The 68,375-nt window shown below is 44.1% G+C and overlaps 1 protein-coding gene and 1 non-coding gene across 7 annotated transcripts; one reads left to right on the top strand and one right to left on the bottom strand.

The window, feature by feature from the left end:
* The first annotated feature begins 8,274 nt into the window (after positions 1-8,274).
* Positions 8,275-38,797, top strand: COMMD7 (COMM domain containing 7). Of its 6 annotated transcripts, none has more exons than XM_060188587.1 (9): positions 8,280-8,529; positions 20,090-20,140; positions 20,212-20,314; positions 32,134-32,190; positions 32,272-32,309; positions 33,098-33,200; positions 33,879-33,928; positions 36,013-36,061; positions 36,870-38,797. In XM_060188587.1, the coding sequence occupies exons 1-9, from the start codon at positions 8,371-8,373 to the stop codon at positions 36,944-36,946; spliced, it is 687 nt and encodes a 228-aa protein (XP_060044570.1). In that variant the 5' UTR covers positions 8,280-8,370; the 3' UTR covers positions 36,947-38,797. The 6 variants fall into 6 exon arrangements, with proteins under 6 accessions (XP_060044572.1, XP_060044570.1, XP_016043430.1 ...); XM_016187944.2 differs by having other exon boundaries at positions 8,283-8,529; positions 33,110-33,200; XM_060188584.1 differs by having other exon boundaries at positions 8,305-8,529; positions 20,087-20,140.
* LOC132532463 (small nucleolar RNA U13) lies at positions 38,083-38,186 on the bottom strand. The gene has a single exon (XR_009544417.1). It is a non-coding gene; the product is annotated as a small nucleolar RNA U13 (small nucleolar RNA).
* Positions 38,798-68,375: the final 29,578 nt, after the last annotated feature.

The raw sequence follows: 68,375 nt of genomic DNA, 5'->3' as shown, positions 1-68,375 counted from the left end.
GAGCTGAGGAGCAAGGATCCTTTAAATGATATCCCAGAAATTCCAGGTCTACAATTTTTATCTGGGGAAAATCTTAAGATTTGGAAGGAGACTTTTGAATAGGTAAACAAGTTCATTGCCATGTCTCTACAAAAATCAGAAAACTGGAACTGTCTTAGAAGTCCAACAGCTCAGGATTGCTTGCATTCATTCATATGTATAAAAACTAAAAATGGAATTGATCCCCTTTCCCAACTTCTTGCAGGCTCAGACAATTTGTAAACTAATCAACAATCTCTCCACTGTTCCATATGTTGGTGAGCTTGCATCGTACCCTATCCTGATAGACAATTTTCCCTTTTCTATTTTTTTTAATCCTCCTGTCTTAAAGGTCTTTCTGTTGCCCTTAATAACCTCACAACATAGAATTTCTGTATCTAGTTCACTGTTTCCCATCCCAGAATCCAACAGAAGACCTGACACACAGTAGGTTTTCAGTAAAGAACCTCACAGGAATAGACAATGTGCTGTGTATAAGGCTGATTTCCAATTTTGTTGGTCAATTTGGAAAAATTGGAAAAGTTTACTACACAATGACTCAGGAATTCAAAGGAACTGTGCTCACAAGGTACTCACAGATAATAACCTTGTGTAGCAATGTTCCCTACCAGTCACACCACTTGTAATCCTGAAAGCAGGAGCACACTCTTAGTGTCCATCGGTAGGAGCAGAGTTCAGGCTACAGGACTCATCCATACAATGATATATTTTGTAGCAATTGTTTACCCATGGCATTTCTTTATCTTGTCTCTTTTAGTCTACTTTAATCTGGAATAATCCCCCATTCTTCTTTTGATAATGACTTTCAGGACACAAGTATTTGGAAGAGGCTAGGCCAACTATAATTTTGCACTTTTTTATGTGCTTTTATAACAAAGGGATTTAAGGTAATGGTGAGGACAGAAGCAAAATGGGATCATGAAAATATTACTGGCATTTCCCCCCTTGTTTTCAGTAGAAAGAAGACCTGGATTTTGTCCTTTCCATTAAAATGACCTTGGGTAACAAGCAGAATCCTTTCAGGCAAAGGCTCAGTAGCAACTGTCAATATCCTGATAATGAGATTTTATTATCGCTTTGCAAAAAGGGGTTTGTGTATTCAGGGAAACTAGGAAACAGTTGCTGTAGTCTCTGTGTTATTTCTAATGACTGGATGTGGATCTACAGTTAATAAAAAAAAATTAAAAATGTATTTTGGTGTTTTCAGCGTGGAAAGGGTCCGATCCTTTCTGGAGAGGACCTGGCCCCTTGGTGAAATTCCCAGCAGGACCCCTTGTGCCTGAGAAAGGATTCAATGAACTCCTTTCACTTGCAGGGTGGGGGGAAGGGGCCTCCTTTACCCTCCACTGGGACATTTTAAAGTGAATGAAGGGTCCAAGATCCCTCATTAAGGATGAAATGAAAGCTACTTGGGGGGGGGGGGGGTCAGGAAAGGAGGCCACTCCTGATCTGCATTTCCTGCAACAGAGTTATAGCATTAACTGTAATCACCATTCCTCCCCACAGTCCTTCCTGGATTGTGAAGGAGAATTTGGGAAAGACAATGTTTGTCTGTCATCTTTGGTCACTGCAAAATGCATTCTTAATAAAACCTAAGAAAGAAATAATTGTAAGGACCTAAATTGGTAACCTTGGGGATTAGCTATGTGCATTCTAATCTCACTCAAAATTAAGCAGTTGTTTTTTGTTTGTTTGTTTTTTACTGGAGCATTGCTTAGCTTTGGTTTATGGTGCTGCTAGGGATTGAACTTGGAACCTTTGACATGAAGGTCTTTCTGTACTGCCCATTATGCATCATTTTATTTTTGCCTCCAGGGTTATCACTGGAGCTCGGGGCCTGCACTACAAATCCACTGTTTCTGGAGGTCATTTTTTCCACCTTCTTTGTTGTTGTTATTGTTGATGTCACTGTTGTTGTTGTTGGTAACAATTTTTTAAGAGTTTTTTTTTTTAATATTTATTTATTCCCTTTTGTTGCCCTTGTTGTTTTGTTGTTGTTGGATAGGACAGAGAAATGGAGAAAGGAAGGGAAGGCAGAGGGGGAGAGAAAGACAGACACCTGCAGACCTGCTTCACCTGCTTGTGAAGGGACCCCCCCCCCCCTGCAGATGGGGAACCAGAATCCTTCCTTGTGCTTCGCGCCATGTGTGCTTAACCGGGTGTGCCACCGCCTGGCCTCTTAAGCATCATTTTATAAAGATGTTTTTGCAGCATCTATAATTGAAGGCAAGAACAGTATTGTCTGTGGTTTAGGAGAATCTTTTCAAGACTTAGAATTTTTCCTGGCGTGTGGGCTGGAAGGGAAGTAGGGTCTCTTGAGAGCCTCAGCAGGGAAATGACCCTGTCACTGGTAAGAAATGCTGATTTTTGGTATTCTAAAGTCTATCATGGACTGATCTCCCATATCTTGAAATATTTTCCATTTTAGTGTTATTTAGAATCCAGAAATTCTGAATGTAACATCCTTTGACCCTTCTAGAATTTTTTTCCTACAGAAAAATGGAGAAGAGAATATATAGGAATTTTTCTTGCTAAGTTCTTTTTACCCTTTATTTATTTATTTATTTTTGAGAGGGATAGGAGGAAAGAGAGAAAGAACCAGACATCACTCTGGCATATGTCCTGCCAGGGATTGAACTCAGGACCTCATAGCTTGAGAGTTAAATACTTTATCCACTGCCCCACCTCCCAGACCACTCCCCTAATATTTTTTTAAAGTTTTATTTTTAAATTTAATTTCATTAATTATTTATGAGAGAAAGCACAGAGCACTGCTCAGCCCTAGACATGAATGTCCTTTTCATAAGCATAAAAGCATAAGCATTAGGCTTAGCCCCTTGCTAAATTTTTTTTATAAGATTGAATCATTACAGTAATAACAACTTCAAGCACTCGCCATAAACTTGTTGCTGAGCTAAGTGTTTTAAAGTATTATTCCAGTTCACCTTTTCAAATGGATTATATTAATGTCTCCATTAAAATTATTTATTTGTTACAGTCAACAATATTTATACACCTTTCCCATATTTGGGAGTTACTCTCTTCCCTGATGCAGCTTTCTGGTCCTTCTGCCAGCCATGACATCACCTCCCCAGACAATAATTAGGATCCACCTGCATATCAGATTTCAGGCTCAGGCAAGAAAAAAAAAATTGTATAGCCACAGGCCCTTTGTAATGTCTATTAGCTATCTACAAAATGGAGCTCCCCCCCCCCAACTTTTCACCTGCACTATTCAAGTCTTTATATCCATGATTGGTCAACAATTTGTTTGGCTTTGTAAACTCTCTTTTCAACCACCAGGTTCCAGATGCTAGCATGATGTCTACCAGACTTCCCTGGACAGACAACGCCACCAATGTTTCCTGGAGCTCTGCTTCCCCAGAGCCCTGCCCCACTAGGGAAAGAGAAAGACAGGCTGGGAGTATGGATCAATCTGTCAATGCCCATGTTCAGCGGGAAAGCAATTATAGAAGCCAGACCTTCAACCATCTGTATCCCACAATGACCTTGGGTCCCTACTTCCAGAGTGTTAAAGAATAGAAAAGGTGGTAGCACAGAGGGTTAAGCGCACTTGGCACAAAGGACCCAAGTAAGGATCCCAGTTCAAGCCCCAGGTTCCCCACCTGCAGGGAGTCCCTTCACAGAAGGTGAAGCAGGTCTACAGGTGTTTATCTTTCTCTCCCCCTCTCTGTCTTCCCCTCCTCTCTCCATTTCTTTTTTTTATTATTTATTTAAGAAAGGATTAATTAACAAAACCATAGGGTAGGAGGGGTACAATTCCACACAATTCCCACCACCCGATCTCCATATCCCACCCCCTCCCCAGTAGCTTTCCCATTCTCTATCCCTCTGGGAGTATGGACCCAGGGTCATTGAGGGTTGCAGAAGGTGGAAGGTCTGGCTTCTGTAATTGCTTTCTCGCTGAACATGGGCATTGACAGGTCGGTCCATACTCCCAGTCTGTCTCTCTCTTTCCCTAGTAGGGTGTGTCTCTGGGGAAGCTGAGCTCCAGGACACATTGGTGGGGTCTTCAATCCAGGGAAGCCTGACCGGCATCCTGATGACACCTGGAACCTGGTGGCTCCTCTCTCCATTTCTTTCTGTCCTATCTAACAACGACGACATCAGTAACAACAACAACAATAATAACTACAACAATAAAAGCAACAAGGGCAACAAAAGGGAATAAATAAATATTTAAAAAATAATAAAATAACTACAACAACAATAAAAAGACAACAAGGACAACAAAAGGAAAAATAAATAAATAAAATTTAAAAAAAGAATAGGAAAGCTATCAGAGGAGGGGATGGGATACAGAGTTCCGGTGGTGGGAATTGTGTGGAGTTGTACCCCTCTTATCCTATGGGTTAGTCAATGTTTCCTTTTTATAAATAAAAAATATTATTTATTTATCTGAGATCAAGAGAAAGAAAAAAACCAGAGCATCACTGTGACAGGCAGATGTAATGCCACAGACCTCAAGCTACTTCCCAGGCCACATACTATCTTCACTTTCACAAATGAAAAAATAATAGAGACAAAGAAAGGTTAATAGTGTTCCCAAGACAACTTAATTACCAAGTGTGTAAGCAGCAGCAGTGATAAAAGTTCCTTAATCATTAAAATAGAAATAGTGGTGACAATAACGCAGTGTTATCACTATATACTTTCTTGTACATAAAATAAAGCCTGGCACGTGGCAGGCACTTAAAAGACAGTTTCAATTATTTGGACCTCCAAGCTTAATGTGCTCAGTAATCACCTGGGAAACTTCCTTAAAAGGCAGATGAAGAAGCAGCAGGCCTTTGGCAGGTCTGGGGGGCTTCATTTTTTTTTAAATTTTTTATTTAGGGGGGCTTCATTTTTAACAGCTCCCAGGTAAAGGCTTTGCTGTTGGTTCTTGGACTTGCAGAATCAAGATCAAACAGCTTGGTGAAGAGGGAGAGACCTAAATGTGTAAAAGCTAAACAACACACAGAAGCCTGTGAAGTGGAAATAGAAAGACCAGCCACTCGCTGTGTAACTGCAATATTGGGCAGCCTGTCAAGTGAGGTTCTTTCCCTTTCCCCCTTTTTTTTTTAAAAGAATTTATTTATTTATTCATGAGAAAGATAGCAGGAGAGAAAGAACCAGACATCACTCTGGTACATGTGCTGCTGGGGATCGAACTCAGGACCTCATGCTTGAATCTAATCATTTATCCACTGCGCCACCTCCCAGACCACCCTATTTCTTTCTTGTTACTTACATCAGCTAGTTCAAGACCACAGATACTGAGTATCTCATCACTAGTCACAATGAGAGCATGAATGAAGACAATTTAGAGGTTTCTTCAAGGATGTTTTGTTTATAGTTTAAAATAATTTAAAGAGAGCTGGGAGGAGGGTATCATAATGGTTATGCAAAATAATTTAATGCCTGATTATGCTTTTTATTTATTTATACCCTTTTTGTTGCCCTTGTTGTTTTTATTGTTGTTATAATTGATATCTTTGTTGTTGGATAGGACAGAGAGAAATGGAGAGAGGAGAGGAAGACAGAGAGGAGAAGAGAAAGACACCTGCAGACCTACTTCACTGCCTGTGAAGTGACTCCCCTGCAGGTGGGGAGCCAGGGGCTCCTTGCTTAGGCGGGTCGTTGGGCTTTGCAACAGGTGTGCTACTGCCCGACTCCCAATGCCTGATTATTCTAAGCTCCCAGATTCAATCCCAGGCACCACCATAAACCAAAATTTGGCAGTGCTGTGGTGAAAATAAAAATAATTATGTAAAGAAACCCACTTAAGTGGTCTGGGAGGTGGCACAGTGGATAAAGTGTTAGACTCTCAAACATGAAGCCCTGAGTTTAATACCTGGCAGCACATTTACCAGAGTGATGTTCGGCTCTTTCTCCTCCTATCTTTCTCATAAATAAATAAATTTTTAAAAAATCTTAAAAAAAAGAAAGAAGCCCGCTTAAATGCTGTGATAGATAGCATAATGGTTATGTTCCATCGCTGGGGAGCCAGAGACGACCCGAACTGCCCCTGCGGCTCCAGACAGACTATGACCCACATAGTCAACGACTGCCACCTCTCCAGATTCAAAGGAGGTCTCGAAACTTTACATCAGGCTCAACCTGACACTGTTGACTGGCTACGGAAGAAGGGCAAACGCTAGAAGAAGAAGATGGTTATGTGAAGAGACTCATGCCTGAGGCTCAAAGTCCCAGGTTCAGTCCCCTGCACCACCATAAACCAGAGCTGATCAGTGATTGGAAAGAATGAACTAAAGGAAAAAAAGAGAGGCCGGGCAGTGGAGCACCTGGTTGAGCGCACATGTTACAGTGCCCAAGGATGACCCAGCTTTGAGCCCCTTTTAAGCCCCTTTTGAGGCCTTAACTGCAGGGGGGAAAGCTTTGCTAGTGGTCAAGCAGGTCTGTAGGTGTCTCTCTGTCTCTCTCCCTCTCTATCTCTCTTCCTGATCTCAATTTCTGGCTGTCTCTATCAAATAAATAAAGATAATAAAACATTTTTAAAAGAAACTTTAAATAGAGAGAGAAAGGAAGCAAGAAAGGAGGAAATGGGAAAAGACACTTAAAAAAATAGGTTTATTTCATTGTATATAAATTATGTTACTTTGGGCTGGGTGGTGGCCCACATGGTTATGTGCACATATTACCATGCGCAAAAGACCCAGGTTCAAGCCCCTGGTCCCCACCTGCAAGGGGAAGCTTCATTGACAAAGACAGGAGAGGAAAAGAATCAGACCACACTCTGGTACATGTGCTGCCAGGAATTGAACTCAGGACCTCATGCTTGAGAGCCTAATCCTTTATCCACCTTCCATAGCACCTATATCTTGCTCTCATTAAAAAAAAAAAAACAAACAAACAAAAAAAAACTGATGCTTTACCCACTGTACCGCCTCCTTGGCCACATGCCAGGTCCCACCAGGTCCTTTTTTTTTTTTTAATCATTTTATTGGGAGGTTAGTGCCTTACAGGGAGGGCACTTGCTGATACATGGGTACAGTTTCTCATCTCCCCAAGATGTCTGCAGAACACTCTCACCAAGACTTTGGTCCTTTTCCTTTTTAAAAAAAAATTTTTTTAAATATTCCCTTTTTGTTGCCCTTGTTGTTTCATTGTTGTAGTTATTACTGTTGTTGTTATTGATGTTGTTGTTGTTGGATAGGACAGAGAGAAATAGAGAGAGGAGGGGAAGACAGAGGGGGGAGAGAAAGATAAGACACCTGCAGACCTGCTTCACCACTTGTGAAGCCACTCCCCTGCAGGTGGGGAGGGAGGGACTTTTTCTACCATTATGTGGACCCCAACACCCTCTCCATCACCCCCCTTGCCCTCCTCCCTAAAGTACTGTGCTCTGGTGCCATATACCCTACCCAGTCTAAGTTTGTTGTATAATGCACATAGGGTTAGGGAGAGGAAGGGATTGACTTATAACCTGTATATTTATGTGGGAAGAGACATGTGTTAGGTTGTCTGAGATCTGCTGTGTCCCCTCATCAAGACCACCCTCACTCCAGTCACCCTGAGTTATTCATTGTTGGGTTCCTAGTCCTTCTAATCAGATACTCTGAAAGGAACCCAGCAACCCCCTGATAGCAGGCCTTCAGTTGATGGAAATGTGGCCTCACAGTCTGCTCTGCCTCCAGTGCCTAGCATATAACAGGCTGAATGCAACTAACTACTCACTGAGCATCTTCTTTTCTTCTTCTAATGGGGGGGGAGGGGGGTTTTAAATGGTTTACAGTAGTAACAGTTGTTAGTATATATGTAAAATTTCTCAGTTTTCTGCAAAATACTCTCATCTCCATCCTAGGTCCTTCTTCACTATTCATGCACTAGGACTTGACAGCCTCTTCCCCAACATTTTCTGCCTAGCAGTTCATGCTATACACACTTTAGGTTTAAACTCAGGCCTGCCAAATAGCTCACTTGGATAGTGTGCTGCTTTGCCTTGTGTGCAAGGTTCGAGCCTGGCCCCCACTGCACTGAAGGAAGTTTTGGTGCTGTGGTCTCTTTCACCCTCTATAACGAAAATTAAAATAAATTAAATTAAGAAGAAAAAATAAGACGAGATGTAAGCCCTACTTCTAGATTACTTCAGGTGTAGTGAAACAGGTTCAGAGAGGCCACGCTTTGTGGCCAAGGGTCACCCTGCGGGAAGATCCGGTATCCAGCACCCTGAATCTCAGGGTGTGGGCGCCTGTGTGAGGGCACCTCACGTCGGTGTCCTCGCATTTCCTCGGCGCCAAGAGCACCCGGTGGGAGCTCAGAGCCTGAGCAGGCAGCGGCCTTGGCGAAAGTGCGGCTGCGGAAGCGATGCTGCTGCTGGGCGGCGGCGAAAGAGGAAGCGGCGGCGGCGGCAGCGGCGGCGGGTGTGCGGGCGCCATGGGCCTGGGCCGCCTGCACTGCACCCAAGACCCGGTGCCCGAAGCCGTGGGCGGCGACATTCAGCAGCTCAACCAGCTGGACGCGCAGGTGGGCCCCGGCCGGCTGGTTGTGGGGTGCAGGCCCGGCGAGTGGGGTGCGCACCCAGGACCCAGGTGGCTTTAGGAGGGTGGAGGGGCGGGGGCGCCCAGGCCTGGGGATCTGGGTGCAGGAGAGTTTGCAGGGCTAGGATGGGGGGTTGTCCGATGGGAGTGGGGCGCTGCCAGGACTCGCGACAGGGCTGAGGGGAGTTGGGGTGTGAACCCCTAGAGCCTAAGCACTTGGGGGCGCCCGCGCTGGGGCACCCAAGGGGGTGGGCCAGGGAACTTCCGGGGCTCCCAGCAGGGCGACTACCGGATGGAGCGCGGGAGGTTCGCGGAGCTGGAGGGGGGCCGCTGGGCGGGCCGGGAAGGGGGACTTAGTGAGGGGCCTGGGCTCAGGGGGTCCTGGCGTCCTTGGGGGGGCCCGGGGGACCTAGAGCGGCAGGGTACGGGGAGGTGGGGAAGGCAGGGCTGCGCGGGCAGGGCTGGGGACACAGCCTGACAACCTCCCCATTGTCCCGCTGAAGGCGCTTTTTTTTTCTTTTATACTTTATTTTAGTTTATCTTCTTTAACTTTCTTTTCTCTTCTTTAACTTTCTTCTTTATGTGTTTCTTTTTCTTCCTTTTTTTCCCCTTCGTTTTCTTCCTTTTCACGAAAAAGAATGCCGAGCACTGCTCAGCTCTGGTTTGTGGTGGTGCCAAGGATCCAACCCAGAGGCTCTGACTTGCAAGTCTTATGCACAGCCACTGACCTATATTCCCACTCCATTTCTAAGTATTCAGGGAGGCAGGTGTCAGCCAATTTAGAGGCTTCCTGTTCCTTGCTGCGTTGTCAATTTCCATCCACCAGGGCTGCCACTATCATCTTACCAGGATGATCCAAATAAGTAGGTTTTAAATAGAGACTTTTTTTTTACTCATTTAAAAAATCATTTATTGGTCTGGGGAGATAGCATAATGATTATACAAAAAGATATTCATTCCTGGGTGGAGGTAGATAGCATAATGGTTATGCAAATACTCTCCTGCCTGAAGCTCCAAAGTCCCAGGTTCAGTCCCCTGTACCACCATAAGCAAGAGCTGAGTGAGCAGTGCTCTGGTAAAAAAAAAAAAAAAAAAGATACTTATGCCTACTGGCATAAGGATCCCTTTCAAGATCCCAGTTCCCCACCTGCAGGGGAGTCACTTCACAGGCCATGAAGCAGGTCAGCAGGTATCTTTCTCTCCCCCCTCTTTCTTCCCTTCTTCTATCCATTTCTCTCTGTCCTAACCAACAATGACCACAACAATAATAACTACAATAATAAAACAAGAGCAACCAAAGGGAATAAATAAATAAATTTTTTTTTTTTTTTGCAATTTCTCTCTTTTTAAAATTTCTTTATTGGGGAATTAATGTTTTACATTCAACAGTAAATACAATAGTTTGTACATGCATAACATTTCCCAGTTTTCCATATAACAATACAACCCCCACTAGGTCCTCTGTCATCCTTCTTGGATCTGTATTCTTCCCACCCACCCACCCCAGAGTCTTTTACTTTGGTGCAATATGCCAATTCCATTTCAGGTTCTACTTGTGTTTTCTTTTCTGATGTTTTTCAACTTCTGCCTGAGAGTGAATGAGATCATCCCACATTCATCCTTTTGTTTCTGACTTATTTCACTTAACATGAATTTTTCGAGGTCCATGCAAGATTGGCTAAAAACAGTGAAATCACCATTTTTTGTAGTTGAGTAGTATTCCATTGTATATGTATACCACAACTTGCTCAGCCACTCATCTGTTGTTGGACACCTGGGTTGCTTCCAGGTTTTGGCTATTACAAATTGTGCTGCCAAGAACATATGTGTACACAGATCTTTTTGGATGGGTGTGTTGGGTTCCTTAGGATCTATCCCAGGAGAGGAATTGTAGGATCATAGGGTAGGTCCATTTCTAGCCTTCTGAGAGTTCTCCAGACTGTTCTCCACAGAGGTTGGGCCAATTTACATTCCCACCAGTAGTGTAGGAGGGTTCCTTTGACTCCACAACCTTTCCAGCATTTGCTGCTGTTACCTTTTCTGATGTATGACATTCTCACAGGAGTGAAGTGATATCTCATTGTTGTCTTGATTTGCATTTCTCTGACAATCAGAGACTTGGAGCATTTTTTCATGTGTTTCTCGGCCTTTTGGATCTCTTCTGTGGTGAATATTCTGTCCAAGTCCTCCCCCCATTTTTGGATGGGGTTATTTGTTGTCTTGTTGTTGAGATTTGCAAGTTCTTTATGTATTCTGGTTATTAGCCTCTTGTCTGATGTATGGCATGTAAAGATCTCCCATTCTGTGAAGGGTCTCTTGGTTTGAGTAGTGGTTTCTTTTGCTGTGCAGAAGCTTTTTAATTTGATGTAGTCCCATAGGTTTATGCTTGTCTTAGTCTTCTTTTTAATTGGATTTGTTTCATTGAAGATGTCTTTAAAATTTATGTGGAAAAGAGTTTTGCCAATATTTTCCTCTAAGTATCTGATAGTTTGTGGTCTAACATCCAAGACCTTGATCCACTTGGAATTTACTTTTGTATTTGGTGAACTACAGTGGTTCAGTTTCATTCTTCTGCATGTTTCAACCCATTTTTTCCAACACCATTTGCTGAAGAGACTCTGCTTTCCCCATTAATAGTCTGGGCACCTTTGTCAAATATTAGATGTCCATAGGTGTGAGGGCTTACTTCTGGGCTCTCCACTCTATTCCACTGGTCAATATGTCTATTCATGTACCAGTACCAAGGAGTTTTGATGACAGTGGCCCTATAGTACAATTTGAGATCTGGGAGTGTGATGCCTCTGGTTCTGTTCTTTTTTCTCAAGATTGTTTTGGCAATTCTAGGTCTTTTCTGGTTCCAGATAAACATTTGTACCATTTGTTCTATTCTCCTAAAAATGTGCTTGGGATCTTGATGGGGATAGCATTAAATTTGTAGATGGCTTTGGGTAGTATATTCATTTTGATGATGTTAATTCTTCCAACTCATGAACATGGAATATCTTTCCACTTCTTTGTGCATTCTATTTTCTTGAGGAGTGACTCATAATTTTCAGTATACAAGTCTTTCACTTCCTTGGTTAGGTTTACTCCTAGATATTTTACTGTTTTTGTTGCTATAGTAAAAGGAATTGATTCCTGGATTTCAGTTTCTTCTAGCTTAGTGTTTGCATAGAGGAATGCCACTGACCTTTGAATGTTAATTTTGTAGCCTGATGCCTTACTGTATTGCCTGATGATTTCCAAAGGTTCTTGCTGGATTCCTTAGGTTTTTCTATGTATACTATCCTGTCATCTGCAAATAAGGAGAGTTTGACTTCTTTTCCAATCTGTATCCCTTTAATTCCTTGCTCCTGCCTGATTGCTATGGCAAGAACTTCCAACACTATGTTGAATAGTAATGGTGATAGTGGGCAGCCCTGTCTAGTACGTGATCTAGAAATGCTTCCAGTTTTTCACCATTGAGTATGATGTTGGCTGTAGGTTTTCTATATATAGACTCCACTATCTTGGGGAATTTTCCATCTATTCCCATTTTTTGTAGTGTTTTGATCATAAAGTGATGCTGTATTTTGTCAAAGGCTTTCTCTGCATCTATTGATATGACCATGTGGTTTTTGGTCTTGCTTTTGTTGATTTGTTGGATCACGTTGATTGATTTACCTATATTAAACCAACCTTGCATGCCTAGGTTAAACCCCACTTGGTCATGATGAACAATCTTTTTAATATACTGCTGTATCCGGTTGACTACAATTTTGTTCAATATTTTAGTGTGTATATTCATCAGAGATATTGGTCTGCAGTTTTCTTAATTTTGGTTGTGTCCCTGTCTGCTTTTGGTATCAGAGTGATGTTGGTTTTATAGAAGCTGGAAGGGAGTATTCCAGTGTCTTCGATCTTCTGGAAGACTTTTATTAAATGTAGAGGTACTAGTTCTTCTTTGAAGGTTTTATAGAATTCATCTGTAAGGGTGGGGGAAATAGCATAATGGTTATGCAAACAGACTCTCATGCCTGAGGCTCCAAAGTCCCAGGTTCAATCCCCCATACCACCATAAACCAGAGCTGAGCAGTGCTCTGGTATTTCTCTCTGTGTCTCTCTCTGTCTGTATCTCTCTCAAAAATAAAATAAATAAAATATTAAAAAAAAAAAAAAAAGAATTCATCTGTAAAACTATCTGGTCCAGGACTTTTATTTTTGGGAAGATTTTTGATAACTGTTTCAATTTTATCACCTGTGATGGGCCTGTTCATGTTATCTACTTTCTCTTTACTTAGTTTTGGAGGTTGGTAGGTATCTAGGAAATTGCCCATTTCTTCTAGGTTGTCTAGCTTGGTGGCATATAGTTGTTCATAGAAGCCTCGCATGATATGTTGAATTTCTGCAGTGTCTGTTGTGATATCTCCTTTTTCATTTAGTATCCGATTTATTTGGGTCTTCTCCCTTTTTTGTTTTGTGAGTCTGGCTAAAGGTTTGTTGATTTTGTTCACTCTTTCGAAGAGCCAACATTTACTTTCATTCATCTTTTGTATGGTTTCTCTTATTTTCTTTTTTTTTTTAATTTTTTTTTTAATATTTATTTTATTTATTTATTCCCTTTTGTTGCCCTTGTTGTTTTATTGTTGTAGTTATTATTGTTGTTGTCGTCGTTGTTGGATAGGACCGAGAGAAATGGAGAGAGTAGGGGAAGACAGAGAGGGGGAGAGAAAGATAGACACCTGCAGACCTGCTTCACCGCCTGTGAAGCGACTCCCCTGCAGGTGGGGAGCCGGGGTTCGAACCGGGATCTTTATGCCGGTCCTTGTGCTTTGCGCCACCTGCGCTTAACCCGCTGCGCTACAGCCCGACTCCCGGTTTCTCTTATTTTCAATGTTATTGATTTCTGCCCTATCTTTATTTTTTATTTATTTTTTTAAAGTGTTTTTTTTAAATATTTATTTTATTTATTTATTCCCTTTTGTTGCCCTTGTTGTTTTATTGTTGTAGTTATTATTGTTGTTGTCGTTGTTGGATAGGACAGAGAGAAATGGAGAGAGGAGGGGAAGACAGAGAGGAGGAGAGAAAGATAGACACCTGCAGACCTGCTTTACCGCCTGTGAAGCGACTCCCCTACAGGTGGGGAGCTGGGGTTGGAACCGGGATCCTTATGCCAGTCCTTGTGCTTTGCACAAGGATCAGAATTAGAGCCCTGACTCCTGCTCCCCATCTGCAGGGGAGTCGCCTCACAGACAGTGAAGCAGGTCTGCAGGTGTCTTTCTCTCCTCCTCTCTATCTTCCCCTCCTCTCTACATTTCTCTCTGACCTATCCAACAAAGATGACATCAATAACAACGACAGTAATTACAACAACAATGAAAAAACAAGGGCAACAAAAGGGAAAATAAATAAATATTAAAAAAAAAAGATAGACACCTGCAGACCTGCTTCACTGCCTGTGAAGTGACTCCCCGACAGGTGAGGAGCCTGGGGCTAGAAGGGATCCTTACCAGGTCCTTGCACTTTGCGCCACAAGGGCTTAACCCGCTGCGCTACCACCGGACTCCCCTCTTTTTTTTTTTAAAGATTTATTTAATTTATTACATATGATGGAGAGAATTTCAAATGTGACAGAGGAAAAGGGAGACAGCTAGAGCACAACTCCAGTACATGTGGTGCAGGAAGTTGAACAGGGAACCTCAAGCATGCAAGTTCTGAGCTTTCCCTGTTGAGCCACCTCCCAACCTTTTAAGGCTGCCAATTCTATTGAGTTAGGAACTTCACTTTTATTAACTCATTAAGCTTTGCCAGCTCTCCCAATATGATAATATGAGGATTAAGATTTCCAACTTGGGAGTTTTGTTGAGGGCACAAACTTTCAGTCATTATACAGTACCTATAAAGAGAGAAGATTAATAAGGATCATATTTTAATATTTAAATAAATATTTTTTTAAAAGTCTGCCTGGAGAAGTGAAGCTCTGATAACATTAACGACAAATTTAAATTTTATTTTTGTATATAAATTGAGATTTACATGAAAGAGAAGCCAGAGCACCACTCTGGTGCCTGCGGTACCTGGACTCAAACTTGGAGCCTGAGGCATGTCAGTGCTGTACATAGTTGGCTGAGATGTCTCCCAGGCCACTGTTTGTCATTTGAATAAGAAAATGTAGAGTGTAAAACAAGTATAAAGAACAACAGAGGGTGGTCCAGGAGGTAGCAGAGTAGTTAAAGCATTTCACTCTCAAGCATGAGTTCCCAAGTTCAATCCCTGGCAGCATATGTACCAAAGTAATGTCTGGTTCTTTCTATCTCGACTATCTTTCTCATTAAAAAAATAAAATATTTAAAAAAATAAATAAATAAATAGGGAGTCGGGCGGTAGCGCAGCAGGTTAAGCACAGGTGGCGCAAAGTGCAAGGACCAGCATAAGGATCCTGGTTTGAGGTCCCCACCTGCAGGGAGTCACTTCACAGGCAGTGAAGCAGATCTGTAGGTGTCTATCTCCCTCTCTCTATCTTCCCTTCCACTCCATTTCTCTCTGTCCTATCCAACAATGACGACATCAGTAACAACAATAATAACTGCAACAATAAAACAACAGGGGTAACAAAAGGGAGTGAAAAAATAAAAAATAAACACCTGTAACTTAACAAAAATAAAAGGAAGAACAGAGAGAAATAAGTACTACTGGGGCCTGGTGGTGGTTGAATGCACATGTCACAGTGCTCAAGGGCCCAGGTTCACCTGAAGGAGAAAGTCTCATGAGTGGCGAAGCAGGGCTACAGGTGTCTTTCTTCCTTTTTTTTTTTTTTTTTTTTCTCAGCACTTGAAAGCATATTGTTTTTATTATTTAAGAAATTTTTTATTTGGGGGGTTGGGCTGTAGCGCGGCAGGTTAAGCACACGTGGCGCAAAGTGCAGGACCGGCATAAGAATCTTGGTTTGAGTCCCTGGCTCCCCACCTGCAGAGGAGTTGCTTCACAAGTGGTGAAGCAGATCTGCAGGTGTCTATCTCTCTCTCCCCATCTCTGTCTTCCATTTCTCTCTCTCCATTTCTCTCTGTCCTATACGACATCAATAACAACAACAATAATAACTACAACAATAAAACAACAAGGGCAATAAAAGGGAATAAATAAATATTAAAAAAATATTTATAAAATGGAAACACACTTGTGGTCCGGGAGGTGGCTCAGTGATAAAACTTTGGACTCTCAAGCATGAGGTCCTGAGTTAGGTCCTGAGTTCGATCCCTGGCAGCACATGTGCCAGAGTGATGTCTGGTTCTTTCTCTCTCCTCCTATCTTTCTCATAAATAAAAATAAAATCTTTTAAAATAAAAAAAAAAGGAAACACTGACAAACCCATAGGATAAGAGGGTTACACTTCCCACCACCAGAACTCTATATCCCATCCCTTACCCTGATAACTCTCCTTTTCTTTATCCTTCTGGGGCTATGGACCCCGGATCATTATGGGGATGCAGAAGATGGAAGGTCTGGCATCTGTAATTGCTTCCCCACTGAGCGTGGGCATTGACAGGTTGATCCATACTCCCAGCCTTACAGGTGTCTTTCTGTCTTTCTTCCTCTCTTTTATCTTTCCCTTCCCTCTTAATTGACTTCTGACTGTCTCTATCAAATAAGTAAAGATAAATTTAAAAACTTTTTTTAAAAAATATTTATTTTCTTTTGTTGCCCTTTAAAAAAAATTTATTTATTTATTTTCCCTTTTGTTGCCCTTGTTGTCTTTTTATTGTTGTAATTATTATTGTTTTTGTTATTGATGTCATCTTTGTTGGATAGGACAGAAAGAAATGGAGAGAGGAGGGGAAGACAGAGGGGGAGAGAAAGATAGACACCTGCAGACCTGCTTCACCACCTGTGAAACGACTCCCCTGCAGGTGGGGAGCCGGGGGCTCGAACCAGGATCCTTCGGCAGGTCCTTGCACTTTGTGCCACATGCGCTTAACCCGCTGCACTACCGCCTGGCTTCCCCCCCCCCTTTTTTTTTTGTAGTTATTGGTGTCGTCCTTGTTGGATAGGACAGAGAGAAATGGAGAGAGGAGGGGAAGACAGAGAGAGAGAGAAAGATAGACACCTGCAGACCTGCTTCACCACCTGTGAAGAGACTCCCCTGCAGGTGGGGAGCCGGGGGGCTCGAACCCGGATTCTTATGCTGGTCCTTGCGCTTTGTGCAACCTGCGCTTAACCTGCCGAACTACCGCCGGACTCCCTAAAAAAAAATTTTTTTTTTTTAATTTCCCTGCATCACTCTAAGCCAGAGCTGAGCAGTTCTCTGGTGAAAAAAGAGAGAGAGAGAGAGAGAGGGAGAAATAACTACTATTAATATTCCAATGATTTTCCCTTTCAGGCTGTATGTGTATATCTGGACACTGGAGATGTATGCATATGTGCACATATATTTTTCTCTCATTCTATCTCTTTTAAATAAAAAAAATACTTATTTTGGATAGAGACAGAAATTGAGAGGGAGGGGGAAGATAGAGAGGAAGAAAGAGAGGCCAGGTGGTGGTGGCACACTCTTGAGTGCACATGTAACCACATATAGCACCTGAGTTTGAACCCCTGGCTCCCTACCTACAGGGGGGTCACTTCACAGGCGGTGGAGCAGGTCTGCAGGTGTCTTTCTCCTTTTCTTCTGTCTTCCCCTTCCCTCTCAGTTTCTCTCTGTCCTATCAAATATAATATACCTCCCCCCAAAAAAAAGGTGGTCTGGGGGTGGCGCAGTGGATAGGGCATCGGACTCTCAAGCATGAAGTTCTGAGTTCAGTCCCCGGCAGCACCAGGGTGTACCAGGGTGATGCCTGGTTCTTTCTCCTGTTTTTCTCATTAATAAATAAATAAAATCTTTAAAAAAAAAAAAAAAAGAGACAGAGAGTTGGTCCAGGAAGTAGTGCAGTGGATGAAGCACTGGATTCTCAGCCATGAGGTTCCACATTCAGTCCCCGGCAGCGTGTGTACCAGAGTGATGACTGGTTCTTTCTCTTTCCATCTAGCTTACTTATTAATAAATAAATAAATTATAAAAAAACAAAAAGGGAGGCAGGGGTAGATAGCATAATGGTCATGCAAAGAGACTCTCATGTCAGAGACTCTAGAGTCCCAGGTTCAGTCCCGCACACCACTGTAAACCAGATCTGAGCAGTGCTCTGGTAAATAAATAAATAATAAAATAATAATCAATTGAAAAAAAGAGAGGAGAGACATCTAATGTACTGCTTTTTTTTTTTTTTTTTGCCTCCAAAGTTATAGCTGGGCTCGGTGTCTGCACTAAGAATCCACTGCTCTTGGAGGCCATTTTTCCTTTTTGTTGCCCTTGTTGTTGTTGGATAGGACAGAAAGAAATGGAGAGAGGAGGGGAAGACAGAGAGGGGGGAGAGAAAGATAGATACCTGCAGACCTGCTTCACCGCCTGTGAAGCGATCCCCCTGTAGGTAGGGAGCCAGGGGCTTGAACCAGGATACTTAGTTGGGTCCTTGTGCTTTGTGCCATGACGCTTAACCCAATGTGCTACCGCCAGCTCTCCTCTTTTTTTTTTTTTTAATTTTATTTATTTATTCCCTTTTGTTGCCCTTGTTGTTTTATTGTTGTAGTTATTATTGATGTCGTTGTTGTTGGATAGGACAGAGAGAAATGGAGAGAGGAGGGGAAGACAGAGGGGGAGAGAAAGACAGACACCTGCAGACCTGCTTCACCGCCTGTGAAGGGACCTGCCTGCAGGTGGGGAGCTGGGGGCTGGAACCAGGATCCTGACGCCGGTCCTTGAGCTTAGCGCCACCTGCGTTTAACCCACTGCGCTACAGCCCGACTCCCAGCTCTCCTCCTTTTTAAAAAATTAAAAAAAAAATTTTTTAAGGGAGTCGGTCTGTAGCGCAACGGGTTAAGCGCAGGTGGCGCAAAGCACAAGGACCAGCCTAAGGATCCCTGTTTGAACCCCGGCTCCCCACCTGCAGGGGAGTGGCTCACAGGTGGTGAAGCAGGTCTGCAGGTGTCTATCTTTCTCTCCTCCTCTCTGTCTTCCCCTCCTCTCTCCATTTCTCTGTCCTATCCAACAATGACAACAACAATAATAACTACAACAATAAAACAAGGCAACAAAAAGGGAATAAATAAATAAAATAAATTAAAAAAAAAGATATAGAAAGACCAAAAAAAAAGTCAACTTTGAAAAAAAATTTTTTTAAATTTTATTTATTTACTTTCCCTTTTGTTGCCTTTGTTGTTTTTATTGTTGTAGTTATTATTGTTGTCATTGTTAGGACAGAGAGAAATGGAGAGAGGAGGGGAAGACAGAGAGGGGGAGAGAAAGATAGACACCTGCAGACTTGCTTCACTGCCTGTGAAGCGACTCCCCTGCAGGTGGGGAGCAGGGGGTTTGAACCGGGATCCTTAAGGTGGCCCTTGCACTTAGTGCCATGTGCGTTTAACCCACTGTGCTACCTCCCAACTCCCCCCCCCCTTTTTTTTAATGGTGGTACAGGGGATTGATCCTGGGACTTCAGAGCCTCAAGCATGAGAGTCTTATTGCATAACCATTATGCTATGTACCCACGCCCTAAAGTATTGTTGCACCACTCATGAAGCTTCCCCTGCAGGTGAGGAATGGAGGCATGAATCCAGGTCTTTGCTCATGGTTATGTGTGTGCTTAACCAGGTACATCACTGCATGGGTCCCTCATTATCTCTCCCTCTCTCTCTCTCTATTATAGGGTGGGGGTAAATGGCATAAAGGTTATGCAAGAGACTCTCATGCCTGAGGCTCAAAAGTCCCAGGTTCAATCACCACCATAAGCCACAGCTGATCAGTGCTCTGGTTCTTTCTCCTATTTTTCTCTTTAATATAAAAAAATTATTTATTTTTATTTTATTTCATTTTTTTGGGATTGCATACTTGAGAGAGTACAACAGCTCACCCACTGTGACACTTCCCAGGTCGTGCAGCCCAGGATAAAGCCCTAGCACCACTAGGGTAATCTCTGTGGTGTCTCACTCTCTCTCCCTGAAAGAGCTGCCGAGTTGTGGCAAAATCATGCATATTTGAGTTCCCGGCTCCATAAATTAGTTAACTAAATAAATAAATAACCAGTAACAACACTACAGTGATGCTAGTGGTGGGTATTATGGCTATTTCTTTTTGCCTCCAGGGCTACTGGTGGGGCTTAGCACAGGCACTACAAATCCACTGCTCCTGGTGGCCATTTTTTCCATTTTATTGGATAGGAAAGAAAGAAACTGAGAGAGGAAGGGGAGATAGAGAAGGGCAGAGAAAGATAGACAATTGCAGACCTGCTTCACTGCTTGTGAAGCTTCCCTGCTACAGGTGGGGATCTGGGGGCTTGAACCCAGATCCTTGTTCAGGTCCTTGTGCTTAGTACTATATGAGCCACCACCCGGCCCCCTTTATGGCTATTTCTAACTATAGAGGATAAGGATAGGTGTCAGCACCAGAGTGCTATTGCTTTTTTTTTTTTTTCTCAGCAGTTATATTTAGTAGATTCAGAGTTGAATTGTATTGATGTTCTGTGTTCTCTTCACAGCAGTTCTCAGCCCTGACAAAAGTCATTTTCCACTTCCTGACTGAGCCCAAAGAGGTAAAGTATTCAGTGATGTAGAGAAAGCTCACATGTGGCTCCATGGTCCTGAGATGCCTTCTCCTCTGCAGGTGGAAAGATTTCTGGCCCAGCTCTCTGAATTTGCCTCCACCACTCAGATGGGCCTCAGCCCCCTCAGGAACATCGTGAAAAGCCTCCTTATTGTCCCCAGTGGTGAGTAGTCTTTCCTCATGGCTCGTGGTGCATCCCGTGAGTACCCATTCATTGGGGAAACTGAGGATCCTTCCTAGCCGACTGAATCCACATGGATCCCAGTCACTTTCAAAGCCAACAACAAGCAGCCCCTGACAGCTTTCAACCTGACGCTGTTGACTGGCTACGGAAGAAGGGCAAACGCCAGAAGAAGAATGGCAGTGAGGCAGTGCTTGTGTGTTCATTTATTTATGTATTTATTTATTATTGGATAGACGAAGAGAAATTGAGAAGGGAGTGGGAGATAGGGAAAGAGACAGACACACCTGTGTCACCTCATGTGAAGTTTTCCCCCTGCAAGTGGGACTAGGGGTTTGAACCTAGATCCTTGCACACTGTAATGTGTGCGCTTAACCGTGCGGCCCTCTGTTCTTTTATTATTTTCCCCAGATTTATTATATCAATAGTGAATTTAACCAGAGCACCGCTCAGCTCAGGCTTATAGTGGTACTGGGGATTGTGCATGACACTCAGAGCCTCAGACATGGGAGTTTTTTTGCATAATCATTATTCTGTCTCCCTAGCCCTCTTTTTCTGTCTCTCTTTTTCTGTATGGAAAAGTCAGCCCAGGGCAGGGAGGCCCCAGAAATGACAAAAATAAATAAATGAATAAAGACGAAGAAAAGAGAAGTTTCTATCACAGGCTCAGCTTTAGGGGTGGGTGTTCATTGTAGCACAGATGGCGATGGGGAACCATTAGCAACTGTGAAATCACCCAGTACCTGGAGGTTGATGTAATAGGTGTGGTTTCTTTGTTACTGAGGAACAAATGTAGTGGTCATCACAGATTGACAGCTTGAAATTAGGTGGACCTGGCTGTGAATCCCAGTCTGACACTCGCCAGTGAGTGTGACTTTGGCTAAGAGTCAGATCTTTAGCCTCCTAAAACAAAACAGCATTTCACTAGCAGTCCCCATCCCTTAAGTTCTTCTTTTCTTTTGATAGAGGGACTTGAGAGTCCCTGCAGGTGGGAACTGGGACTTGAGCCCTGTGTCCTTGAGCATGGTAACATATTCCTCAACCAGGTATACCACCACCTGGTCCCCATTTAAGCTTTTCTAAAGAGACTGAGATAATGTTAATAAAATGCTTAGCACAGTGCCTCAGTAGTCCAAGTAAGGTATGTGCCTTGCCGTGCATGTGGTCCAAGTCTGAGCCCCAGCGCCACATGAGAGGATCACTGGTACCAGGTATAGTTCTAACAGTGTATGGGAGTCAGACGGTAGCACAGCAGGTTAAGCACATGTGGCGCGAAGCTCAGGGACCTGAGTAAGAATCCCGGTTCGAGCCCCAAGCTCCCCACCTGCAGGGGAGTCAATTCACAGGCGGTGAAGCAGGTCTGCAGGTGTCTTATCTTTCTCTCCCCCTCTCTGTCTTTCCCTCCTCTCTCCATTTCTTTCTGTCCTTTCCAATGACGACATCAATAACAACAACAATAATAACCACAGCAACAATAAAAAAATAACAAGGGCAACAAAAGGGAAAGTAAATAAATAAATATAAAAACATTTTTTTAAAAAGTTCTACTAATGTAATGTCTCTCCTTGTGTCTCTGTATAAGAGAGACTCTGGGAGTGACAAAATTGCATTTATTCGAAGTTCCTGTACCACAAACAAATATTTTTTTAGAGAGAACAGTACTATTTATTTATTTCAATATTTATTATTGGATAGAGACAGAGAAATTGAGAGGGGAGAGGTATGGGGAGGGATAGAGACAGAGAGACACCTGCAGCCCTGCCTCACCTCTCATGAAGTTTTCCTCCTATAGGTGGGGATCAGGGGCTTGAACCTGGTTCTTGTGCATTCTTGTGTGTGTTATTTATTTTATTCTATTATTTTTTTTAAAGATTTTTATTTATTTATTAATGAGAAACACAGGAGGAGAGAAAGAGCCAGACATCACTCTGGTACATGTGCTGCCGGGGATTGAACTCAGGACCTCATACTTGAGAGTCCGATGCTTTATGCACTGCGCCACCTCCTGGATCACTATTCTATTATTATTTTTAAAAGTCTTTATTTATTTTCCCTTTTGTTGTTTTTTATTGCAGTTATTATTGTTGTTGCTATTGATGTTGTCGTTGGATAGGACATAGAGAAATGTAGATGGGGAAGACAGAGGGAGGGAGGGAGGGAGGGAAAGATAGACACCTGCGAACCTTCTTCCTTAATGCTGGTCCTTGCTATTCGAGCGACATACACTTAACCCACTGCGCTACCACCCAACCCCCTTATTATTATTATTTTTTAATATTTGTTAAATTTTATTTTTGAGAGAGATGCAGAGAGAGAGAGACCCTAGAGCACTGCTCAGTTCTGGCTTATGGTAGTACAGGGGATTGAACCTGGGACTTTGGAGCCTCAGGCATGAGAGTCTGTTTGCATAACCATTATGCTATCTCCCCTGCCCCTTATTTATTTTTTCTAATAAGTAGTAACACATATAGACCCTAGTTTCTTTTTTAGAAAATATTTTATTTATGGGGGTTGGGCCGTAGTGCAGTGGATTTAGCGCACATGGCATGAAACTCGAGAACCAGAGTAAGGATCCTGGTTTGAGCCCTTGGCCCCCACCTGCGGGGTGTGTGTGTGAGTGTGTCACTTCACAGGCGATGAAGCAGGTCTGCAGGTGTCTTTTTTTCTTTTTAAATTTTTTTTTTTTTATATGTATTTATTTTCCCTTTTGTTGCCCTTGTTTTTCATTGTTGTTGTAGTCATTATTGTTGTTGTTATTGATGTCCTATCATTGTTAAGATAGGACAGAGAGAAACGGAGAGAGGAGGGAAAGACAGAGAGGGGGAGAGAAAGATAGACACCTACAGACCTGCTTCATTGCTTGTGAAGCGACTCTCCTACAGGTGGGGAGCCGGGGGCTGGAACCAGGATTCTTACTCCGGTCCTTGCACTTTATGCCACGTGCACTTAACCCACTGCACTACTACCCAACTCCCTGCAGGTGTCCTCTCTCCCTGTCTTCCCCTCATTTCTCCATTTCTCTCTGTCCTACCCGACAACAACAATATCAATAACAACTATAATAATAACCACAACAATGATAAAAACAAGGCAACCAAAAGGAAAATAAATAAATAAACAATACTAAAAATATATTTTATTTATTAATAAGAAAGATAGGAGGAGAGAAAGAATCAGATATCTGGGAGTCGGGCGGTAGCACAGTGGGATAAGTGCACATGGCACAAAACGCAAGGCCCAGCCTAAGGATCACAGTTCGAGCCCCGACTCCTCACCTGCAGGGGAGTCGCTTAACAGGTGGTGAAGCAGGTCTGCAGGTGTCTGTCTTTCTCTCTCCCTTTCTGTCTTCCCATCCTCTCTCCATTTCTTTCTGTCCTATCTAACAATGACGACATCAATAACAACAACAATAACTAGAACAACAATAAAAAAAAACAAGGGCAACAAAAGGGAAAATAAATAAATATAAAAAAAAAAGTTTAAAAAACCATTAAAAAAAAAAAAAGGATCAGACATCTTTCTGGTATATGTGCTGCCAGGAATTGAACTCAGGACCTCCTGCTTCAGAGTCAATGCTATATCCACTGTGCCACCTCCCAGACCACTGTTATTTATTTTTAAATATTTATTCCCTTTCATTTCCCTTATTGTTTTATTGTTGTAGTTACTGTTGTTATTGATGTCGCCAGTGTTGGGTAGGACAGAGATAAATGGAGAGGGGAGGAGAAGACGGGGAGAGAAAGATAGACACATGCAGACCTGCTTCATAGACCGTGAAGCAACTCCCTACTGTTACTTATTTTTTTAGGATCTTATTTTTGAGGCCTGGGCAGTGGTGCCCCTGGTTAAGCACACGTAGTACTAAGTGCAAGGATCTGGGTTTGAGACCCTGGCTCTCCACCTGTGTGTGTGGGGGGGGGCGGGTAGGGGACAGTTCACAAACAGTGAAGCAGGTCCCAGCAATAAGCCTGGAGACAAAAAAAAAAGTTCTTATTACCTTTTTAAAACTAGAGAGAGAACCAGAGTGTCATTCTGGCTCACATGATCCTGGGGATCCAACTCAGGTCCTCATGCTTGAGAATCCAGCCCATCAACCCACCTCCAGGGCCACAACACTTCCTTCCTTCCTTCCTTCCTTCCTTCCTTCCTTCCTTCCTTCCTTCCTTCCTTTCTTTCGTTGCCCTTACTGTTTTATTTTCTTGTAGTTATTATTGTTGTTGTTGTTGATGTCGTCGTTGTTGGATAGGACAGAGAGAAATGGAGAGAGGAGGGGAAGACAGAGAGGGGGAGAGAAAGATAGACACCTGCAGACCTGCTTCACCACCTGTGAAGCGACTCCCCTGCAGGTGGGGAGCCGGGGGCTTGAACTGGGATCCTTACACCGGTCCTTGTGCTTTGCGCCACCTGCGCTTAACCCGCTGCGCTACCGCCTGGACTCCCTCTCCCTCCTTCCTTCCTTCCTTCCTTCCTTCCTTCCTTCCTTCCTTCCTTCCTTCCTTCCTTCCTTCCTTCCTTTCTTTCTTTCATCCTTTCTATCTTTCTTTCTCTCTCTCTCTCTTCCTTCCTTTTAAATATATTTATTTATTTATTATTTGGTAGAGACAGAGAAATTGAGAAGGGAAAGGAGACAGAGGGAGAAAGACAGAGAGATACTTCCAGCCCTGCTTCAAGTGAAGCTTTCCCTGTGCCGGTGGGGACCAGGGGCTTGAACCTGGGTCCTTGCACACTATAATAGGAGCACTTAACCAGGTGTGTCACTGTCACTGCCTGATCCCACGACACTGATTTTCTTTGTTTTTAAATTTTTTATATTTATTTATTTATTCCCTTTTGTTGTCCTTGTTATTGATTTTGTTGTAGTTATTATTGATGTCGTTGTTGTTGGATAGGACAAAGAGAAATGGAGAGAAGAGGGGAAGACAGAGGGGGGAGAGAAAGATAGACACCTGCAGACCTGCTTCACCGCCTGTGAAATGATTCCCCTGCAGGTGAGGAGTCGGGGGCTCGAACTGGGATCCCTAGGCTGGTCCTTGCGCCACGTGCGCTTAACCTGCTGTGCTACCACCTGACTCCCAACACTGATTTTCAATCGTCCTCTGTTTGGGGTCTCAGCCTCCATTACTTTCTCATCTCTCCTTGCACCCTGCTCTTCCTTTCCAACTATATGCAGTCTTTGCCAGCCCAGGGAGTTCCAGCCCTCTGCTGGTCTGTCACAAAGCATCCCACACCCTAACCTTCCTTTCCTCTCAGTTCCCAGAGGAGAGATAAGAGTTGTTATCTACCTGCAGCTACCGGTTTTTTTTTTTTTTTGGGGGGGGACTGTAATTATTTACAGCTCTCTATTGTTCATTCTGTGTTATGTGCACCTGCCTCATTCCCTGAAGTCCTGGGTGGGTCCTGGACCGCTTTCGTAAGCCACAGTCACAGGTAACTTGAGGACATAAAGCAGGGCGTGCATTTTTCAAAGCTGGATTGCTGTCTCTGTAGCAGATCTGTAGATACCGTGGCATAGCAGAGCATTCAAGATGGACCTTGAGGCTCAGTCACTTGGAGTGTTGATCACATCCTGTTAGGAAGCTCTTTAGCCATGGGCAAGCCTACATTTTTGAGTCTGTTTCTTATCTGAAAAAATGCAGTAAAGTGGGGCCACTCCCAGTCACCCCACTTCAGCAGAGATACTCATCTGAGAGGGTGAGATAGCTTACTTGAGAGAGAGGCTGCTTTGCCATGTGCTTGTCCCTCCCTGGCTAGCCCCAGTGCACCACTACACCAGGGGAGTAGTGTTGCATTAGGGGAACCTCCTCTCTCTCTCTTTGTCCCCCCCCACGGATTTAGTTATTTATGAGTGAACCAGAGCATCACTTTGACATATAACAATGTCAGGGATTGAATTTAGGACTTCATGCCTACAAATACAATGCGTTATCTACTATGTCGCCTCCTAGGCTTCTCTCTCTTCCTTTTCCTTCCTTCCATTCTCTCTCTCCTCCTCCTTCCTCCTCTTCTCTCTCTTCCTGTTTTGATTTTTTTGGTCATCACTGGGGCATGAATGTCTTGGGCTAACTTTTTCTCCACATGCACTTAACCCACTGCGTTAGACCGGGACAGAAAATATTGTCTCCCTAGACCAGGGAGTCTTGGAACCTTGGAGATGCACACACCTAGTAAACTTTTTTTTTTATTACAAGTTCTGAAAATTTTATTATAAAGAAACCTGCTTAACCAGTATCTGTGAAACAGTTAAGCCTGGAATTCTTCTTCTTTTTTTTTTTCCCTTTTTTTGGCAAGGGAAGGGTCAGATAAACTTCGTAAAGTGCTGGTATTTGTCTGGAGATTAAGGGACAAAGCACTAGAGATGAGAAGTGACTTCCCTTTTTTAAAATTTATTTTTTTCCTTTTTGTTTCCCTTGTTGTTTATCATTGTTGTTGTTGTTATTATTGTTGTTGGATAGGACAGAGAGAAATCAAGAGAGGAGGGGAGGACAGAGAGAGGGAGAGAAAGACACCTGCAGAACTGCTTCACCACCTGTGAAGCGACCCCCCTGCAGGTGGGGAGCCAGGGGCTTGAACCGGGGTCCTTACACCAGCCCTTGTGCTTGGTGCCATGTGCGCTTAACCTGCTGCACCATCGGCATAAGGATCCTGGTTGGAGCCCCCGGCTCCCTACCTGCGGGAGAGTCGCTCGCTTCACAGGTGGTGAAACAGGTCTGTAGGTGTCTATCTTTCTCTCCCCCTCTCTGTCTTCCCCTCCTCTATTTCAATCTGTCTCATCCAACAACAATAACTACAACAACAATAAGAAAACAAGGGCAACAAAAAGGAAAATAAATAAATAAATATTACAAAAGCAACTTGGGGGACTCGAGTGGTAGTGCTGTGGGTTAAGAGCACTTGGTGGAAAGCTGGAGAACCAAAGTAAGGATCCTGATTTGAGCCCCTCCCACCACCTGCAGGGGAGTCACTTCACAAGTGGTGAAGCAGGTCTACAGGTGTCTTATCTTTCTCTCCCCCTCTCTATCTTCCCCTGCTCTCTCCATTTCTCTCTGTCCTATCCAATAACAATGACATCAATAACAGAAACAATAATAAATAGAACAACAAGGGCAACAAGAATGAATAAATAAATATTAAAAAATTTTTTTAGTCAACTTGGAGGGAGTTGGGTGGTAGCGCAGCGGGTTAAAAGCGTGAGGCACAAAGCTCAAGGACCGGCATAAAGATCCTGGTTTGAGAAGTTCCCCTGGGCTCCCCACCTGCAGGGGAATCACTTCATTGGTGGTGAAGCAGGTCTGCAGGTGTCTTTCTCTCTCCTTCTCTGTCTACCCCTCCTCTCTCCATTTTTCTCTGTCCTATCTAACAATGACAACAACAATAATAATTATAACAACAATGGAAAACAACAAGGGCAACAAAAGGGAAACAAATAAATAAATATAAAAAAAAATCAACTTGGAGCACTGAAGCCACATTGATGACAAAACAAACAAAAAAATATCAAACTTGAACTGGATATTAACTATAAAGACCTGGTAGTTATGAGCTAATTGAATTGGCTGAAAACTGACCCCTTTTTGGAGGGCCTTTCTAGCCAAGGCTTCCCAGGGTCTTGCCTTTTCTATTTCCATGTGGTTTCCTTGTTCAATCTGATTCTAGAGATAAAAGGTTTCCTCCCATTGTTTAGGTGGTTTATTTTGCTGGGGACAACCTTTAGAATTATTTTTCTGGAGTGAGATGGGGGAAGGAGTCTGGTCTGAAGGTACTTAGGGGCCCTCCCTGGATGTGGTGGCTGTCTTCTTGCTCTTTAATTAACCATCTTCTGGAAGGCTAAAAAATGGATTTTTTTTTTAAAAAAAAAAACAGCTGCCAAATACTGCCTGTGAAGTAGTCTGCGGGTTAAACACTGTGGACTGCTAGCTACACTTTGTTTTCAGAAATTCAAGTTTGTAAGATGAACAAAGCAGCTCCCCCAGGGGTGGGCTTCCAGGGCTCTGAAAGCCCCTCTGGAAGTGACTTGTGAATTCTGTAAGGCCAAACTATTTAATCCAGCTTGGTATACTTCCTAAAAGTTGACGATCTTGAGCAGTATTGTCCAATAATACCTCTTTTAATTTTTTAAAAAATTATCTTTATTTATTTATTGGGTAGAGACAGCCAGAAATTGAGAGGGAAGGGGGTGATAGAGAGGGAGATAGATGGGAGTCAGGCCCTAGTGCAGCGGGTTAAGCAGGTTAAGCCCCCGGCTCCCCACCTGCAGGGGATTCACTTCACAGGCAGTGAAGCAGGTCTGCAGGTGTCTGTCTTTCTCTCCCCCTCTGTCTTCCCTTCCTCTCTCCATTTATCTCTGTCCTATCCAACACTGGAGACATCAATAACAACAACAGTAACTACAACAATAAAACAACAAGGGTAACAAAAGGGAGTAAATAAATATTTTTGAAAAAATGAAAGGAAGGAGAAAGACACCTGCCACACTGCTTTACCGCTGGCAAAGCTATCCACCTTGCAAGTGGGGACCTGGGGCCTGAACCCAGGTTCTTGCGTATTGTCTCATGTGCGCCCAGCCTGGTACGCCACACCAGGCCCTGTGCCTCTTTAATTTATGTTACACTAACACTGCTTTATGGCATGTCAGTTCCAGGTGTGTGGCTTCATACTTGGACATTTGTATATAACTATGTTATGATTCCCACTGAAAGCAGTTTCTACTCGTCACCATACAGTTGGCCCCTTTCCCCCCTCAGCAGGACTTTGAACCTAGATAGAAGTGGTGTCTGGCCTGCACTTCCCAATACTTCAGTGGCTGTGGAGCACTTGAAACAACTACTGTAACTGAGGAGTGGAGTTTTGAATTAAACTGCATTTTAACTAATTGAACAAAATTTATGGGCCAGCAAAATAGTTTACCTGGGTAGTGTGTTGCTTTATGTACACACCCAGGTTTGAACCTGGCTCCCTACTGCATTGAAGGCAGCTTTGATGTTGTGATTATCTCTCTCTCTGCCTTTGCAGAAGCAAGGGGTCAGGTGGTAGCCCAGTGGGGTTAGCGCACATGGCACGAAACTCGAGAACTGGCGTAAGGATCCTGGTTTGAGCCCCCAGCTCCTCACCTGCAGGGGAGTCGCTTCACAGGCGGTGAAGCAGGCCTGCAGCTGTCTCTCTTTCTCTCCCCCTCCCTGTCTTCCCCTCCTCTCTGGGTTTCTGTATAAATACCGCGCGCTAACCAATTGTGCCACTGGAGCTCCTCCTCTCTGGATTTCTCTCTGTCCTATTTGGCAACAACAACATCAGTAACAACAATAATAATAAGCACAACGATGATAAAAACAACAAAGGCAACAACAAAAAAGGAAAATAAGGGAGTCGGGCTGTAGCGCAGCGGGTTAAGCGCAGGTGGCGCAAAGCACAAGGACCGGCATAAGGATCCCGGTTCGAACCCCGGCTCCCCACCTGCAGGGGAGTCGCTTCACAGGCGGTGAAGCAGGTCTGCAGGTGTCTATCTTTCTCTCCTCCTCTCTGTCTTCCCCTCCTCTCTCCATTTCTCTCTGTCCTATCCAACAACAACAACAACAATAATAACTACAACAATAAAGCAACAAGGGCAACAAAAGGGAATAAATAAATAAAATAAATATAAAAATTTTTTTTAAATAAAGAAAATGTTTTTAAAAAAAGGAAAAAAATATAAGAAGCAGGGGGAAAGCTTTGTGAATGGTGAAGCAGTGCTGCAGGTATCTGTCTGTCTCCCTATCTCCCCTTTTCTTTTGACTTCTGGCTGTCTCTATCCAATACATAAAGATAATAAAAACAAATTATATATAACATATATTATTACTTCATATATATATATATATATATATATATGAAGTAATAAGAAAAAAATTTCTTTTTTCTGGGCAAATTTGGCTTCACACAGGTGCAGTTTCATCCCTCCTGGACTGCTTTTTCATTGAGATGGAACGAGAGAGGGAAGGAGACCCCAGAGCAAGAGAACTGACCCCAGGACCATGACATGCCCAGGCAGTGCCAGGACTTGAACCTGGGTCCGAGCACATAGCAAGGCAAGGTCCTTACCTGGTGAACTATTCCTGACCCTAGTTAACTAACATTTAAGCAGTCACATATGACAGCTGCAGAGATAGCTTAACAAGAGGGGCATCAGACTCTCGCAGGAGAGGCCCAGTATCCCAAGCACTGCATGTACTTTGAGTGGTGTTCTGGCTTGTTCCTATCCACTGTGACCCTTTCTTCTCACTCCTTCTTTTTCCTCTCCTCCTCTCTGCCTTGTGTGAAACGCCTCCTTATATGTAATAAATAAAGTAAATATTGAAAGTAGTAGCAGTTCAGGAGATGGCAGAGTAGTTAAGGTGCTGGACTTTTCAAACATTAAAACATGAGGTCCTGAGGGCCAGGGGGTGACAGACTGGGTTGAGGCACATGTCACAGTGAGTGAGGACCCAGGTTTGAGCCCCCAGTCCCCACGTGCAGGGAGAAGCTTTGCAAGTGGTGAAGCAAGATTGCAGGTGTCTCTCTGTCTCTCCCTCTCTATCATCCCCTTCCCTCTTGATTTCTGGCCTATCTCTAGCAAATAAATAAAGATAAAAAAAAAAAAAACCAAAAAACACGAGGTCCAAGTTTGATCCCTAGTACTGCTCTTGCTAGAGTGATACCCTGGTTCTCTCTCTATATATATCATTAACAAATAACATTTAAATAATTTTTGTTTAGTTTGGTTAGTTTTTAGATAGTGAGGAAGAGTGAGTGAGACCACAGCGCTGAAGCTTCTTCCTTCAGTGTGTCGGGGGCCAGGCACACTATCCAAGTAAGCTAGCTATCTCAGCGGTTCTGCACAGTGCGGTTCTAAGCTTTGTTTCTCTGCCTAGTCTGAGAATGAGCATTTCCCAAGTTGCCTCCAATGATCTTACTCAGTTGCTCAGATCAGGTATCACCATCTCCAGGTCCATAAAGTCTTTTATCTTTCTTTAACTGCTTCCAAGCTTCAAGGAGTTGGAAATACTTGTATAATTGTATAATAAAATGGACTGTCTTATTTTTCTTTTTTCTTTTTCTTTCTTTCTATTTTTTTTCTTTTTGCCTCCTGGGTTATTGCTGGGGCTCAGTGTCAGCGCCATGAATCCATTGCTCCTGGAGACTATTTTTTTCCCTTTTTTGTAGCCCTTGTTGTTTTATCATTGTTGTATTTATTATTGTTGTTGTTATTGATGTTCTTGTTGTTGAATAGGACAAAGAGAAATGGAGAGGGGAGGGGAAGACAGAGAGGGGGAGAGAAAGATAGACACCTACAGATCTGTTTCTCTGCCTGTGAAGTGACTCCCTTGCAGGTGGGGAGCTGGGGGCTCAAACCGGGATCCTTACTCAGGTCCTTGAGCTTTGCGCCATGTGCTTAACCTGCTGCGCTACCGCCGGACTCCCCTTTTTTCTATTTTTTAAAATGTATTTTATTTGACTGGACTGAGAGAGAAATTGAGTGGAAAGGGGACAGAGAGACAGGCAATACTGCGTCTCCATTTGTGAAGCTTTCCTACTGCAGGTGGGGGCTAAGGGCTTGAACCCAGGCCTTTGTGCATGGTAACATGTGCACTTAACCAGGTGTGCCACCACCTGGCCCCTTGTTTTTTTCAGTTGTACCTTTTCTTCCCATCCAGAATGAAATCTTCACGAGCTAACTAGTGCTTTTGTATATTACTTTTATCATCTGTGTCACATAGACTGTGCCCATCCAATGTTTATTGCCAACTGATTTATTGATTTACCCTTTCCCACTGATTTCTCCTATTTTATAGGTGCCTTGAAGAAGAGTCTCACAGCAGAGCAGATCCAGGCTGATTTCATAACTCTAGGTAGGTCACCATCCAGGTTTCCTCAGGGTGGTCAGCTTGGGGCTCTTGATGATGTTAATGTCTCTGTCTGTTCTCTTATAGGTCTTAGTGAGGAGAAAGCCACTTATTTTTCAGAAAAGGTATCATACTTCCTCTTTTCTTTCTTTTTCATGTGATCATCTTTTTCTTTCTATTTTATTTAATAGGACAGAGAAAAATTGAGGGGGGGGAGAAAGAAGGAGAGAGAGGGACATCTGCAGACCTGCTCCACCACTCCTGTGCCCCCCCCCAAGGTGGGAAGCCAGGCCTCCAACCCAGGTCCTTGCACATGTCCTCAACCAGCTTCACCACTGCCCAGGCCTCTCTTTTTTATTTTTAAGATTTTATTTATTAATGAGAAAGAGAGGGAGAGAACCAGAGCATCATTCTGGTTTATGCAGTGCTGAGGATTGAACTCAAGACCTCATACTTGTCTGACACTTTATAGATTGCCACCTCTCGGGCCTCCATAGCTCCTCTTAATCAAGGCTAATTATTAATTTCATGAGAAAAAACAAGTGGAAAATACTAAGGAAAAGCTATCAATCGTTTAGTCATTTCCCAGCTTAATGTTTTTCATTGAATTTCATGCAAAGACATACATGCAGCTCTTACACAGTGTTATTTAGTGCATCTCTGATAGTTTCCCTCTGATTCCACTGACTCTACATGTCATACAACTTTTGTTCCAATCTGGATTGAATCTTGGAATGAAGGAAGAGAATGTCTTCCATCCCTCTTAACTCTCCCATCCCCCAGACCTGTGCACTGAGGCCCAGCCCTCAGCTCTGCATTCCTTGCCCTGCCTGTACAAATATTAAGCTTTGCTATGTTGGGGGATGGAGTGAGGAGGGGCTCTTCTTCCCTCCATGATGATTTTGACCTTTAGCTTTTGTTTCAGTGGAAGCAGAATGCCCCCTCCCTTGCTCAGTGGGCCATAGGTCAGACCCTGATGATTAACCAGCTTATCGACATGGAGTGGAGATTTGGAGGTAACGAGTTAGAGCCAGTCCTGGGCCCTGTGAGTGATGGAAGTTGGTTTACAGAGGCTTTTGGATTGTTTTTTAAATTTTTTTTACCAGAGCACTGCTTGGCTCTGGCTTATGGCAGTGTGGGGGATTGAACCTGGGACTTGAGAGCCTCAGGCATGAGAGTCTCTTTGCATAACCATTATGCTATACCCCCACCCTTCTGGATAGTTTTTATGGGGGATAAGTGTGCTCCATCATCAAAGACTATTGGGACAACAGCTGCTTCTTGGTTTTGCTTTCACATTCTGCCCATGACTTTTTTTTTTTTTATCTTTTATTTTATTTATTTTAGATTGAAATTAGAGAAATTGAGAGGGAAGGAGGAGATAGGGAGAGAGAGAAAGAAAGAGAGAGACTCCTGTAGTACTGCTTCACTGCTTGTGAAGCTTCCTCCTGCAGATGGGCACTAGGGACTTGATCCTGGGTTCCTGTGCATGGTAATGTGTATGCTCAACCCAGTGTGCCACTGCCTGACCCTTTGTCCATGACTCTTGACAGATGGACTTCCTGGAGAGCACACTGTGCTGTCTTCAAACTCATCTGGCCCTGCACAGCTTCTGGGGAACCTGTAAAAATTTGAAGTCTTCAGTATAGGTCCTCATCAATCAATGATTCTTTTTTTTCCTCTTTTGTGTACAGTGACATCTGGGAGCAGTGAACTAGAGAAAGTTGGAAGTATTTTTTTACAAGTAAGTCTTCTCCTAATTTTGAAAATGGGTTATTTACTTATTTGTTTATTTAAAAAAATTTTAATATTTATTTATTTTCTCTTTTGTTGCCCTTGTTTCACTGCTGTAGTTATTATTGTTGTTGTTATTGATGTTGTTAGATAGGACAGAGAGAAATGGAGAGAGGAGGGGAAGACAGAGGGGGGAGGGGAAGACAGACACCTGCAGACCTGCTTCACGGCCTGTGAAGCAACCTCCCTGCAGGTGGGTGCAGGTCTAGCTTCACTGGGCAGGAGACAGAGGACCAGGGACTCATGGCTGAGCTGGGAACGCAGTTTATTCTTTATTGATGAGCAGGGGATGCGGGGATGCAGTTCAACAATCTAATCTAATCTCATCTCTTTATTAGAAAGCTCTGTCTTTTATGTCTCCGGAGGCGGAAGTGTCAGGAAGAGGAAGTACGTAGGACAGGGGGTGGGGAGAAGGAAAATAGCACAGGCACCAGTGGGGATTAAACCAGTGAAAACAGTGATGATGTAAATAGGCCACAGCCTCAAGCAGTGCAACAGAAGGGGTCTTAGAAGCAGACCAACAGGTGGGAAGCCAGGGGCTCGAACCAGAATCCTTAAGACAGTCCTTGCACTTCGAGCCATGTGCGCTTAACTATTTACTTATTTAATTTAGGATAAAGAGAGAGAAATTGAAAGCAAAGGGAGAGATGGGGAGGAAGGGAAATAGAAAGAGAGAAAGCATTGTTTCACCACTTGTGAAATTTCACCTTCAGATAGGGACCTCAGAACTTGAGCCCAGGTCTTGTAATGCAGCCAGTTACATTACCGCCCAGCCTTCAAAATGTGTTGAGTTTTGACTTGGTTAAAAATTACTGGGAGTTGGGCGGTAGTGCAGCGGGTTAAGCGCAGGTGGCGCAAAGCTCAAGGACCAGCGGAAGGATCCCAGTTTGAGCCCCCGGCTCCCCACCTACAGGGGAGTCGCTTCACAAGTGGTGAAGCAGGTCTGTAGGTGTCTTTCTCTCCCCCTCTCTGTCTTCCCCAGCTCTTTCCATTTCTCTCTGTCCTATCCAATAACGACAACAATAAAATAATCTGGGCGACAAAATGGAATAAATAAATATAAAAGGTATTTTTTAAAAATTACTAAATATGATGTAAGGGAGATAGCATCATAGTTATACAATGAGACTCATCCAGAGCTGAGCAGTACTCTGCTTAAAACAAAATGATTAGATCTGATATGAGTTTCTTTAATTACCTACTGGCATGAATGTTTCACCTATGTGCAATTCTGTCTCGAAACCAAAAATGTATTCACTAAAACCCATCTACTTTTGGATGAATATGATCCAGATAGCTCTTTTTTTTTTTGTACCAGAACACTGCTCAGCTCTGGCTTATGGTGGTACAGGGAGATTGAAATGAGGGCTTTGGAAGCTCAAGCATGAAAGTCTTTTGCCATAACCATTATGTTATCTCCCCCACCCCCAGATAGCATTCTTGAAATTTTGATTGTCCCTGCAATGATGGGACTTGTCAGAAGACTCTTTCTGTATCACTCTCAAGTTAGAGGCTGGGTGTGGTGATGTTTCTTTAAAAAGATTTTTACTTATTTATTCATAAGAGAAAGAGGAGGATAAGAGAGACAACCAGAATGTCACTTTGGCACATGTGATGCCAGCAACTGAACTTGGGACCTCATGCTTGATAATTCAATGCTTGGGCCTTGTGGTGGCGCACCTGATTGAGCACCTGTTACAATGCACAAGGACGCAGGTTCAAGCCCCCAGTCCTCACCTGCAGAGGGAAAGCTTCACAAATGGTGAAGCAGTGCTGCAGGTCTCTCTGTCTCCCTGTCTCTCTGTCTCCCCCTTCACTCTCAATTTCTGAATGTCTTTATCAAATAAATAAATAAAGGTAATTAAAACATTTTAAAAATAAAAAAAATAAATAAAACTCAATGCTATATAGCCACTGCACCGGCACCTCCTGGGCCATAAGTGTGTTGATGTCTTAAATGAAAGTTTAGTTTGTATGAATGCCTTTGCACAGTTGCCATCACTTTAAATCTCCTTTCTTTTTTTTTTTAATTAGTTAAAGTTGGTGATTAAGAAAGGAAATCAAACCAAGAATTTGTATATAGGTGAGTCCAAATTCTATTTGAGCTTCTTTTTTTTTTTGATATTTATTTATTTACTTATTCCCTTTCGTTGCCCTTGCTTTATTGTTGTAGTTATCCTTGTTGTCATCATTGTTGGATAGGACAGAGAGAAATGGAGAGAGGAGGGGAAGGCAAAGAGGGGGAGAGAAAGATAGACACCTGCAGACCTGCTTCACCACCTGTGAAGCTACTCCCCTGCAGGTGGGGAGCCAGGGCTTGAACCAGGATCCTTAGACTGGTCCTTGCGCTTTGCGCCATGTGCGCTTAACCTCCTGCGCTACCGCCCGACTCCTTCTTTTCTTTTTTCATGTTCTCTTCAATCAGTGGGTTCATAAAACCATCATGTGTCAATTCTTCCAGAAAAAAAAGATTTAAAAAGTTTACAACTGAGCTGTGGGGTAGCTATTTCACTGCTTCCTCTCTCATAAATTATAAGCCATCGCCAGATTAGAGATCCTACACTTTAAGAGCCTTTTTAAAAGATGGGAAATGAAGAGAAAGGGATGGTGAAGACAGACAGGCAGGAAGCCCTTGCTGTGGAAGTCACATTGCTTATCCTAACCCTGGGGAGGGGTGTCCTTTCACACCCTTTTGTGGAGCTGAGAGCCTCTCTGCATTCATTGTGCTCTTTTCTTTGTTATGATCAATTGCCTATCAAGAGCTGCTCAGGTATAGTGAGCCAGGAAAGAAAAAAAGAAAAGAAAAGAAAAAATTAGGGGGAAGATAAATTTTCTTGCATGATTCTGTGGAGTTGGAGACATATACCTGAAGCTGAATTTTCTCTCCCCAGAATTAACCTTGCCCCAGTTCTACAGCTTCCTGCACGAGATGGAGCGAGTGAGAGCCAGCATGGAGTGTCTCAGTTGACTTCTGTCCTCCTGCATCTTGGGAGGCCAGGTGCAAAGGTTTTTGAAAAACAAGGGATTAAGTATTTAAAAAGCCCTTTACAATTACCCTGTAAACTCTTTGTTAAGGAATTTCCACCACCTATCTCCCAGGACACATTTTAGATATTCAAACAAGCTATCAAGTTTCAATTCTGGGGAGGAAATAGGTTGAGTCAGTTCTCCATCAAAGTTCCAGAGTGCCATCCCTCAACATACAGGATGATTGGGTTAAGTGCACGTGGCTTAAGGATCCTGCAGGGGAGTCGCTTCACAGGCTGTGAAGTAGGTCTGCAGTTGTCTATCTTTCTCTGCCCCGGTCTTCCCCTTCTCTCTCCATTTCTCTCTGTCCTATCTAACAACAACGACATCAATAACAACAATATAATTACAATAACAATAAAAAAACAAGGACACTGGGAAGCAATTACAGAAGCCAGACCTTCCACCTTCTGCATCCCACAATGACCTTGGGTCCATACTCCCAGAGGGTTAAAGAATAGGAAAGCTATCAGGGGAGGGGATGGGATACAGAGTTCTGGTGGTGGGAATTGTGTGGAGTTGTACCCCTCTTATCCTATGTTTTTGTTAATGTCTCCTTTCTTAAATAAATAAAAAAATAAAAAATAAATAAAGGAAACTTTAAACATAAAAAAAAACACAAGGGTAACAAAAGGGGAAATAAATTTTTTTAAAAAAAAGGATGCAGGGGAGTCTGGCGGTAGGACAGCAAGTTACCGCAGGTGGCCAAAGTGCAAGGACCAGCACAAGGATCCCGGTTTGAGCCCCCGGCTCCCCACCTGCAGGGGAGTCGCTTCACAGGCAGTGAAGCAGGTCTGCAGGTGTCTATCTTTCTCTTCCCCTCCTCTCTCCATTTCTCTCTGTCCTATCTAACAATGACAACAACAAGGGCAACAAAAGGGAAAATAAATAAATATACATATAAAAAAAAGGATGCAGGATGATTGCATCCACCCCACCCTCAAAAAAGAGGAAGGGCCTGCTTATGACTCAGGAAGAGGTGACTCTATGAAGACTCTAGGCAAGGTCTCCAGCAATATTCCTGCACACTCTGTGGAGGTGATGCACGCTTTTTTAAATTTTTAAATTTTTTTTTCGTGTCAAAAGGGTGATGTGCCGATGTTGTAACAAGGTTTGTGGGTGGCACACCTCATGCAGTCACATGATAACCCAATTATCACTCTTATGAACTACAAAAGCATCTGTGATGCATGCTTAATCAGGTTTTTTTTTAAAAAATTTTTTTAAGATTTTATTTATTTAGTTATTTGAAAGATAGGAGGAGAAAAAGAACCAGACATCACCCTGGCACATGTGCTGCTAGGGATTGAATTCACAACCTCATGCTTGAGAGTCCAAAGCTTTACCACTTCCCAGACCACTGCTTAATCAGTTTTTAATGAGTTACCTGTATGTAAACACTTGATTGGTCAAATCTGAGGACAGGCTAAGCTTAGTCCTGGGTTCAGGTTTTAACCTATTGTGTTGTAATGAGGTGGGCCTTTAAAGTGAATTTAGCTTGCTCTATGGGTTAGATGATAAATAAAAAGTTTCTGAAGACCAGGTTTGCATCCAGTTGTCTTTATGCATGGGTAGACAGCCATCTCCCTCACAGAGAGCTGATTGTTGTGTATTAAAAAAACTATCTGCCTGGGTGGGGGTAGACAGTATAATGGTTATCTGCGTGAGGGTGGGGCTAGATAGCATAATGGTTATGCAAAGAGACTCTCATACCTGAGGCTCCAAAGTCCCAGGTTCAATCCCATCCCCCCTCCCACCACCACCATAAACCAGAGGTGAGCAGTACTCTAGTTCTTCTAGCATTTGCCCTTCTTCTGTAGCCAGTCAACAGCGTCAGGTTGAGCCTGATGTAAAGTTTCGAGACCTCCTAGTAAAAAAAAAAAACAAGTAAACAAAAATTATCTGCCTGTGACCTGGGAAGTGGCACAGTGAATAAAGTGTTGAACTCCCAAGGCTGACGTCCTGAGTTAGATCCCTGCCATTGCATGTACCAGAGTGATGATCTGGTTCTCTTTTTTCCTTTCACCTCTCTCTCATTAATAAGTAACTCTTAGAAGATGATACTGGTCTGGGGAGACAACATAGTGGTTATGCAAAAGACTCTTATACCTGAGTCTCTAAAGTCCCAGCTTCAGTCCCCAGCACCACCATAAACCTGAGCAGAGTAATGCTCTAGTTTCCCCTCTCTCTCTCTCTTTTTTTTTTTTTGGCCTCCAGGGTTATCTCTGGGTCTTAGTACCTGCACTACGAATCCACTGCTCCTGTGGCCATTTTTTTGAATAGGACAGAGAGGAACTAAGAGGTAGGGGAAGATAGAGAAGGAAGGAGAAAGATAGATAGCTGCAGACCTGCTTCACCACTTGTGAAGTGATCCCCCTGCATGTGGGAAGCCAGGGGTTCAAACTGGGGTCCTTGTGCTATGTACTATGTACAATTAACCTGCTTCCCCCCCCCCCCCAAGTCTTTCTCTGTCTCTTTCTCATTAAAAGATTAAATAAAAGGGAACCAGGCGGTGGCACATCTGGTTTAGCACTCCTATTACAGTACACAAGGACCCACTTGATGTCACTGGCCCCCACCTGCAGGGGGAAAGCTTTGAGTGGTGAAGCAGGGCTACAGGTGTCTCCTAATTCTCTTTTTAAAGATTTTAAAAAAACAACAACAAGGACAACAAAATGGGAAAAATGGCCTCCAGTTGCAATAGATACATAGTGCAGGCACTGAGTCCCAGCAATAACTGTGGAGGCAAAAAAAAAAAAAAAAAAAAAAAGATTGATATATAAACCAAGAGTACTGCTCAGCTCTGGCATATGGAAGTGAACTTGTAACCTCTGGGACCTTGGACATGAAAATCTGGCACACAGTCTAAGCTATATCTCCCTAACCCTGCATCTTACCTGCCTGCCTGCCTTCCTTTCTTCTTTCCTTCCTTCCTTAATATATTTTTTAGATTTTTAAAATATTTATTCACTCCCTTTTGTTGCCCTTGATTTTTATTGTTGTGGTTATTATTGTTGTTATTATTGAGATTGTCATTGTTGGATAGAACAGAGAGAAATGGAGAGAGATGGAGAGAGATGGGGAAGTCAGAGAGGGGGAGAGAAAGATAGACACCTGCAGACCTGTTTCACTGCTTATGAAATGGCTCCCCTGCAGGTGGGGAGCTAGGGGCTTGAACCAGGATCCTTATGCTGGTCCTTGCACTTTGTGTCACATGTGCTAAACCCGCTGTGCTACTGCCTGACTCCCCTCTTAATATTTTTTTATTTTATTATTAGATAGAGACAAGGAGAAATTAAGAGAGGGAGAGAGACACCTGTAGCCCTGCTTCACTACTTGTGAAGCTTTCCCACTGCAGGTGGGGACCAAGGGCTTAAATCTGCATCCTTGCACACTGTAATGTGTGTGCTTAACCAGGTGTGCTGCCTGGCCTCCTTTTTTTTTTTTCTTTAGTATGAAACTTAATCTATTTATTTATTTTTGTCATTACAGTTATTGCTGGTGCTAAATGACTGCACTACAAATTCACTGCTCCTGGTGGCCTTTCTTTTCTTTTCCTTTCTTTTTTCTCTTTCATTGAGAGGACAGAGAGAAATTGAGAGGGAAGAGGTTAATAGAGAGGGAGAGAAAAGCACCTGCAGCACTGCTTCACTGTTTATGCAGCTTTGTCCCTGCAGGTGGGGACTGGTGCCTTGAACCAAAGTCCTTGCACACAAAACTGTGTGTACTCAACTGGGTGCACCACCACCCAGACATCTGTAATACTTGCTTTACCTCTTGAAAAGCTTCACCCCTGCAGGTGGGGAGCTAGGACTTGAACCTCAATTCTTGTGTATGTCCTTGCTCATAGTACTATATGTAACCAGGTTTGCCAATTCCCAGGCACCCTACCCCTGAGGTGTATTTTGTTTGTTTTTTATATTTATTTATTTTCCCTTTTGTTGCCCTTGTTTTTTATTGTTGTAATTATTGTTGTTGTTATTGATGTCGTCATAGTGAGATAGGACAGAGAAATGGAGAGAGGAGGGAAAGACAGAGGGGGAGAGAAAGACAGACACCTGCAGACCTGCTTCACCACCTGTGAAGCGACTCCCCTCCCTCGAACTGTTATCCTTAGGCCAGTCCTTGCGCTTCACACTACATGCACTTAACCTGTTGCACTATTGCTGACTTCCTGTTTGTTTGTTTTTCAAGGTTTTATTTATTGACATGAGAGAGAACAAACCGGCTCTGGCATATGTAATACTGGGGATAGAACTTGGAGCCTCATGGTTGAGAATACAGTACTTTGTTCACTGCACCACCTCCCAAGCTGGATACCTCTTGTGATTCTTAGGTATCCTTCCAGACATTTTTTTTTAATAATTTTTAATATTTATTTATTCCCTTTGTTGCATTGTTATTTTATTGTTGTAGTTATTGTAGTTGTTATTGATGTCGTTTTTGGATAGGACAGAGAGAAATGGAGAGAGGAGGGGAAGACAGAGAGGGAGAGAAAGACAGACACCTGCAGACCTGCTTCACCACTTGTGAAGCGACTCCTTTGCAGGTAGGGAGCCGGAGGCTCCAACTAGGATCCTTACACCAGTCCTTGCATTTTGTGCCATGTGCACTTAACCCACTGCATTACCACCTGACTCCTGTTTTTTTGTTTTTGTTTTTGTTTTTGCTTTTCTCACATATAGGCAATAGGAGTTTCAATTTTTATTGTTTACACAGATGGTGAAGCACTGCAAAGCACTGTGTATACTATGCTAGAATATCTTGGAAATAGCTCCATATTAATGCATAGAGAAAAAAACCCACCAGCTAGGGCACCTACCTGGCCATGTGCGTGTCCTAGAAGTCTAGATCTAGCACCACATGGAGAGTGCTCATATGGCACTGGGAGAAACTGCAGTGCTCTGATGTCTCTCCTTCTATCTGCCTTTCTCTTTCTCTCTGTTTCTTTTTCTGTGACTGCAACATATTTTGATATGTGGATGGGTCATAATCAGCACTTGCTATATATATATATATATATTTTTTTATATATTTATTTTTATTTATTTATTCCCTTTTGTTGCCCTTGTTGTTTTATTGTTGTCATTGTTGTTGGATAGGACAGAGAGAAATGGAGAGGGGAGGGGGAAGACAGAGAGAGGGAGAGAAAGATAGACACCTGCAGACCTGTTTCACCGCTTGTGAAGCGACACCCCCGCAGGTGGGGAATCAGGGCTTGAACCAGGATCCTTATGCGGGTCCTTGTGTTTAGCGGGTCCTTGTGCTTAGCACCACCTGCGCTTAACCCGCTGCACTACAGCCCGACTCCCTGCTATTTTCTTTTATATCTCCTTTTTTATTAATTATTATTATTTTATTTTGCCTCCAGGGTTATTACTGGGGTTTGGTGCCTGCACTGCAAATCCACTGCTCCTGGAGGCCATTTTTCCCCATTTTGTTGCCCTTGTTGTTGCACTTGTTGTTATAGCTGTTGTTGTTGGATAGGACAGAGAGAAATGGAGAGAGGAGGGGAAGACAGAGAGGGAGAGAGAAAGATAGACACCTGCAGACCTGCTTCACCACTTGTGAAGCTTTCCCACTGCAGGTGAGGAGCAGGGGAGGGGGAACAGGGGCTCAAACTGGGATCCTTAGGCCAGTCTTTATGCTTTGTGCCATGTGCGCTTAACCCACTGTGCTAGTGCCCAGCTCCCTTTATTATTTATTTTTGGATAGAGACAGAGAAGTTGAGAGGGGAGTAAAGAAGAAGAGAGAGACATTCGCAGCACTGCTCCACCACTCCTGAAGCTTCCCACATGCAGTTAGGGACTGGGGACTTGAACCTAGGTCGTGGCACACTGTAATGTGTACATTCAACCAGGTGCACCACCACCTGGCCCTGCAATTTTCCATAATTTGACAAATTAACAAAATAGTGTCAGTTTTAGTTAGTGTTCTCCAGAAAAGAGCGCCAAGAGGATATATGTATGTATATAAAGATTTATTAATTGATTTTTGTTCCTTCTTTCTAAAAAAATATATTTATTCCTTTTTATTGCCCTTGTTGTTTTTTTATTGTTGTAGTTATTATTGTTGTTATTGATGTTGTTATTGGATAGGACAGAGAGAAATGGAGAGAGGAGGGGAAGACAGAGAGGGGAAGACACCTGGAGACCTCCTTCACCACTTGTGAAGTGACTCCCCTGCAGGTGGGAAGCTAGGGGCTCAAACCAGGATCCTTAGGTAGGTCCTTGAGCTTTGAGCCAACTGCACTTAACCTGCTGAGTTACCACCCAACTCCCCCTTTTTTTTTTAAGTATTTATGTTTTTATTTTAATTTTTTAATATATATATTAATATTTATTTATTTATTTCCTTTTTGTTGCCCTTGTTGTTTTTACTCTTGTGGTTATTGTTGTTATTTGATGTTGTCTTTGTTGGATAGGACAGAGAGAAATGGAGAGAGGAGGGGAAGACAGAGAGGGGGAAGGAAAGATAGACACCTGCAGACCTGCTTCACCGCCTGTGAAGCGACTCCCCTGCAGGTGGGTAACCTGGGCCTGGAACACAATCAGAATCCTTAAGCCAGTCCTTGCGCTTTGCGCCATGCGCTTAACCCACTGCACCACTGCCCGACTCCCTGTATTTATTTATTGGATAGAGACAGCCAGAAATTTAGAGGGCGAGACAGAGAAACACCTGCACTTGACTACTTGTGAAGTTTCCCGCCTGCAGGTGGGGACCAGGGGCTTGAACCTGGGACCTTGCACACTATAATGTTTGAGCTTAATCAGGTGCACCAACACCTGGCCCCCTGTTAAGATGTTTTAAGGAGCTGGGGATTTATCTCAGTTTGTTAGAGCAATACCTGGTATTCCTGAGGCCCCAGCGTCTACACCACTCTATGCCAGACTTAAGGTCTCTGTCTCTCAAAATGAATAAGGTTGTTTTCTCGTCTCTCTTTTTTTAATCAGAGCACTACACAACTCTGGCTTATGGTGGCCCTGGGACCTCAGAGACTCAGACATGAAAGAAAATCTTTTGCATTTTCTTCCCAGCCCTACAAAGATATATATATATATATATATATATATATATATATATATATATATATATATATATATATATATATATATTATTCCCTTTTGTTTTATTGTTTTAATTATGATTGATGTTGTTGTTGGATAGGACAGAGAGAAATGGAGAGAGGAGGGGAAGACAGAGAGGTGAACAGAAAAATAGACACCTGCAGACTTGCTTCATCGCCTGTGAACTGATTCCCCTGCAGGTGGGAAGCCAGGGGCTAGAACTGGGATCCTTATGCTGATATTTGCACTTTGCGCCACCAGCGCTTAACCTGTTGCACTACAGCCTGACTCCAAGGATATATATATAATATATATATTTTTATATATTTTATATATATAATATATTTTTATATATATTTTATATATATGATATATTTTTTACAAGATGTGTTTATTTGTTTGTTTATGAGAGAGGGAGAGAGAATCAGAGCATCACCCTTGCATATGCAATGCTAGGGAATGAACTCGAGACCTTCTAAGCACAGGTTCAGTACTTTACCCACTATACCTCTACCTAGGCTGCTTATGCAAAATACAGGCCAAAGTACCAAAGAAGAGCAAATTTGTGTGGGGGAGATAATACAATGTTGGTTTTTTTTTTTTTTTGCTGTTTTACTTTATTTTTTTTTTCATTATGCGATCTACCCGCCCCCATAACTCAATGTTATGCAAAAGATTTTATGTTTTAAATTCTGAAGTGACAGGTTCAATCCTCCCCCAACACACACACACATACATAAGCCAGAGCTGAGCAGTGCTCTAGTAAAAAAAAAAAAAAAGGAGTTGGGCGGTAGGTAGCACAATGGGTTAAACGCAGGTGGCATAAAGCTCAAGAATCAGCTTAAGGATCCAGGTTCAAGCCCATGACTCCCCACCACAGGGGAGTCACTTCACAAATGGTGAAGCAGGCTGCAGGTGTCTATTTTTCTCCAACAAAGAGGACGTCAATGACAATAATAACTACAACAATAAAACAACAAGGGCAACAAAAGGGAATAAATAAATTTTAAAAAAGCAAATGAATGCCTCTGGACACCACAGGGGAGTCACTTCACAGGTGGTGAAGCAGGCTGCAGGTATCTATCTTTCTCCAACAAAGAGGACATCAATGACAATAATAACTATAATAAAACAACAAGGGCAACAAAAGGGAATAAGTAAATTTAAAAAAGCAAATTAATGCCTCTGGACACTACATCCTCTTGTTCATAAGACTTCTTTTTTTTTAAATATTTTTTAATGATCCCCCTTTTTGTTGCCCTTGTTCTTTTACTGTTGTAGTTGTTGTTGTTATTGATGTCTGATGTTGTCGTTGTTGGATAGGACAGAGAGAAATGTAGAGAGAGAGATAAATGGGAGACAAAGATAGACACCTGCAGACCTGCTTCACCGCCTGTGAAATGACTCCCCTGCAGGTGGGGAGCTGGGGGCTCGAATTGGATCCTTATGCAGATCCTTGTGCTTCATACCAAGTGTACTTAACTGGTTGCGCTATCGCCCAACCCTCCTTTTTAAATTTTTTAAATTATATTTATTTATTTATTGGATAGAGACACTCAGAAATCAAGGGTTAAGGGGAAGATAGAGAAGAAAGAAGACAGAGATACCTGCAGCACTGCTTCACCCCTTGCAAAGCTTTCCCCCAGCAGGTGGGGACTGGGGGCTTGAACCTGGTTCCTTGTGTATGGTAACATGTGCACTCAACCAGGTGCACTACTACCCCCATTCATGAGACTTCTTAAGATGCCTCAGATGGTGAAAATCTAATGTGAAAAGAACTCACTGAGCCAAAGAGACAGTTCACTTAGTAGTGCTGTATGGCCCAGGTCAAGTCCCAGCTCTGGTCTCTCTGAGTCAGAATGAAAATGCTGCTGGGAGTGATGAGATGGTACACAAAGCAGCAGCTCTGCAAAAGAATAAATTTAAAATTCACAGAATTTCAATGTCAGTAGCACCTAAAACACAGTCTAGTTAAACCGGCTCATTTTACAGATGGGGGCATGGAGGCCTGGGGACTGGAATTGGTGGTGAGGCAATGTTCAGTTGCTGTCTGTGAGCCATGGGCCAGACTGGAGCCCTGAGTCTGCAAAGAGTTGTTCTCAGCTGGCAGATTCTGACCCAAGAGCTCCTGGCCCTGCCTGGTCTCTCCTGTCTTGTCTTGGCTGTTCACAGTCCCCATTGTCTAGTCCAGTCTTCAGCCTCATAGCTTCTAGAATCTCACGTGTTTCTTGTATGGACATTTTTTTTTATTGTTCATTTCATTGCTACCAGGGTTATCGATGGGACTTGGTGCTGGCACCATGAATCCACTGCTTCTGGTGGCCATTTTTCTTAGTTTTTCTTTCTTTCTTTCTTTCTTTCTTTCTTTCTTTCTTTCTTTCTTTCTTTCTTTCTTTCTTTCTTCCCTTTTATTGCCCTTGTTGTTTTCTCTTTCTTTTTTCTTCCTTTTCCTTTTTTTTTTTTTTTTTTTTTTTTGTTCTTTTTATTTTGTTTTGGATAGAACAGAAATTGAGAAGGGAGGGAGATAGAGGGAGAGAAAAGACACCTGCAGGTAGGGAGCAGGGGCTTCTTGCACATGGTAATGTGTGTGCTTAGCTAAGTGTGCCATCACTGGGCCCCGCCCTGCATGAGCATTCTTTTTTTTATTGTTGTAGTAGTTATTGTTGTTGATGTCGTCATTGTTGGATAGGACAGAGAGGGGGAGAGAAAGAGAGAGACACCTGCAGACCTGCTTCACCAGCTGTAAAGCAACTCCCCTAAAGATGGGGAGCCAGGGGCTCGAACCGGGTTCCTTCTGCAGGTCCTTACACTTTGCGCCACGTGCACTTAACCTGCTGTGCTGCCGCCTGACTCCCCTGCATGAACATTCTTACCAGCAAGGTTCTCAGCAGAGGCATTCATTCAAACACTCAGAGCTCTGCATGGATAAGATCCAAGCACCAGGGGCTGGGTGGTGGCACACCTGCTTGAGTGCACATGTTACAGTGCATAAGAACCTGCAGGGGGAAAGCTTCACAAGTGGTTCAGCAATGCTATAGGCATCTGTCTCCTCCTCTGGATATCTGGCTATCTCTATCAAATAAATAAACATTTTTAAAGGTTTTTTAAAAAAACTTTATTTATTTGTTATTGGATACAGAGAGAAATTGAGAGAGAAGGGGGAGATACAGAGGAAGAGAGACACCTGCAAACCTGCTTCACCGCCTGTGAAGTGACAACTCCAGGGCAGGTGGGGAACCGGGGGCTTGAACCGGGATCCTGACCAGTCCTTACACTTTGTGCCACGTGCACTTAACCCACTGTGCTACCGCCAGACTCCCTATAAATAAGGATTTTTTTAAAAATTAATAAAAATTTAAAAAAAGATCCAGTGGTCCGGGAGGTGGTGCAGTGACTAAGGCACTAGACTGTCAAGCATGAGGTGCTGGGTTCGATCCCCAGCAGCATATGTACCAGAGTGATGGATGGTTCTTTCTCTCCTATCTTTCTCATTAATAAATAAATAAATAAATTCTTAAAAAAAAAAATCCAAGCACCTGAGTACATCAGGCCCCACAGTCTGGCCCTGCTTGTATTTCCCTCCACTTCCTCTCCACTGCCTCAGGTGGCCTGCTGTGCTGGAGTGCAGCTTCCAGATTCCTGACAGCTAGGGAATCATGAGGCCAGGCCGTGTGCTCTTCCTGGGGCCCAAGGTGCTGCATCGTGGGCAAGAGACAAAGCAAGGCGGAAGAGACCCAGGGCCTCCCCTGAAGGCTCTGGCCTTCCAGACACCCCTTGAGTCTTCGTGGCTCTGCTAGGACCAGGACCTGGGACCACACCACTGGAGTTTCAAATCTGGCCTGTCTGTTTGCCAGTTGTGTGACCTTGGACAAATTCTTAACCTCTTAGGACCTTAGTTTCCCCATTTGTAAAGTGGGCATAGTTCTTACTTTGTGGGGTTATTGACTTAGCACAATGCCTGCTCAGCTGGAGGCTGAACTAGTCATTGTCAAATAATTGTATTTGTTTCCGGGATTCTCTGGCCCTTTAGTCTGGGGGCTTTTTTGATAAGAGACTTGATTTTCAGCTCAGCCACCCCCTACTTGGTATCCATCAGACTCCCCGCCCTCCACTCCCACCTGGAAATAGGCTCTATTGTTAGTTGAAATGAGTGCTTTGTAGACACCTCCCCTGCCCCCCCTGCCCCCACCCCCTGTGCTCACACACACTCCTGACCAAGCAGAACTGTTGACAAGCCCTTCCAGTTTTAGATGAATAAATCTAGAGAATCGGGTTTGACTGCTGCTTAGTTTTCTGAACAGATATTTACATATGGTTGTGCAGAGACATTATACAGAAGACTTCAGTGTAAAGTGGCCAAGTGGGGTACTTGTCTGTTGACAGGCTGCTTTGCTCCCTGCTCCCAGAGCATTCTCAGAGCGCCTCCTATGGCCGGGACTCCTCAGGGGCCCCACAGGAGTGGAATGATAAGCTGAATACACAGATAACTGACAGTTTGTCTTTTCAGCCACTCTTTTTTCTATACAAGGGTAGATTATGTCTTGGCTTCCATTTGCTGTAGTTGGGATCCCATTATGAACTCCAGGAACTGCTCCCGTCCTTTTGTTGTATTGGAATTTTGTCACAAATATAATCTATTGAGTCAGGACCATTGATCACAGGAGGTGGACTGCTGGGCAGGGATTTTGCAGCAATGCTGGGGATTTCAATAGGTCCTTTCTTACTGCCAGCACTTCATCTCTGCATTGATTTACTCCTGTCCCTGTTCTGCTTAGAAATCTGCTGTCTGCTAACCTAGTCTTCTGGCTTCAGGTTACTCCTCAGGTCATTCTTTACCTTTAGAGCACAGTGTTCATTAAGGAGGCAGTGGGTTATACCAGGAGAAGATCAACCAGCAACTTTTTCCCTGGAGGAAAAACAGTTGTCCTGCTTGGGGTGAAGGAGACATTCATCTTTAGTTCTGTCAATGTTTCTTTTTATCATGCTACGGTTGAAACAAAACAAAACACAAGTGAAAGCAAGGAAAATTCCCAAACAGTCCAGGTGGTCAGCTACTCAGTAGTGGGGTCAGCTGCACCACACAGGACCTTTTGCTAGAATATAGACATGACTTGGACAGTAGGTAAATAGCCAGACAGCAGGTGTCTTGTCTGGTTTGCATTTTTATTTTATTTATTTATTGTGTAGAGACAGCCAGAAATCTAGAGGGAAGGGGGTGATAGAAAAGGAGAGAGACAGAGAGAAACCTGCAACACTACTTCACCACTTGCAAAACTGTCCCCCTACAGGTGGGGACCAGGGACTCGAATCTGTGTCCTTGCGCATTGTAACGTGCGCTCAGCTGCTCAGCCAGGTGTGCCACCACCCGGCCTGCACATGGTTTGCATTTTTTCTAATAAGATATATTTATTTTCTTTTTTTAAAAAGATTTTATTTATTTGTGAGAAAGATAGGAGGAGAGAGAAAGAACCAGACATCATATGTGCTGCCGGGGATCGAACTCGGGACCTCATGCTCGAGAGTCCAAAGCTTTATCACTGTGCTACCTCCCAGACCTCATGCTTGAAAATCTAATGGAGGTGTCTGGATCACTAGATTGCAGTTAAAACAAAACAAAAACTTGTGCCATATTTCAGAAAGGTATTTCAAAATTTCTATGATAAGTGCTGCAGATAATGCCTGATGAAGTGTACCTTGATTTGAACAGCTCTCTCTCTCTCTGAGGAGAATCAGAAGATATATTTATGTGTCCTTATAGTCATTTTCTCTCACTCTCTCTCTTTTTTCCCCTTAAAATATTTAGTGGATAGAGACAGAGAAATCAAGAGAGAAGGGAGAGAGATACACACCTGCAGATGGGGAGACAGTATAATTGTTATGGCTGAGGCTGCAAGGTCCCAGGTTCAATCCCTTGCACCACCATATACTGGATCTGAGCAGTGCTCTGGTAAAATAAAATAAATAAGTAAGTAAATAACGTTCAGGACATCCTGAGTTCTGTGTTGTAACACCAGTGTCCAAGAAAAAGGACACATGTAGGTGATGTTTATGTGGTAATTGCAGCCTTGGGGCTTCTTCCAGTACCATAGATGGGACTTGAACCTGGGCAGTGCATAGCAAGGCATGCACCCCACCTGGTGAGCTATCTCTCTGGTCTCAGATTTTGTTGTTGTTTTGATTTGGAAGTGATGGTCCCTGTACAAAGAATGGGGCCAGGGGCTGAGGGCACGATCAACTAGGAGATCTGGCCTCTCTTCTGGAGGAAACTGAAATCAGGCTTAAGAAACTCAAGCAACTGCAGAAATTGTAAATCTTTGTGGAGAGGCTGTGAGTGGCAGGTGCAGGGGATTCCCAAGCTGCAGCCCCAGAGGAGAGATGGAGCTGGGGAAGGCTGCCCGGCTGGGGCTGACTGAGGGGAAGTGGTGCTCTGACAGGCCTGGATCCAGGAGTGTGAGGGCCACACTCTTCCCTCACCAGCTACACTGAGGGAGATCAAGAAGCTGCCTTTGGCCTCTGTGGAGAGACCTTTACCTACTGTTGGCTAAATAAAGACTTAGAGCGGCTTAAGAAATAAGAAGGCTTTCACATCAAAGGGCTCTTACAAAACAGCCTGATGATGAGTTAAGTACAAATGAATCAGAAACAGATGGACTCAATTTCCTAGAAAATGCCCCTGGGCTTCAACAAGAAGAGGGAAAGTGCTCAGCCAAAGGCATTGTGGGTTTTTGCTGATCCTAAAATATGCTCAGCAATTTTGCCTGAACCAGAGCCGAGATGTTGGGGCTGTGTCAGTCACTCTCCACTCAGTAGAACTCCAAGCTGGAGTCCTGCCAGGGTCAGCTGAGTTCCACACACAGCAGCTCCTGAAGAACTCCTCCTAGGCCATGCAGATCTCTGATAAGAGTATAATTCTGTTTTGTGATTGTTTTTAAAAAATTATTTATTTATTTTCTTATTTTTAAATTATTTATTTATTTTCCCTTTTGTTGACCTTTTTTATTGTTGTTGTAGTTATTATTGCTGTTGCTATTGATGTCGTCATTGTTGTTGAATAGGACAGAGAGAAATGGAGAGAGGAGGGGGAGAGAAAGATAGACACCTGCAGACCTGCTTCGCCGCTTGTGAAGTGACTCCCTTGCAGGTAGGGAGCCAGGAGCTCCAATCGGGATCCTTACACCGGTCCCTGAGCTTCGCGCCATGTGTGCTTAACCCACTGCGCTACTGCCCAACTCCCTGTTTTTAAAATTTTAAAAGAATACAAGAGATTTATTTCAAGAAAAGAGATAGAGATGAGAGCACTGCTCCAGAAAGCTGGGGATCAAACCTGGTACTACTTGCTTGCAAGTCTTTTTTTTTCTTTAAATATTTTTATTATCTTTATTTATTTATTGGATAGAGACTGTTAGAAATGGAGAGGAAGGGAGTCTGGGCAGTAGCACAGCGGGTTAAGTGCATGTGGTGCAAAGCACAAGGACCAGTTAGGATCCCAGCTAAAGCCCCCAGCTCTCCACCTGCAGGGGAGTCGCTTCACAAGTGGTGAAGCAGGTCTGCAGGTGTCTCTCTGTGTCTCTTCCTCTCTTATCTCCCCCTTCTCTCTCAATTTCTCTCTGTCTCTATCCAATAACAAAAAAAAGAAGAAAAAAAGAAATTGAGAGGGAAGGGGGTGAAAGAGAGACAGAGAGACCTGCAGACCTGCTTCACCACTCACAAAGCTTTTCCACTGCAGATGGGGACTGGGGGCTCAAACCCAGGTCCTCATGCATTGTAACCTGTGCACTCAACCAGGTGCACTACCACCCAGCCCCTGCTTGCAAGTCTTATGTTCTCCCACTTGAGCCACCTTACAGGGGTCCTAGAGTCAATTTTTTTCCAGTATACAAATTCACTTATTTATTTTAAATATTTATTTATTTATTCCCTTTTGTCACCCTTGTTGTTTTGTTGCTGTTGTAAAATTCACTTATTTATTAATGATAAAAAGAACCAGAGTATCACTCTGAGCATCACCAGAGCACACAGTACATGTGATACTGGGGATTGAACTCCTGGCTGTTTATCTTATGAGATGTCTTTTTAAAAATATTTAATTAATTAATTAATTAATTAATTTATGAGAGGGATAGGAAGAGAGAAAGAACCAGACATCACTCTGGCACAAGTGCTGCCAGGGATTGAACTCAGGACCTCGTGCTTGAGAGTCCAACACTTTTTCCACTGTGCCACCTCCCAGACCACCCAAGACGTCTTTTGAACCTGGTCCAAGTAACCCATGAGCAATGCCTGCTCACCTTCTGCTTCTGCTGGCTCAGACCTCATGAGCTCATCAGGGATGTACTGGGGATGTGCAGCCTTGCTCTTGGAGAGGTGGACAGTTACTCCAGGGCAGCGTGACAGATGACCACAGGGGGAGCCCTGCTGGAGTGTGTCTGCCTCAGACTGGGAGAGTCCAAAGCAAGGGCCAGGCAAGCTGTGGGCACAGTGAAGGGGAAATGGTGCTGCTTGGGGAACAAGTTGCCTTTGCAGGGAGCTGGCTAGCCCTGGGACATTTGTGAAGCATTGGGGGCAGTGTAAAGAGGATGGAAGCCTGGAGTGCTTGTGGCAGTGGCAGGAGGATGGCAGGGCCATATTCTCTCAAACAAACTCTGGACTTGTTGCTCAAGGGAGTCACGAGCTGGTGCCAAGCAGGAGAGTGACAGGAGTATCTCTGCATTGTCTCCTGGCCCTGCCCTCCTCCACCCCAGTGGGAATGAAGGGCAGAGGCTGGGTACAGTGCAGCCTGTAGCAGTAAGCACTAAGTCAGTGCTCACCAGTGGAGCTCTGACAGCAGCTGGCTAACCTTGTTCCTAAACATCCTCCTCCATTGAGATGCTTCAGTTCCTCTCTCTTGGGAGCTAGAATAGTCTAAAAGCAAGCATCTGGGATGGGGTAGGTAGCATAATGGTTATGCAGAGACTCTCACACCTAAGGCTTCAAAGTCCCAGGTTATTATTATTATTTTTTTATTTTGCCTCCAGGATTATCTCTGGGGCTAAAATCCACTGCTCCTCTGGCCACTTTTTTTTTCTTTTCTTTTTTGGATAGGACAGAGAGAAATTGAGAGAGGAAGGGAAGACAGAGGGGGAAAGAAAGTCACCTGCAGACCTGCTCCAGCACTTATGAAGTACAGAGTCCCAGATTCAATTCCCCATACCTCCATTAGCTAGAACTGAGCAGTGTTCTGGTAAAACAAAACAAACAAATAAAACAAAATACGTATCACACCAAAGTAAAAGACTCTGGGGTGGGTGGGTGGGTGGGTGGGGAGAATACAGGTCCAAGAAGGATGACAGAGGACCTAGTGGGGGTTGTATTGTTATATGGGAAACTGGGGAATGTTGTGCATGTACAAACTATTGTATTTACTGTTGAATGTGAAACATTAATTCCCCAATAAAGAAAGAAATAAAAAAAAAAGAAATTAAAAAAATACATAAGCATCTGGGAGGTGGTGTAGTTGATAAAGACTTGTACTCTCAAGCATGAGGTCCTAAATTCAATCCCTGACATTGAATGTACCAGAGCAATGGTCTGGTGTTCCCTTCTCCTCATAAATAGTAAAAATAATAATAACCACAACAACGATTAAAAAAAAAAAAAACACACAGGGCAACAATAGGGGAAAAAATAGCCTCCAGAAGCAGTGGATTTGTGGTGCAGGCACCGAGCCCCAGCAATAACCCTAGAGGCAAAAAAAAAAAAGGAGTCCGGTAGTAACACAGCGGGCTAAGCGCACCTGATGCAAAGCACAAGGACCAGCATAAGGATCCCGGTTTGAGCCCTGGCTCCCCACCTGCAGGGGAAGTCACTTCACAGGCGGTGAAGCAGGTCTGCAGGTGTCTGTCTTTCTCTCCCCCTCTGTCTTCCCCTCTTCTCTCCATTTCTCTCTGTCCTATCCAACAATGACAACATCAATAACAATAATAACTATAACAACAATAAAAACAAGGGCGACAAAAGAGAAAATAATAAATGTAAGTTTAAAAATATTTGTTTTTTCTTTTTCTTTTTTATTTATAAAAAAATAGAGAACCGGGAGTCGGGCGGTTGCTCAACGGGGTAAGCGCATGTGGAGCAAAGCCCAAGACCTGCGAAAGGATCCCTATTTGAGTCCCTGGCTCCCCACCTGCAAAGGAGTCGTTTCACAGTTAGTGAAGCAGGTCTGCAGGTTTCTATCTTTCTCTCCCCCTCTCTGTCTTCCCCTCCTCTCTCCATTTCTCTCTATCCTATCCAACAACAAACGACATCAACAATAACAATAATAACCACAAGGCTACAACAACAAGGGCAACAAAAGGGGAAAAAATTGGCCTCCAGGAGCAGTGGATTCATGGTGCAGGTACCATCCCAGCAATAACCCTGGAGGCAAAATAAATAAATAAATTAGTGGTCTGGGAGGTGGCACAGTGGATAAAGCATCTGACTCTCAAGCATGAGGTTCTGAGTTCAATCCCCAGCAGCACATGTACCAGAGTGATGTCTGGCTCTTTCTCTCTCCTCCTATGTTTCTCATTAATAAATAAATGAAATCTTTAAAATAAATAAATAATAATACAAATTTTAAAAATTAACTAGAGAGATACAAAGGAGAGAGAGTGACCAGAGTACTGCTCAGCTCTGGTTTATGGTGGTGCTGTGGACTGAATTTGGAGCCTCCGGCATGATAGTCTTTTTGCCTAACCATTATGCTACCTCCCCAGCCCCAAGAAAATATATTTTAAGAAAAAAGAAGAGGTGGTCTGGGAGATGGCGCAGTGGATAAGGCACTGGATTCTCAAGCATGAGGTCTCGAGTTCAATCTCTGGCAGCACATGTATCAGAGTGATGTCTGGTTCTGACTCCTCCTGTCTTTGTCATAAATAAATAAATAAATAAATAAATAAATGAAATCCTTTAAAAAAAAGAAAAGAAAGAAGAGCATGGAATACTATGCACATCTCAGGGACACGGAGGGTCAAGTTCTAGCATGCAGCTGCCCCAGGCTGTCTCTTCTCCTCTGTAGACGAAGGGCCCCAGTGCTATATGTCTAACTGTCCAGCAAGGGGCCTGGGTGCCCCAGCTGTCCGCGCAGAAACTGAAGACACAGAAGGGTCCCCTCCGTATTGGTGGTGCTGACAGTGAGGGCCTTTTTGAAATGTCACTGCTTGTCCTGCCTCCCTTTTGTGATTCCAGAGCTGCATGCAGTCAGTGCTGGTTTCCTGGGGCCGAGCTGGCCTCCTTCCTGGGTCTCATTTGTCTTGATCCCAGGAGGGAAGTCGAGAGCAGGGGTGGGAGGGGGTTGCTGGAGGCAGCCTGTCTTGGGCGCAGGGAGTGGGGGAGGTGCTGGGCAGGTGTCATTTTTTATGAATGATTTCCTGACAGGTAGGAGGCTGACTCAGCTGGCAGCCTCTCTTGGGCTGGCGCGGGCCTGCCTTTCCGGAGCGGAATACTAATCTGCCCTGGGCAGCTGGCTGGAGGGAAGGAAGGGCCTCCGGGCTCTGGCCTCTGGTGCGAGGGCAACTGTGCATCTCTGGCAGTTTTTCTCTCCCAGAGCTTTTCTTAGCTGGTGGGGTGGGCTGTGGGGGAGGGCGAGGACCCACCCAGCCTCTCTCTCCCTTCTCCTCTTTCTTTGCCTTCTCCCCCGCCTCCCACAGAGGCCTGCTGTCAGCAGCTTTCAGCTCTACTGCCCGCCTCACGCCGCCCGCGTGCCTTCAGCAGACTGTGTCTGTGGGAGGGGTGGAGGCTGCTCCCCCAGAGCCCCTCTGCAGCTAGGAGGCTCGTGGGGGGCTGGGGTAGGGGGACCTGAGAGGAAACCAGGAAGGCAGAAGTGAGGAGGGGCTTTGCTCTCTCCAGCCCTGCTCCAGGCCCAGGAGCTCCCATTCCTGGCTCTGTTGCCTCTCCAGTTAAGAGAGCCCACTCCATCAAGAAGCCCTGTGCCTGGGGAGAATTTTCAAGTCTGTCACAAACACCTGGGCAGATGTGCGACTCAGGCTGGCACTTGGGTAATGGGTTGCTTTGCCATGTATGAACAACCCAGGCATGAGCCCAGTACCTACCTTGTTACAGGGAGCTTTATTCTCTGTCTCTGCCTCCTTGTCTGGGGGGGGGGGGGAGTGTGTATTTGCCATCACAGAGGGAGGGGAAAGGAAATGTTTGGAATGTCTGACCACCTGCTAGGCACCAGGAAGTCTCTCATCCCCCCCCACCAGGGAGCCAGCTAGCACTCCTCATTCTTGCTTCACTGAATTTCTTACTGCAACATTAGGAAGCAGTTGTTATTTTCCCTCCATATGAGACATGCAGATACAAACCCAGAGAGGGAAATTCATTTTTTGCAGAGTCACACAGCAATTGAGTGGGGGAGTAAGGCTTCAAATCAAGTCTCTCTCTAGCCCCCAAGCCATCCTTTACACTGTACTTTCTGCCTATAAAGAGAGAGAACCTGGAGAAATAGACTCGCTTTATAAAGTTCCAGAAGGCAAGAGGGCGGAGTTGGTGGTCAGGGGCTTGAGTGCAAGGACTTTGGCAAGCTTCACCCCTTTTTGTGGCCTCTCTGTTGTCCCAGCTATACTGCGAAAGGTTTACACTAGATGTTTTGGGCTCCCTGTTGGTGTCAGCATTTCCTCCTGAAATCACCTGAGGAGGAGGAGGAGCAGAGCATTCAAGGAGGCTGGCTGTTGGTTACCTGAGGGTCCACATGTGCCATGCCGTCCCTGAGACTCAAAAGGAGGAGCAGCTTTGGTCAAGGGCATTGCCTGAACCAAGACCAGTCCCACCTTTCCCTGCAAGAGTCTAATGACTCAAGCACAGGCATCAGAGAACCAGGCTCATGTCCCACCAGAGTCCTGCCTCAGTCCTCAAGACTCCGGCGAGAAGGGTGCCAGGCCCCTGGGATGCAGTGGGAGGAGGGGCCTCAGCTTCCCCCCTCTGAGGTGTTGATTAGATTGGGCCTGCTGTAATTATCAACACTTGGAAGCAATTTGCAAGCGGCTGGTGGGAGGGTGGGGTGGGAGGGGGGAGGCAGCCCCTGGAGGGCCCTGAAAATCAAGCTGCTAGAAACATGTGGGTCAAGGACTGCTCCTCCTTCCCAGGCAGGCCGGCCCCTCCTTCTGGGTCTCCCCACCTAGGGAAATGCCCCACCACCCTGCCACCTCACTCTGGCAGTCCACAGGGATCTGAAGTAGCAGTGGTGCCACCTAAAATAAGATCAAGCAAGTTGTCAAGTATGAACACACCGTGTGTCAGGAATCTTGTCACCATTATGTTGGGGGGGGGGGGTCCTCAGCTATTCTATTAGTGCTTGGAGGCCTCTGGACTGCCCCTGGCCTCTCTGCCATGTTTTCCCCATTTCTGAATTTCCTCATCCTTGGGGAATGCTGGAGGAGGGCATGGCACCAAGTGTGTGTTCCTGGCACCCACAGTAAGCCAGTGGGTGACAGCCTTTGCTGCTGGTGGCTGTCATCGTCCTGGGAGTTATACTTCATTATGTTGGACACTGGCCCCCCCTGGATGGAGGCAGCCATCCTCCCTGCTCTCCTTCTTAGGTGGAGGCTTTGACATTCTTAGAGGTGAGGCGGGCCCCTCCTGCTTCTGAACCCCAGAATGCTTTGTGCTCCTACCCTTCCTCAGGTCCCACTCTGAGTATGGGTGGGGTGAGATCAGCTCAGACACGCCCTCCCCCCATATCTCTGTGAGAAGAGGGGTGCTGCCAGGCTGCTGGGATGAGCAGTCTGCAGACCATGCACTTCCTCTTCCCCTGCTACCTGCCACATCCTGACTGGGGCTGTGGGTTCCTCTGTGAGGGCTGATAAACAGCCCACAGGCCCTGCACCACTCACTCACCATGCACCATACCCAGCTGAGCTTTCCTGAAGGCTCCAGGCCCCAGAGATGCTTACTGTGTGCTTGCTGGGTGCCTGTGTGAGGGATGTAGTGCAATGACCAGTATAAGGATCCCGGTTTGAGCTCCCAACTCCCCACCTGCAAGGGGGTCACTTCACAAGTGGTAAAGCAGGTCTTCAGATGTCTGTCTTTCTCTCCCTCTCCTCTCTTAATTTCTCTCTGTACTATACAACAACAGCGACGTCAGTAACAACAATAATAAAAACCACAACAACTATAAACAAGGGAAACAAAAGGGGAAGAAACAACCTCCAGGAAGAGTGGATTGATGGTGCAGGCACTGAGCCCCAGCAATAACCCTGGAGGCAAAATAAATAAATAAATAAATAAATAAATAGATAAGGGAGTCAGGCAGTAGCTCAGCAGGTTAAGTGCACATGCTGTGAAGCGCAAGAACAGGCGTGAGGATCCTGGTTCGAGCCCCCAGCTCCCCACCTGCAGGGGAGTCACTTCACAGGCAGTGAAGCAGGTCTGCAGGTGTCTATCTTTCCCCCCTTCGTCTTCCCATCCTCTCTCCATTTCTCTCTGTCCTATCCAACAACAATGACGACATCAATAACAATAGTAACTACAACAACAATAAAAAACAAGATCAACAAAAGAGAAAATAAATGCATTTTAAATAAATAATATTAGAATATAAGAATGAGGGGCCATGTGGTAGCGCACTGGGTTAAGCATACAGTGCAAAGCATAAGGACTGACACAAGGATCTCTGTGCAAACCTCTGGCTCCCCACCTTCAGGGGAGTCGCTTCACAAGCGGTGAAGCAAGTCTGCAGGTATCTTTCTCTCCTCCTCTCTGTCTTCCCCTCCCCTTTCCATTTCTCTCTGTCCTATCCAACAACAACAGCAGCAGCAACAACAACAATGGAAAAAATGCCTCACAGGATCTATAGCGCAGACACCAAGCCCTAGCGATAACCCTGGAGGTAAAAATAAACACACACACACACACACACACACACACACAGAATTTCTTCCTTGCAGTCTCTTCTTCCTTCTCCTTTTCCACCTCCTTCTCTTCCCCCATTCTTCTCCTTCTCCTCCCTGTGAGGGGCACTGATTATGAAAGACAGAGAAAACATAAAACATGCAGATAATATCTACTAACAAAAAACTCAAAAATGAGATGAATTAAAAGTATGCCTGTCCTTTGAGGACTGAGCACTTTCAATGCTCCTGGCAATGATCTTTTTTTTTTTTTTAAGAATTTTATTTATGGGTGGAGGTAGATAGCATAATGGTTATGCAAATAGACTCGTGCCTGAGGCTCCAGAGTCCCGGGTTCACTCCCTCACACCACCATAAGCCAGAGCTAAGCAGTGTTCTGGTAAAAATTAAAAAAATAAAATTTTAAAAAGAATTTATTTATTTATTCATGAGACAGATAGGCAGAGAGAGAAAGACCTGGACATCACTCTGGTACATGTGCTGCTGGGGGGATTGAACTCCAGACCTCATGGTTGAGAATCTTGTGCTTTATCCACTGTGCCACCTCCCGGACCACCCTTTTTCTTTTTTAATTTAAGATAGAGACAGAGAGAGAGAGAGTCAGAAGAGGGGAGAGACACCATAGTGCCTGTTGTGCATGATGTTCTCACATGGTACCCAGAGGCTTGATTTCAACTTTATGCATTGTAAAGTGAGTGCCCGTGTCTTTTTGTCATTTCAATCCAGGTGCTCTAGGCTAACCTGTTAGCACTCCTAGCCCAAGGGCGCCTCTTAGTGGTTGATTCTAACATTGTACTTTTTTCCCTTAGTAAATGTAACACTTTTTTGTAGCACTGGTTCCTAGAAGCACAGGCATTGGGTGGACAAAAACATTTTACATGTAGGCAACTTACATTGTAAGTCTCTTTTTAAAAACATTTACAACACTGTCTACTCTCTTGGGTTCCTTTAAACATACACAGCAGGGCTAGGGAGACAGCATAATGGTTATGCAAAAAAGATTTTTATGTCTGAGGTTCTGACATCCCAGGTTCATTTCCCTGCAACCAGAGCTGAACAGTGCTCTGGTTAAAATAATAATAATAATAATAATAATAATAATAATCTTTAAAAAAAAAGACCATATACAATACAATGGAACTGAGTGGATCACTTTCCTAGTCCCCAGTCATTAAATTGAAGGGCTGAATTTACTTTTTTTCCCCCAAAGGTGAATTAATTTATTTGTTACCAGAGCACTGCTCAGCTCTAGTTCATGGTGATGCTGGCAATTGTCTTTGGAGCCTCAGGTATGAGAATCTCTTTGTATGACCATTATGTTATCTACTCACCGCCCCCTTCCCTAAAGATTTATTTATGAGAGAAAGAAAATGAAGAACATTACACTGGCACATGTGATGCTAGTAGTCAAACTGGAAACCTCCATTACTTCAGTCACAGCATCCCTTCCAGGTTAAAACGGGTTGGCTGGATTTAAAACAACTTGAGGGAAACAGTGCTTTAGCTGCTGTTGTCACTGGGCCGGTTTTGATTCCCAAGACTGTCTGATTTCCAGACCTTTTGTTACTCCTGCTTCCCCATATTCCTCTCAGCTTCTTCATTCATTCCACCAGCAAACAACCATGACTCCTTGAGGATACTCTGCCTTGTGTTGGGAACACCAAAGTGAGCGAAAGCAGACATGTCCTGTGCACTTGGGGACTCTCACACATCAAAATGTCATTGCCAACAGAGCCAAATGACCAAGGCAAGAAGCACAGATGAGTGTGGAATGAGGGGGTCTGTGGATGGCCAGGCAAGGCCACTGTCTATCCTGACAGCAGAGGAAGACCCCAGCACTTCTCAGCAGAGGGCAGGTGAATGACTTGGATGGAAAGCTCATTGTGTGTTTCTGTTTCCATTTGGTGTAGGATCTGAGCCCATGGCCTCCCCTGTGTAAAGCATGTATTCTAACGCTGAGCTATCTCCCTAGCCCAGTATGTGCTTTTGCTTTTTTAAAGTAGTTTTTACTGGAGTTAGGTGGTAGTGCAGTGGGTTAAGTACACATGGAGCAAAGTGCAAGGACCAGCATTAAGGATCCTGGTTCGAGCCCCCGGCTCCCCACCTGCAGGGAAGTCACTTCACAGGCCGTGAAGCAGGTCTGCAGGTGTTTATCTTTCTCTCCCCCTCTCTGTCTTCCCTTCCGCTCTCCATTTCTCTGTCCTATCCAGTAATGATAACATCAACAACAACAACAACAATAATAGTAACAACAACAATAAAATAACAAGGGCAACAAAAGGGGAAAAAGCAAATTAAAAAATATTTTTTACATTTATTTATTTGATAGGACAGAGAGAAATTGGGATGAGGGAGAGATAGGGAGTGAGAGAGACACCTGCAGCACTACTTCACCACTTGTGAAGCTTGCTCCCCACAGGTGGGGTTGGGAGATTTAAACCAGGGTCCTTGCGTACTGTAATGTGTATGCTTAGCCAGGGGCACCACCTCCTGGTCCTATTTTTTGTTTTTAAAGATATTATTACTTGGGGGCTTGCCTGGCAAAATAACTCACCTGGATAGCATACTGTTTTGCCATGTACACAGGCCCAGGTTTGAGCCCAACTTCTGCATTGGAGGAAGCTTCAGTGCTGTGGTCTCCCACCTCTGTCTCTCTCTTTCTGTAAGAAATAGTCATCCGCGAGTCGGGCGGTAGCACAGCGGTTAAGCGCAGGTGGCACAAAGCACAATGACCGGCGAGAGGATACCGGTTCAAGCCCCCAGCTCCCCACCTGCAGGGGAGTCGTTTCACAAGTGGTGAAGCAGGTCTGCAGGTGTCTATCTTTCTCTTCCCTCTCTATCTCCCCCTCCTCTCCTCCCCCTCCTCTCTCCATTTCTCTCTGTCCTATCCTACAACGAAGACATCAATAACAACAACAATAATAACTACAACAATAAAACAACAAGGGCAAAAACAAAGGGAAGGGAGTCGGGCTGTAGCGCGGCGGGTTAAGCGCAGGTGGCGCAAAGCACAAGGACCGGCATAAGGATCCCGGTTCGAACCCCGGCTCCCCACCTGCAGGGGAGTCGCTTCACAGGCGGTGAAGCAGGTCTGCAGGTGTCTATCTTTCTCTCCTCCTCTCTGTCTTCCCCTCCTCTCTCCATTTCTCTCTGTTCTATCCAACAACGACAACAACAATAATAACGACAACAATAAAACAACAAGGGCAACAAAAGGAAATAAATAAATAAAATAAATATTTTAAAAAAAACAAAGGGAAAATGAATAAATAAATAAATATATAAAAGAAATAGTCATCCTGGAATGGTGAAGCTCCACTAACTGAAAAAAAAAAAGTGGCTCAGGAGGTGGTGCAATGGATAAAGGGTTGAGCTTTCAAGTATAAGGTTCTAAGTTCAGTCCTAGGCCAGTGATGTGAATAAATACTTGAAAGAATTTTATTATATTTATTTATTTATTGGATAGAGACAGCCAGAAATTGAAAGGGAAAGGAGTGATAGGGAGGGAAAAAGACAGTCCCCTGCAACATTGCTTCACCACTGCAGGTGGGGACCAGGGGCTTGCACCTGGGTCCTTGTGCGCTGTAATGTGTGCATTCAGAACCTCATGCTTGAGACTCTAGCACTTTACCCACTGTGCCTGGGTCATGATTTATATATTCTTATTAGTGAGAGAAGAACTCCACTCATTTCCTGCACCTGCAGTACTGAAGATAAAAATAGGAATCTCCAGCATACAAGTCCCGTGCTGTAATGCTCAGCTATCTCCCCATGTGTATTTAAAAAACTTTTTTTTAATTCATTTATGAGAAAGATAGGAGGAGAGAGAAAGAACCAATCATCACTCTGGCACATGTGCTGCCGAGGATCGAACTCAGTACTTCATGCTTGAGAGTCCAAAGCTTTACCACTGCGCCACCTCCCGAACCACCCCATGTGTATTTTTGAATTTGCTGTCTGAGTCACCTGTCTCTTGTGCATCTCTTAGAGAATCACTAGGCCTCTTGAGCACTCACATCCTGCCCTGCAGTGGCCTTCCATACAGAGTGGGTGGCCATTGAGTCCACCCCAGCAGCAGGTCTGAAGCACAGGCCACTTCCTCTCTTTGATTTCTCTGTGGTTGACAGCTGGGGCTGAGCCCTGCAGGGAGCCAGAGGGGCAGCTATACTGTCCCAGGAGGGGCCTCAGGGTCCTAACTCCCAGTGTGTCTGTGGTTCTAAGCTCCTTGCTCTGTCCCAGCCTAGGGTTCATCAGGAGGGGAATAACTCCAGATTTCCTCCCCACCTGCTTCTCCATTCCCACTCCCTCCTCTCTCCCAGGCTTGGAGGTGGGACAGAGGAGATGCCTGGGCTTCACCATGGAGGGATTTCGGTGTTGGGGCTTCTTTTAAGAACTTTCTTTTCAGGCCTAGTTTCTGCTCTCCCGTTCTCAAGTGCTCTGGGTCTCCCAGGGGTCTGACACAGGTCTGACACCAGCCTTGTCTCTCCAGGATTCCTTTAGAATCCATTTTCTTTCCAGTGGTGCTTGCTTATCCCGTGCTTATCCAGTGCCTACCCGGTATCTGGTTAGATGGGAGGTGCAGGGGTATGGAGGTGTGGGCTGTGGGTGGGGAGGGGTGAGATCACAGCATGTTGTGGGGACTGCAGAGTCCAGGAGAGAAACTCTTTCCTGGAATGTGTAGGAGGAGTGTGAGCTGCATTGAGAAGCAGAGGGAGTGGAGGTAGTCAGAACAGTCCATGGTTCCCTCCCTAGACTGCAAATCCAAGGCCTGTGGGAATAGAGGTGGGGCCTGGGAAGAAAGAGACAGATATTCAAACCTGGTTAATTTTACTACAACACTAAAACTTTCCTTTCTTTCTCTCTTTCTTTATTCATTTTTGCCAGAGCACTGCTTAGTTCTGACTTATGGTGGTGCAGGAGATTAAATGTGAAGCTTTGGAGCCTCAGATATGAAAATTTTTCTTGTTTTTTTAATTTTATTTATTTTATTTTTGAGAGAGTTGCAGAGAGAGAGACACACAGAGAGAAACACCAGAGCACTGCTCAGCTCTGGCTTATGGTGGTGCGGGGGATTGAACCTGGGACTTCAGAGCCTCAGGCATGAGAATCTGTTTGCATAATCATTATGCTGTCTCCCCAGCTATTTCTTTTTTTTTTTTTTATAAATATATTTATTTATTATTGGATAGAGACAGAAAAATTGAGAAGGGAGGGGGAGACAGAGAGGGAGAGAGACAGAGAGACACTTGCAGCCCTGCTTCACCACTCGTGAACCTTCCCTCCTGCAGGTGGGGACCAGTGGCTTAAATTTGGACCCTTGTGTACTGTAATAGGAGTGCTTAACCAGGTGTGCCACTGCCTGGCTCCTGAAATTATTTCTGTATAATTATTGTACTGTCTTCTTTGCCCTACTGATTTCTTATTTATTTATTTGCCAGAGCACTGCTCAGCTCTGGTTTATGGTGATGTAGAGAATTGAACCTGGTGGCCTGGGAGTTGGCGCAATGGATAAAGAATTGGACTCTCAAGAATGAGGTCCTGAGCTCGATCCCTGGCAGCACAGGTACCAGAGTGATGTCTAGTTCTTTCTCTCTCTCCTTCTGTCTTTATCATTAATAAATAAATAAAATCTTTATATTAAAAAAAAAAGAATTGAACCTGGAACCCTGGAACCTCAGGCATGAGAGTCTTTTTGTATAACCATTATGCTATCTACTCCTGCCCAACCTACTAATTTATTTCAGGTAGCACTAGGGTCTCACATATGCTTGATCTCAGTGCTCTAGGATCAACTTTTTCATTATTATTATTTTTATTCTCTTTTGTTGCCCTTGTTTTTTTATTGTAGTTATTATTGTTGTTGGATAGGACAGAGAGAAATGGAGAGAGGAGGGCAAGACAGAGAGGAGGAGAGAAAGATAGACACCTGCAGACCTGCTTCACCGCCTGTGAAGCGACTCCCCTGCAGGTGGGGAGCCGGGGTTCAAACCGGGATCCTTATGCCGGTCCTTGTGCTTTGCACCACCTGCGCTTAACCCGCTGCACTACAGCCCAACTCCCCATTATTATTATTTTTAAAAAGATTTTATTTACTTATGAGAAAGACAGGAGGAGAGAGAAAGAACCAGACATCACTCTGGTACATGTACTGCCGGGGATCGAACTTGGGACCTCATGCTTGAGAGTCCAAAGCTTTATCATTGTGCTATCTCCCGGACCACAACTTTTTCATTATTTTAAAAAACATTTTAATTGGGAGTTGGGCGGTAGCGCAGCAGGTTAAGCACACATGGCGCAAAGCACAAGGACCAGCCTAACAATCCCAGTTCGAACCCCCAGCTCCCCACCTGCAGGGGAGTCACTTCACAGGTGGTGAAGCAGGTCTGCAGGTGTCTGTCTTTCTCTCCCCCTCTCTGTCTCCCCTCCTCTCTCTATTTCTCTCTGTCCCATCCAACAATGACAACAACAATAAAATAGCAAAAAAAAAACACCATTTTAATTAATTAATTAATTTAAAATTTTATTTATTTCCTTTTGTTGCCCTTGTTGTTTTATTGTTGTTGTTGAATAGGACAGAGAGAAATGGAGAGAGGAGGGGAAGACAGAGAGAGGGAGAAAAAGACAGACACCTGCAGACCTGCTTCACCGCTTGTGAAGCGACTCCCCTGCAGGTGGGGAGTCAGGAGTTCGAACCGGGATCCTTACACCTATTCTTGCACTTTGCACCACGTGCACTTAACCCGTTGAGCTACCACCTGACTCCCATATTTATTTATTATTGGATATAGACAGAGAGAAACTGAGAGGGGAAGGAGAGAAAGAGGGAGACAGAAACACCTGTAGCCTTATTTCACCATTCATGAGGCATTGCCTCTGCAGGTGGAGACCAGAGTCTTAAACTTGGGTCCTTGTGCACTGTAATGTGTGTGCTTAACCATGGGGGCCAGGCCCCCTCACTTATTATTTTATTTATTATTATTTTACCAGAGCACTGCTCAGCTCTGGCTTATGGAGGTGCAGGGGATTGAACCTGGGACTTTGGGGCCTCAGGCATGAAAGTCTCTTGGCATAACCATTATGCTATCTATTCTCCATCCCCTACTTATTTATTTTCTTTATTTTTTATTTTTTAATTTTTATTTATTGATTAATTTATTTAATTTTTAAAAAAATATTTATTTTCCCTTTTGTTGCTCTTGTTGTTATTATTGTTGTTATTGATGTAGTTGGATAGGACAGAGAGAAATGGAGAGAGGAGGGGAAGACAGAGAGGGGGAGAGAAAGATAGACACCTGCAGACCTGCTTCATAGCCTGTGAAGCAACTCCCCTGCAGGTGGGGAGCCGGGGGCTCGAACCAGGATCCTTTCGATAGTCCTTGTGCTTTGCGCCATGTGTGCTTAACCCGCTGTGCTACCGCCCTACTCCCTTAATTTTTATTTTTTAACCAAAGCACTGTTCAGCTCTGGCTTATGGTGGTGCAGGGGGATTGAACCTGGGACTTTGGAGCCTCAGGCATGAGAGTCTGTTTGCATAACCATTATGCTATCTACCCTCTGCCTATTTTTAAATTTTTTTATTATCTTAATTTATTGCATAGAGACAGCCAGAAACTGAGAGGGAAGGGGGTGACAGAGAGGGAGAGAGACAGAGAGACACCTACAGCACTGCTTCACCGCTTGCGAAGTTTTCCCCCTGCACGTGGGGGCTGGGGGCTCAAACCTGGGTCCTTGGGCATTGTAGCATGTGCACTCAACCAGGTGTGCCACCACCCAGCCCCCTTATTTCTTTTCTTTTTTTTAAATATATATATATATATATATATATATATATATATATATATATATATATATTTCCTTTTTGTTGTCCTTGCTGTTTTTATTGTTGTTGTAGTTATTATTGTTGTTATTGATGTCATCGCTGTTGGATAGGACAGAGAGAAATAGAGAGAGATGGGGAAGACAGAGTGGGAGAGAGAAAGACAGACACCTGCAGATCTGCTTCACTGCCTGTGAAGTGACTCCCCTGCAGGTGGGGAGCTGGGGGCTTGAGCCGGGATCCTTAACACTGGTCCTTGCGCTTTGCACCATGTGCGCTTAACCCACTGCGCTACCGCCCGGCTCTCCCCCTTATTTATTTTCTAAGAATTTTTTTTTTCTCAGATAGGAAGAGAGTGATAGAAACAGAGGAAAAGAGGGAAAGACTACACACAAAAGCTTCCTCCAGTACAGTGGGGACCAGGCTCTCATTTGGATTGTGCCCATGACAAAGCAGGGACACTATCCAAGTGTCTTATCTAAAATTTTATTTTCTTTGTTATATATGAGAAATACAGACACACACACACACACACACACACACACACACACACGCCAGAGCACCACTCTGTTTCATGTGGCACAGGGATGGAACCTGGATCCGTAGCTCTACTAGGTGAGCTATTTTCCTGGCCACCTAAAGCTACTTAATTTGAAATTTTTTCCTTTTTTAATTTTTTAGAGCATTATCATCACCATCATCATCATCATAATTCTTATTACTAGCAGTAGTATTTTATTGATTTATAACTTGAGATGTAGGAAGAGAGAGAGAAAGAGAATCCGAGCATCACTCTGGCACATGCACTGCCAGAGATTCAACTTGGACCTCATGGTTGAGGGCCCAATACTTTATCCTTGTGTGTTTTTTTTTTTTTAGTGATTTAATAATAGGAGTATAATTCCATATAGTTCCCACCACTAGAGTTCTGTGTCCTATCCACTCCATTAGAAGTCCCCCCCTTTAGCCCCCCCCCTTTTGTTGTCTCCAGGGTTATTGCTGGGGCTCTGAGTTCACCACTCCTGGCAGCCAATTTTCCTTTTTTTTTTTGTTCTATTTTTTTTTTTTTTTTTTGCCTCTAGGGTTATTGCTGGGGCTCAGTGCCTGCACTATGAATTCACTGCTCCTGGAAGCCATTTCCCCCGTTTTGTTGCCCTTGTTGTTGTCATTATTATTGTTGTCATTGCTGTTGTTGTTGTTGGATAGGACAGAGAGGAATTGAGAGAGAAGGGGAGACAGAGGGGGGAGACAAAGATACACACCTGTAGACCTGTTTCACGGCGGGTGAAGCGACCCCACCGTAAGTGGGGGGGAGGGCTACAACCAGGATATTTTAAAAAAATTTTTTTAAATATTTATATATTCTCTTTTGTTGCCCTTGTTGTTTTATTGTTGTAGGTATTATTGTTGTCGTTGTTGGATAGGACAGAGAGAAATGGAGAAAGGAGGGGAAGACAGAGGGGGAGAGAAAGACACCTGTAGACCTGCTTCACTGCCTGTGAAGCGATTCCCCTGCAGGTGGAGAGCCTGGGGCTCAAACACGATCCTTACTCTGGTCCTTGCGCTTTGTACCACCTGTGCTTAATTCGAACCGGGATCTTTAAGCCGGTTCTTGCG

The sequence above is a fragment of the Erinaceus europaeus genome, chromosome 1 (assembly GCF_950295315.1).
Source record: "Erinaceus europaeus chromosome 1, mEriEur2.1, whole genome shotgun sequence".
Lineage (NCBI taxonomy): Eukaryota > Metazoa > Chordata > Mammalia > Eulipotyphla > Erinaceidae > Erinaceus > Erinaceus europaeus.
Note: the sequence above shows the minus strand (reverse complement) of the source record. Positions and strands in the feature narration are given on the sequence as shown.

What these genes read in the sequence shown, in the direction of transcription:
- COMMD7 (XM_060188584.1), top strand. Translation starts at nt 8,371, where the DNA reads ATGCTGCTGCTGGGCGGCGGCGAAAGAGGAAGCGGCGGCGGCGGCAGC. An exon ending in CCACTTATTTTTCAGAAAAG is followed by an intron (nt 32,310 to 33,097) that starts GTATCATACTTC and finishes TTTGACCTTTAG; the next exon opens with CTTTTGTTTCAGTGGAAGCA. An exon ending in TTGGAAGTATTTTTTTACAA is followed by an intron (nt 33,929 to 36,012) that starts GTAAGTCTTCTC and finishes TTTTTTAATTAG; the next exon opens with TTAAAGTTGGTGATTAAGAA.